General features: G+C 38.4%; 1 long non-coding RNA gene and 1 pseudogene across 2 annotated transcripts; both read left to right on the forward strand.

The window, feature by feature from the left end:
• Positions 1 to 24,495: 24,495 nt before the first annotated feature.
• LOC309845264 lies at positions 24,496 to 58,950 on the forward strand. Its single transcript, XR_014301174.1, has 4 exons — positions 24,496 to 24,899; positions 25,914 to 26,175; positions 54,580 to 54,691; positions 58,729 to 58,950. It is a non-coding gene; the product is annotated as an uncharacterized lncRNA (long non-coding RNA).
• On the forward strand, positions 35,898 to 36,500 carry LOC309845070 (large ribosomal subunit protein uL23 pseudogene; annotated as a pseudogene). Its single transcript has one exon. The product of its transcript is annotated as a large ribosomal subunit protein uL23 pseudogene (transcript).
• Positions 58,951 to 60,948: the final 1,998 nt, after the last annotated feature.

Raw genomic sequence — 60,948 nt, forward strand, 5'->3', positions numbered from 1 at the left:
CCCTGCATATTTTCAGACCTCAGTGCTCTGAAGCTAGAACTCAATCACAAGAGGAAAGTTGGAAAGAACTCAAATACATGGAGGCTAAAGAGCATCCTACTAAAAAATGAATGGGTCAACCAGGAAATAGAAGAGGAATTGAAAAAACTCATGGAAACAAATGATAATGAAAACACAACTGTTCAAAATCTGTGGGACACAGCAAAGGCAGTTCTGAGAGTAAGGTATTTAGCAACAACAAGCTTTTTTTAAGAAACAAGAAAGGTCTCGAGTACACAAACTAACTCTACACCTAAAAGAGATGGAGAAAGAACAGCAAAGAAAGCCTAAGTGAAATAAGTCAATCAGAGAAAGACAATTATATGATCTTCCTGATATGAAGAATTTGAGAGGCAACCTGGGGGGTTTGAGGGTAGGGAAGAAAAAAATGAAATAAGATGGGATCGGGAGGGAGACAAACCATAAGAGACTCTTAATCTCACAAAACAAACTGAGGCTTGCTGGGGGGAGGGGGATATGGAGAGGGTGGTTGGGTTATGGACATTGGGAAGGGTATGTGCTATGGTGACTGCTGTGAAGTGTGGAAACCTGATGATTCACAGACCTATACCCCTGGGGCAAATATTACATTGTATGTTAATAAAAGTATTTGGAAATCCCAACCCTGCACAGTTGAAAATCTTCATTTAACTTTTGATGCCCCTAAAACTTAATTACTAATGGCCTATTGTTCACTAGAAGCCTTACTGATAGCATAGTTGGTTAATACATGTGTTGTATGTTATTTATATCATATGCTATATTCTTAATAATAAATTTGTAATAAATTAAGCTGGAGAAATAAAATATTTTATAAGAAAATTACAAGGAAAAATAAATTTATTGTACTTTACTGTATTCATTGAAAAAACCTGCATATAAGTAGACTTGTGAAGTTCAAACCTATATTATTCAAGGGTCAGCTGTATACTTTCCTCAAAAGTCATTAAAGCATTGGGTGCCCAGGTGGCTGAATCAGTTAAGTAGCCAAAACTTGATTTCAGCTCACCTCATGATCTCAGGGTTATGAGATTGAGCCCTGTGTGGCGCTCCCCACTAGGCATGGAGCTTGCTTAAGAGTCTCTCTCTCCCTCTTCCTCTGCAATTTCCCCCCCCAAAAGAAGTCATTGTACTGTTAAAATGAATTCATTTAATTATATGTAAAGTAAGTCTCAATAAATGTGTAAAAATACATGTAAGTTTCCTAGGTTCACACCATGCCCCCTTCATTAATGTCATCCTTGAATTGGTCACCTATGAGTGAAGGAGTCACACTCACACTAGCCCCTCACATTTTCTACTCCATACAGGTAAAAGCCACTGCTATTCACGGAGAGCTACTGGTCAGAGGTTTTATCCTATTTCTTTGTTAAAAACAAGTTGACTCTGGATACATTTCTTTTCCCGAGCCCCTTGCCCAACTTCAACTTCCATTATCATAAACCTACGATTAACAGAGAAGAGTGATCTAGTAGAAAGGTGCAGGAAGTACAGATATTATATAGGAGAGGATTTAGGCATTGTGGTCTTCCTCCCCATTTGCACTGCATCCAAGTCATACTGATCTAGACCATCTCTCCCCTTGCTCCTCTCTGTGTGTTGGTCCAAGGTTCTCATACAATCTGAGAACCTGAGTTTGGTCTGTGAGATTTTGCAGACTCTGAGCTCTAACATAGTTTCCTGGTAGCATGCTTAGAGCTACCATAACGTTAAGGTAATTTCATGTCACAACAAGAGTACAACCAACTTACACTGTGAAATCCATAAGTGTATGATGGAATCAACCTTAAGAATTGGAACTGTCAGGCCTTAGGAACAAAAAACAATCTGAGGGGTTTGAATTGGCTGGGGGGTGGGAGGTTGGGGTACCAGGTGGTGGGTACCTGAATACTGTTATGCCAAAAATAAATAAAAAATAAATTTTTAAAAAAAAACCATTATCAAAGAAATTAAGAGAAACATACTAAGTGAAAATGGGTAACGAAGACTAAATGGAATTAAAAGAAAGTAATTTTTCATACAGTGAAAAATACAGTGAATTATGACATTAATAGGTTCCTGATGTTGGTAGACAAGGTCCCTAATCATGAAGGTAATCATAAATTCTTGGAGTCATACTGTCCAAGAATATGTTCATACTTTTAAAATGTTGTGACACATCCATACTTCTGGCAGTGAATGTAATTGTTGAAACAGCTTGGCAGAGGCAGATTGAGACATATATAGATATTTCACTCCTTCCTGCTATAAAAAATTAGCAATTCTAAAGCATGCTAATATACAGATTAATATAACCTGGATAACTTAGTTGTAAGCTTGGTTGTGAATCATCAAGATACTAATACAGATATGCAGAACAGCTTCCATAATTATAGCAGTTTCAAAACAACACTAGAATCATTGGTCTGAGTTATGCCATACATCCATTTCTTTTCAGTGAGAACAACCAAAAGAAAACAAAACTATCAATAAAACGTCAAATAAGGCCTGGACAACTAATGAGGGTTCATAATCTAAGCACTGCAAATGATGCAGAAACACCTTGAACGTGACAAGCACCTTCTCTTGAGGCCCATATCATCTAGTCTTTCCTCTCTGACAAATATAAATGCAATAGTTTGCCTATAATGCAAGTAGGTACAGAAGTTAACAGGTGGAGCAAAGAAATCGTTGTTCAAGTCACCTTAACATAGTATTTGTCTACAGTATTGAGAGTCCTAGCTGTATCCCCGATATCATACACTCCCCAGGATCACCAAAATAATGTAGTTATATCAAATACTAATCTGACTTTCTTAATCTTCAGCAATGCATTAACCTCATAATGCCCAAAAGAATCTTGAGAGGTGAGGAATCAAGTCCTCCATCACAGCTTGAGGAAGAAAGAGGTTATAGCAACACATAGACCAAGCTTCCCTCTGTATCTCTCACAGTTTTTCCCCAAATGTGAGCTTTCCTAAAACCACTAAAACCACTCCTGTGCAGTAGGGACCATCACTAAAAGGGAAACAAGACTGAACCTTGGTACTCGTTTTTGGACTCTAAACCAGAGATCTTGCGGGCCCTTGGTAAGTCAAGTTTTATACACATAAAGTTGATATTCAACCAAATCCTGACATTTCAGTTATTAATATGTTCAACTACATCATGAGTTTGATAAATAGGTGCTGTAGGAACTGTTGACCATCCCACACACAGATGGAACAATCTTCTTCCCCTAGATCCCCCGGACACCACTGAAGTCAGCATCCATTTGATTCATCAATACCTATGGTTTATCAATTATTAATACTCTGAATCTGCTCCAACAGTGTTTGCCAATTCATACACATGGGAAAATGAATTTAATACAACTCCTGGGAGTATGGACTTTTCAGTTTACTGTGTTGCCTAACAATAAAGGGAAACATTGGATGGGCTCCATCTCTCCAACTGTTTGTAAACCATTTACTTAAATAAAAAAAGTGAATGTACCTGTTAACTGTCCACATAATATTCAAATGTTGGTGATGCAGAAGGAAAAAGAAAAATACTCCCTTCCAAGTAAGAAATAAATTTTTAACTTAAGGCCATGAATCTCTTGGTTCATAATATCAGCAATCAAAAGAACTTGGTTGTGGGGGGACGCCTGGGTGGCTCAGTGGGTTAAGCCTCTGCCTTCAGCTAGGTCATGATCTCAGCGTCCTGGGATCAAGCCCTGCATCTGTCTCTATGCTCAGCAGGGAGCTTACTTCCCCACCCCCTCTGCCTCTCTGCCTACTTGTGATCCCTCTCTCTCTCTCTGTCAAATAAATAAATAAAATCTTTAAAAAAAAAAAAAGAACTTTGGAAATATCTGATAAGGTACATAATCAAAATACATTTAAAGGAATATTTAAAGTTTAAGCTTTAAGCTCAATTTGAAGAACTAGAGTCATAGCTGGTCTATGAAATTATTTATAACATATTAGAATTATGGTTCCTTGAAAATCCTGGGGAACGCCTATCAATTTGTTTTATCATCTACTAGGGGAAGAAAAAGCAAGACTTGCAGAGTAGTTAGTGTTTCTAATCAGCTTTAGGAAAGTGAGTGCTGTTACATATATTAAGATGTTCTTTTTTGGCAATGGCAATGTGAATATGCAAATCTTGCTGTCATAGGTTCTTCTCCAGGTATTTCATACCACAATTTAAATGTGTATCTTTGTCCCTCCATGTTCAAGTTCCCCTTCACGACTCAGTTGCTTGCTCTGTTTTCCCTTGATTGCAGTGACACCTAATGTCAGAACCAGAGAAGGTCTTCAGCTCAGCCTCCGTGGAGCTTCCCCACTAACTGGGAGGCTCAGGTTGTAACCGGACCTTCTCAGCAGAGTTCACTAAAATAATTTGTTGGGGCATGAAAAACAGGACTAAACACAGTGACATTTGTTCAAAATAAAAATGGAATTAGTACTTGAAATCCTTTAAGTCATAATTTTTCAAAACAGGCTGTTTCTTGAGGAAAGTCTTCCCTTTAAAAATGATACATTTTTGGAAAATATCTAATACATCGCATCCATCTGTCTTGTTGATAAAGAGTTTTCTTAGTTTCTGGATTTAGTGGGCTCATTTGAGTAACAGTTACAGTCATAAATAAGGGAACTGAGATTGGGAATTCATCAACCATTATTTTTCTATGCATTTATCATCTCTTCCAAAAAAGAGAGCAACTTGATCTTTGTATTCTCTGTCTCACCTCCACTAACTGTAAGATAGCCTGGTTCCGAGTAGAACATGTCTGGGAAGGTAGGGCTCACTTCCTGTCGCTTTTCAGGTCTTCACTCATTTAATCCTGATGACAAGTTTGTAAGAACATTATCATCATTTTTATTTGTATTAATGACTTGCCTTGGGTTGCAGGGGCTACTAATGAGGTATCTGAACCCAGACATCCAGGGATCAGAGCGGGACAATGGGAGGGTGAGTGCAGAAGGCCAATGGCCCCATGATCATTGTTTCTCAAGTGACTCCTGTAAGTAATAAGTTATCGTGATAATTGTTAAGGCAATGATGAAAATGTTAGCTGAAGCATGATGAAACACACGACTAAAATCACTGGCCCCATTATGAAGAATAGTGGTAAGAAAAGAAAAAAAAGAAAGAAAGAAAAGAAAATCCTTTTTTCATGCTTTTGCTTTCCCTCCAATCAGCAGTGGAGACTCAGGTCCCCAAAAGGACCCATTACAGACCCGCTCTTCCAGATGTTAGAACCTGTCTATTTGTCTTCCCTAGGACCTCCACTCTTAAGCACTGTATGTGAGCTCTCGCTCAGTGGGAAAAACACAAAATCTAGGTTCAAAAACCTAAGTCTGAGCCCCTTACTGTGAGATTAGCCAAGTCATTGAACCCATTTAGGCTCGGTTTAAGGTGGGAACAATGGGCAACTTTCAAATCAAGATGGCAAGTAGAGTCCACATTCTTCCAAACTCTCCTCTGAGTAGTATAGAGGAAAAAATTATACCTTCTTGGCAACTACGGATAGGTGTATGTAGCCAGACCAAAAAATCTAGTACGGGCAAGACCAGACTGAAAGAAGGACTGATGTGCCCCTAATCGAATTCATATCAAGGTGTGCCTTCAGGGGTGAAAAATGAAAGGAACCCTCGTCCAGCAGGTTTGCAGTGGGTCCTGAAAATAAGGCTTCGTTATGGGGTGGTAAGTGGGAGTAAATTTAAATTCTGCTGGAGTTTCTAGGAACTGCAATAAAACTTGGAGACTTTCCTAGAGTGGGGTGCCACAAAGACACCCACAGTATAAATCTGGCAAAGATGCTAGCATGAGAATCTGAGTTAAATTAAATTAACTCTGAAGGTTTAATATCTGGCTCAATGCAGCTATACAAAGGCATCTTTCCTCATATATATGAAAATAAGATCTGCAATCATAAAGAAAACAATTTCAAAACAGTAAAAAGATTTATAACTGAAAAATAGGACAGCTAACTTTTTTTACTGTAATAGAAATAGTGGATGATAAATTTAATATTATAAAAATCACATCAGAAGATAAGTGAGAAATTCTCTGAGTAAAAAGTTAAAAAGATAATAATTATAAGGGACACATCGATAATAGTATCAGAAATCCAATATACATAAAACAAATTTCCAAGAAAGAAAGATTTTAATGGAATGAAAATCAATAACCAGCTACATAGTACAAAACAAACAAACAAACCTTCTATGGATAAGAACACAGCCTTGGTATTTACATTAGATAAATTTTCAGCCTTTTAGGCAAAATTACACCTGATAATATCTTGATTAAGTATTTTTTTATCATGAGAGTCAGATTTGGGGCACTGGGTGGCTCAGTCAATTAAGCATCTGCCTTCAGCTCAGGGTCCCGGGATGGAGCCCTGTGTTGGAATTCCTGCTGTGCTTCTCCCTCTCCACCCCCTCTTGTGCTCTTGCTCACTCTCTCTCCCTCCCGAATAAATAAAATCTTAAAAAAAGAGAGAGAGCGAGCCAGATTCATCTCAAATCTTCCTTCTACACTCAACAGTTAGATGATACTGTATACTAACAAGTACAACCAGAAATCACTGAACCAGGAGTAAGTCAACATCCAGGTAAGCTCTCATTTTCATGAGAGAAGCATAAAGACATTTTAGACTTAAGCATATCAAGAAATACCACACAAGTACTTTTGGTCTAAAATTTCACAACACAAAACAAAATTCCAATGAAAGTAAATATGACATAGAGAAGTAGCAATTAGAAATGAAACTAAATGCCAAAGAAACATTGAAAAATTTATTACACAACAAGCAAATACTAAATTATTTAGATTTATTTATTTATTTATTTGACAGAGAGAGCTCACAGAAACAGGGAAAGTGGCAGGCAGAGGGAGAAGCAGACTCCCTGCTGAGCAAGGAGCCAGATACGGAGATCACTCCCAGGACCCAGGGATCATGGCCTGAGCTGAAGGCATATGCTTAACCAACTGAGCCACGGAGGCAACCCACAGCTACTAAAATTTATCAATTAGAGCATTATTGACTAAAAGTGACAGAAAACAGACTCTATTGATTTAAACAATAGGATTTTTTTTTTTAATAGAGCAAGCCCTAAATCATGATGGTTCTAAGACTGCTCAAGGCAAGGACTCTGATATTTATACACACACACACACAGAGCTTCTTCTCATCTTCCTATCAAGATCTTTAAAGGACATGAACTTTGTGTTCCTTAACTGCCCTCATGCTCTCAAGGTGACCATCATAGTTACATGTATTACATATAAACATGACCATAAATGATGGCAGAGGGGGCCTTTTTTTTTTTTTCATTTTTACTGAATTGTATTTAATGAAAAAGAAAAAAAAAAAACTTAGATTCCCTCTCCTACTTCATTGGCTAGAATCAATCATGTGCTCATATTTAACCCACTGTTGAATGGTTTGGAGTGGGATCACCATGACTTGGTTAAAAAAGACTGGGGGTTCCCGACCTTGGCGCTACTGGCATTTGGGGCTGCATGATTCTTTGCTGTGGGAGCTGTCCTGTGCATGATAGGACATTTAAAATCAACTCTGCCCTCTACAACTGGGCACCAGTTGCACCCTCTCCAGCTGTGACAATTTAAAACATCTCTAGACATTTGCCAAATGGCTCTGCTTGAAAGACATTGCAATTTTTTTTTTAAGATTTTATTTATTTTATTTGACAGACAGAGATCACAAGTAGGTAGAGAGGCAGGCAGAGAGAGAGAGAAAGAGGAGGAAGCAGGCTCCCTGCTGAGCAGAGAGCTCGAGGCAGGGCTCAATCCCAGGACCCCAAGACAATGACCTGAGCGGAAGGCAGAGGCTTTAACCCACTGAGCCACCCAGGCGCCCGACAATGCAATTTTCTAATGAACATTTTCCTCTGGGACTAGGTATGTGGCTGACCTCCCCTCAATATAGACCAGCATAGAAAAAAAGGAGAATCTGAACTAAATCAGTGTCTTTCAAAAAAGAGGCCTGTATGAAAGAAAAATAATCTTAAGTGAGCAACCCACAGTATTTAGTCAAGGAGTTCTCTGAAGAATATATATAGCAAATGTAAAATACCAAATTAAAATCCTGTATTATCTTGAACTAAACAGAAGGGAAAAGGGTGAAGATCTTTAGCAGAACTGAGGACTGTTGCGTATTGTTAAGTTCGAAGCACACAAAATATCAGTCCCATATATAGAACTATAATACACAATTTAATGGACTTGGAGAAGTAGCTCTTCGAACATTAATATTCATTTTGAATTTGTGTGTATATTATTTCACCCCTAAGAATACTGACCAGGGATTGCATTTAGCTGTGTGGTGTGGAGGACCAGCTGGAGGAGCTATTTTCTCTTTCAGGGAACATTCCTCTTTCAATAGTTTTTAAGTTATCAAAATAAAATGATTGCCTGCACAAAGATGTACAATTCACCTAAAAACATAATGTATTCTGTATCATGGTACTTTCACATTAAGTTATAAATATAATTTAGTTTTGGCAGATACAATCCTAAGTTTTAAAACTCAAATTTATTTCATTATAAACATTATATTTGCCTTCTTAAGATTCTTTATTCTCTAAGCTCATGATAAGGCCACATCCACACTCTCTCCAGCTCTTAAATGGAGCCTACTGTCCCACACATCATCCAAGAGCCCTACCCCGTTTGCTCCCCGGACCCACTGCTGACCTCTCTCCTCCCCCTGGTTCTGGGACTAGTTGGTTCTGCTTTCTTTTTCCCACTTGTTCTGCTCTTTATCCACTCAAAAACTAGTTTGAAAGCCATCTGCAGACCTGTCAGGGCTCTCTCCCAAACCGGATCTGGGGAAACTGAGCGACCAATCTTGGTCCCTGATCTCCAGGGAAGGGAAAATGCTCTGCCTACACAAGGCATAAGAACATTTTTATGGATTAAAGTAAACCCAACAGCTATATTCACAATTCTACTTAATTTTAAGTAGCCCATAGGGCGAGTACCAAAGAATAAATCTCATTTATATCCATATTGTGAAAAAAACAAAATGTTTACCAAGTGTTTAGCTATAGTGTCCTAAAGGTTTAGGACCTTGAGATGCTTCAAGGGAATGAAAGGAGCATTATTTTGCACTGGGAAATGTCATCATTCTTGATATGACAAGAATTTGTAGGTTGCAGATGCTGAACATGAGCAGCTTATAAAAACACTATGCTTTTCAAATGTTCGGTATAAAATAAAACTGGTCCAGGGGCACCTGGGTGGCTCAGTGGGGTAAGCCTCTGCCTTCCGCTCAGGTCATGATCTCAGAGTCCTGGGATTGAGCCCCGCATCAGGCTCTCTGCTCAGCAGGGAGCCTGCTTCCCCCTCTCTCTGCCTGCCTCTCTGCCTACTTGTGATCTTTCTCTCTGTGTATCAAATAAATAAATAAAATCTAAAAATAAAACAAAATAAAGTAACAGTGCTCCAAAACAAATGCTGGAGAGATCTATTCCTTTAAACCAAAGAATCTGATTTTATTCCCCAGAAAACACTATTTTTAAAGTAAATATTTCCCTCTACAGGATTTAGAAAATAAAGACAGATAAACATTGTCTACAATGTATTCCTTCTCTTTCACTTGGTGAACAGCTGCATAAATACCTTATCTGATATAGTACAATATTCAGTATTATTAAATAAAAAAGAGAGGTTCAGAAGTATTGGTAGAATGGCATCATTTGTGCTAATATAAAAATTTAATAGGTAGGTTTCCATAGAAAACCATAAAGACTGCACAAAAAAACTACTAGAACTGATAAATGAATTAAGGTTGTAGAATACAAAGTCAATATACAGAAATTCATTGCATTTGTATACACTAATAATGAGGTAGCAGAAAGAGAAATTAAGAAAAAATCCCATTTATAATTAGACCAAAATAATATTTGGAAATAAGTTAACTAAGGAGGTAAAAGACCTATATACTGAAAGCTATGAAACAATGATGAAAGAAATTGAAGATGATACAAGCAAATGGAAGGATATAGTCCATGGACATGGATTGGAAGAATATTGTTGAAATGTCCATACTTCCCAAAGCAATTCACAAATTTAATGCAATCCCTATCAAAATATGAACAACACTTCTTAAAGACCTAGAACAAACAATCATGCAAGACCATGCAAGACCCCAAGTAGCCAAAGCAATCTTTAAAAAAGAACAAAACTGGAGCCATCACAATCCCAGATTTTAAAGTGGTAGTATTCTAAAAGTATATTACTGGCACAAAAGTAGACCCATCGATCAATGGACGAGAAAAGAGAGTCCAGAAACAGACCTACAATTATGTCATCAATTAACCTTCAACAAAGAAAGAAAGAATATGAAATGGTAAAAAACAGTTTCTTTAAAAAACATATTGGGAAAATTGGACCAGTAACATGCGAAAGAATAAAGCTGGACCACTTTCTTACACCATACAAAAAATAGATTCAAAATTGATTAAGGACCTGAATATGAGACATGAAACCATAAAATCCCATAAGAAAGCACAGCAGTAATTTTTCTGACATCAGCCATGGCAACATATTTCTAGATATGACTCCTGAGACAAGGGAAACAAATGCAACAACTATTGGGACTACATCAAAATAAAAAGCTTCTTCACAGCCAAGGAAACGATCAGCAAACTAAAAGGCAACCTATGGAACAGGAGAAAATATTTGCAATGACATATCTGACAAAGGGTTAGTATCCAAAATATATAAAGAACTTATACAACTAAACATCAGGAAAACAAATAATCCAATTAAAAATAGAAGACATGAACAGACATTTGTCCAAAGAAGACATCCACATGGCCGACAGACACATGAAAAGACCTTCAGTGTCACTCAACACAGGGAAATACAAATCAAAACCACAATGAGATATTGATAGGTGAATGGATACACACATGCACACATGCACAATAGAATGTTACTCAGCCATAAAAAAGAAATCTTGTCATTTGCAACAACATGGATACATCTAAAGGGTATACATGCTAAGTGAGATAATAAGTTCAATAAAAACAAATACCATCTGATTTCATTCATTATGTGGAATCTAAGAAACAAAACAAATGAACAAAGCGGGGAGAAAAGAGGTGAGCGCCTGGGTGGCTTAGTTGTTAAGTGTCTTCCTTTGGCTGAGGTCATGATCCCAGGGTTCTGGATAGAGCACTGCAGAGGGTTCCCTACTCAGCAGGAAGCCTGCTTCTCCCTCTCCCACTCCCCATGCTTGTGTTCCCTCTCTGACTGTCTCTCTCCCTGTCAAATCAATAAATAAAATCTTTAAAAAAAAAAAAAAGGAAATGAAAGAGAAAAACTATAAAATAGACTGTAGAGAAAAGAATGATCATTACCAGAGGAAACGTGGGGCAGAGGGAATGGGTGAAATAGGTGATGGGGATTAAAGAGCACATTTATCATGATGAGCACTGAGTAATGTTAGAATTATGCAATCACTGTATGGTACATCTGAGATTAATTTAGCACTGTAAGTTAACTACATTGGAATTAACATTTAAAAATACATTTTATGTTTATAAAAAATTTAAAAATTATTTAAAAAGATAATCCTCCACTGAAACAAAAAATTTCTTGAATTTATCAGATAGCCAAGCACCTGTAGAATGAGTATTTTCTTAATTAAAAATAGTAGAGCCAGGGCACCTGGGTGGCTCAGTGGGTTGGGCCACTGCCTTCGGCTCAGGTCATGATCTCAGGGTCCTGGGATCGAGTCCCGCATCGGGCTCTCTGCTCAGCAGGGAGCCTGCTTCCCTTCTTCTCTCTCTGCCTGCCTCTCTGCCTATTTGTGATCTCTCTCTGTCAAATAAATAAATAAAATCTTTAAAAAAAAAAAATAGTAGAGCCAGGGCACCGGGGTGGCTCAGTGGGTTAAAGCCTCTGCCTTCAGCTCAGGTAATGATCCCAGGGTCCTGGGATAGAGCCCCACATCGGACTCTCTGCTCAGCAGGGAGCCTGCTTCCACCTCTCTCTCTCTCTGCCTGCCTTTCAGCCTACTTGTGATCTCTGTCTGTCAAATGAATAAATAAAATCTTAAAAAATAGTAGAGCCTATAGAAAAATGTCAGTTAAAGCTGATGAACATTCCAAATATATTAACCACAAGGAAAACTCTGAAAATAATTGCAGGCATTTTTATGAGAAAAAAAATAAGATCACATTGAAAAATAAATTCTGATAATAAACAGAAAAATCTTCAGAAAAGTACCAGGCACCTGGTAGAAAAGATAACTACCGTTAAGAAACTGATGAATGTTGGGGCACCTGGTTGGATCAGTCAGCAGAGCATGTGACTCAGTCTCAGGGTTGCGAGTTCAAGCCCCACACTGGGTGTGGAGTCTACTAAAAATAATAATAATAATAATATTGGCATATACAAAGAATAATTTTGAAATTTTGGTATAATATACTTGACTACTTTTTAAAGAATTTTACTTTTGAGAATAATCATTAGTCGAATGATTTCTCATGTGTTATACAGTAAAACCAAATTGGGCTAGCAAACATATTTTAAATTATACAATTCCAATGGCTTTTATTACTTCCTTTTACTCTCAAAGTTGTCCTTGTTTAGAGAACATATGTAGTCATCCTAGTGGGTGAGAACCAATGATGTTAATCGGCTCAGATAACACCAGACCTGACTTCACTACCCCTTAGGATAATTGACTTCCTCTTACCATTATCTCAGTATCTCTTAAGATAGACCATGTGTGAGGAGTTTAATGGGATGTCAGAATATTTAGAGGTTTTTTCATAAACACCAGCTGTCAAGAACAAGGTGAAAGTTTTCCCCATCTTTGTAGGAAGAAAATTTAGGGATCACTGCTCAGCAGTTTCTTTGCTTTATAAATGCTGGATTTAAAACTAAAATTGTAAGCCAAGTTTACTCATCTTCAGCATGAAGGATTCTATTTGAATACCATGTTCCAAGAAAGATTGCCTTTGAGAATCCTATCACGTAAGGAAGAAAGCACTACTGAAGAAATACATAAGCCAGTGGAATCATAAGAGAATATCACCTGGCTACATGGGGTTTCTTTTAGGACCGCAAGGAAAGTTCAATTAGGAAAACAGTAAATTTGCTGTATAAAATGATCCCAGGGTCCTGGGATAGAGCCAGTGGAATGTGTAAATCCAACATTCTTTTTCTTTTAAGGGATGGAGTACAGGAAAAATGTTTACCTTAACATGGTAAATCAAACCAGCTCTACATCTAAAGTTAAGATACTAGAACCATGCTCTCTTTAATGGGCAAAGCAAGACAAACATCTCCCCCACTTTTTAGCAGTGCATTTGTTAATAAATTGAGCAATCAGACAAAAAGAGAGAAACAAAGAGGGAGGGAGCAAGGAAGAAAAATCTCCTAGAAAATACCCTAGATTGAGGATCACCAATTTTTTTCTATACAAGATCATAGTGTAAATATTTCATGTTTTGCAGGCTGTAGGGTCCCTGTCACAGGACCCAACTCTGGTGTTAGAATGCAGAAGTAACCAGAGACAATAGGTAAGGAAATGAACATGGCTGCACACCATCCAGGAATCTCCATTTGTGGACGTGGAAATTTGAATTTCATGTAAATTTTACATGTCACAGGTATAATTTTTTCCCTAACCATTTAAAAATGTAACAATCTTCTTTCCAGGGTTGTACAAAAAAAAAAAAAAAAAAAAAAACCAGGTGGGTCAGATTTGGTAAACTTGCCCTGCATACCAGCAGTAATTAACTCAAGTAAGCAGAACTTGGTTAGGGCTGCATTCTGGTGGGATGGACAAAGGCCGTGCTGGGGGATGAGGAAGAGAATTTTACTTTTTATTTTGACCCAATACTTCACTTTAAAAATGTTTTACCATACTCATGAATTGTAAAAATGTTAAATGTTTAAAAATTGTAAAAATGTTAAAAATTGTAAAAATGTAAAAATCTTAAAAATGTTAAAAATCTTCATTAGATAAGTACCAACAAACTTATCCAACTGCCTGTTTTCCTGTTTTTTGCACAGTAAGGTAAATAAAGGGTTCTACCAAAAGTCTGTCCACAGTAATCAACTTATAAAATTATGAAAATGTTAATTTTTTTTAAGATTGTATTTATTTGTCAGAGAGAGCATGCAAAAGCCCCCTACTGAGCAAGGACCCAATGTGGACCTAGATCCCAGGACACTGGGATCATGATCTGAACCAAAGGCAGACGCTTCTGAGCCACTCGGGCATGTGTCCTGAAAGTGTTAAATTTTAAGACAGCATTTTTATTTCTCTTTTCCTCTCTTAGGGGGTGGGGAAAAAAAAGACCTGCTCTCTTTAGCTGCTAATTGTGTGCCTGTAAGCAGAGTAAGCCTGAGGAATTTCTCTGAGCTTTCTATCTCATCTGCAAGCCTCACTGCGTTCGCAACAGGAACACGTACAGTGGCGCACACACGGTTCCTACGTTCATAGAGTTCCTTTCTCTTTTTTTTTTTTTTTTTTTTTTTGATGTTGAACTCTAGCCAGACAGTAAGTTATCTTAGGAAGGAAAAAAGGTAGAAGAGAAAAAAGCCCAAGATGGCATTTGGCCTCATTTTATGAGAACATTCAAACTTAAGTTAGAGAAAGAGAAAAAAGTTTTTTAGTATGAGAATCCTGAGAACTGGAAAGAAGTATGGGTTTTTCAGACAAGCCTATTTTTTTTTTAGGTTTGCAGGTGACTGGCTCTTGTTTTGATGCAGGTGGGGCTGTTGATCAGGGTTGTGTGTGTGTGTGTGTGTGTGCGTGTGTGCGTGTCTATAAATCCACACCCATTTTTTTCTATTTTGCGTATTATTTTCTTTTTCTTAATGATATTTTTATTTTTTATTCTTTTATAAACATAAAATGTATTATTTGCCCCAAGGGTACAGGTCTGTGAATCGCCAGGTTTACACACTTCACAGCACTCACCATAGCACATACCCTCTCCAATGTCCATAACCCCACCAACCTCTCCCTATCCCCCTCCCCCGGGGAACCCTCAGCTTGTCTTCCACACCCATTTTTAACCAGAAATATCCAGAATATACTTCCAGCAAGAACATTTGCTAGTTCAGCTAAGCAAGCAAAATTTCCAGATTATTTCATCTCTGGTCAAGCTCAGTTACATTTAATGATCAATTTGTCATTATTCCAAAGTGAGGTCTTCAGCAAGGGGTGGGGAAAACTCAATGAAATCGCTTTATTCTTCTTTTAATGAACTGCATTTCTTCTGCTAGCTTCATACTTTTATTCTCTGCTTATATTACTGATAACATAATAAACTGACATGGACCAAAAATGACCCTTTAAAAATTATGCTACAAGTAACAACTGCTCCTTTTTTGTTTGTTTGTTTCATTTTAAAATTGAGATTTTTTTAAAAAATATAAAACCTGAGTAAATGAGTTTGTTAAAATACTTCTGAAAAGTATAATTCTAGGGACAGAAAATGCTAACTAGCTAACGTCTCTAACACCTAATCGTAGACATTGGTTTATTTGCCTCCTGAGGACACTATAAGCTGAAGCAGGGCCATGACCTTCTCATATTCACCTGTTTTCCCCAAGTATCCTAACTCACACATTTGTATTTAAAAACCTTCAGCAGTTACCATTCTACTTTACCAATAAAAGTATTTTTCATCCAAAAATAATAACATGTAAATGGATGTGCTTGGTCATAGAATATATTTGATACCTTTTAAAAAATTTATTGGTGTAAAATGTTCAACCAGTACTGTGATTTTAAGTTGAACAGTCATTGACAATAATACATCATAACTTCAAATTAGAAAAAAAAAGATTGGTCCCCACTCAACTCTAAATCTGGCAGTTTTAGAATATGAAAATGGTGAAGTTATGTTTCCTTTCTTTTGATATAGACTTCCCCTACTTAGCTCTGACGCTACCATAGAGAACTTTTTCTAATGCTTCCTCCAAACTGACTTTCTATTTTTTAATTTAAATTCAATGGAGACATAGTATATTATTAGTTTCAGAGGTAGAGTTTGGTGGTTCATCAGTTGCATATGACACCCACTGCTCATTTCATCAAGGGCCCTCCTTGATGCCTGTCACCTGGTTATCTAACCCCACCCCCACCCCCCACCTTCCCTCCAACAAACTTCAGTTTGTTCCCTACAGTTAACAGTCTCTTATGGTTTGTCTTCCTCTCTGATTTCATCTTATTTTTCCCTCCATTCCCCCTTGATCCTCTGTTTTGTTTCTTATATCCCACATTTGAGTGAAATCGTAAGATAATTGTCTTTCTCAGACTGACGTATTTCACTTACCATAGTATCATCTAGTCCCATCCACGTTGTTGCAAATGTTAAGATTTCACTTTTTCGATAGCTGAGTAATACTCCATTTTATGTATGTATTATATATCCTATGTCTTCTTTATCCATTCATCTGTCAATGGATAGCTGGGCTCTTTCCTACTTTGACTACTGTGGGCATTACTGCTATAAACATTGGGGTACAGGCACCCCTTTGGATCACTATTTGTATCCTTTGGATAAATGCCTAACAGTGCAATTCCTGGATTGTAGGGTAGATAGCTCTGTTTTTAACCTTTTGAGGAACTACCATACTGTTTTCCAGAGTGGGTGCACCAACTTGCATTCCCACCAGCAATGCAAGAGGAAAACTAACTTTTTTTAAAACTCTTCTTTGCATACAAAACCAATGGGAAAAAAATTAAGGCAATTAGGAGGAGCTCTCTTCCCCAAAGAAAATGAACAGAGGCACATAAAATTTTGCATTTAATTTCAGGGTTTTTTGAGCTCTTTAATGAAGAAGGAAAGATTCCAAATGAATTTTGAGCAGAACAATGAATGTCTCAACACTGGACAGTATGAGAACAGAGAAAAAGTCTACATAGTCATCTAATTTCCAAACAGGAATGTAACAAGCAAACAATTAACTACCAAAAGAGCATCCAGCAAAACATTTCAAGAATATACCTTGATGAAGTCAGATTCCTGGGAATGCCACTAAGAGTCAAGAGTAAGAAATCTATTAATTAGAATAATATTACAAGGAGACAAATCTTACAAGTATCTCGTCTCTCCTGAAAAGCTAAAAAAGCATTTACTAGAATACAAACTCATTTAATTTAAAAAGAATCACTTGTATATTAATTTATTTTTATTTATCCTAAGAAGGAAATTCCCACCCCAGCAAAAAAACCCAAACCATGCTTACTGAAGACAAAATAAAGTATCCCACTGAGGGGTGCCTGAGTGGTTCAGCTGGTTCAGCATCTGCCTTCAGCTCAGGTCATGATCCCAGCATCCTAAGATTGAGCCCCATGTTAGGCTCCCTGTTTAGTGGGGAGCCTGCCTCTCCCTCTGCCTCTCTCCCCCCTTATGCAATCTCTCTCTCTCTCTCAAATTAATAAATAAAATTTTTAAATTTTTTTTTAAATAGGAGTAGGGATAGAGTGGCTGGGTTATGGACACTGGGGAAGGTATGTGCTATGGTGAGTGCTGTGAAATGTGTAAGCCTGATGATTCACAGACCCATACCCCTGAAACAAATAATGTATTATATGTTAATTAAAAAAAGAACATAACGTAATTTTTTAAAAATAAAGTATCCTACTGGAATCTGGATAAGACAAGGATGTCTACAATCACCACAAGTAACACTGCTCCAGACATATTGACCAATGCAATTTGATGAGAAAATTTATAAGCACAAAACTTGGAAAGAAGAAGGTAAAAGTATCTTCACTTTTAGGTGATGATTATACATGTAAAACATCAACATCAGCTGCAAGTATTCAGAATAAAGATTCAGTTAAGAAGCACCTGGGTGGCTCAGTTGGTTAAGCCTCTGCCTTCAGCTCAGGTCATGGTCTCAGGGTCCTGGGATGGAGCCCCTCATTGGTTCTCTGCTCAGCAGGGAGCCTGCTTCCCCCCTGCCCACCACACCTGCCTCTCTGCCTACTTGTGATCTCTGTCTGTCAAATAAATAAATAAAATATTTTTTTAAAAAGATTCAGTTAAATCAGTTAAGAACAAATTAGTAGAAATCAAAAGGATTTTTTTATAAAGAAATCAATGGCATTTATGTATAGGAAAAAAGTTGAAGAAATTTATACAATACTCCATTTAAAATAACAATAAAAAAGATAAAATATTTCATATTAACTTTACAGGAAATTACAAAATCTATATGAACCTAAATGTACTACTGAGGAAAAAAATCTAACTTATGAGAAGGTATACCATGTTCTTGAATGGGAAGACTCAACATCAGAAAAATGTCAATCTGTACACATAAAAAATTTAAGATAATCAAAATAAAATGGTACAAGAATTAAGAAAAATAATTTCAAAATTGAAATAGAAAAATAGTCATAGTTAGGAACACTCTGAAAAGAAATCAGTGGGGACTATTCCTTTATCAATATGGAACATTTTATAGAACTCTATCAGAACAATAGGTTACTGACGAATGAATTGAATGAAATGGTACATATGGAAACAAAATTGATACTACAGAATTTTTTTACACAATAATGTGGCACTCAAAATTAGGAGTAGTGGAGATATAGTATATAAAATAATTATTAGTAGAAGCTGGTAGCCTTCTGAGAAAAATAAATATATTTATATCTATTTGTATTTTGTATCAAAATAAATTATAAAGATTGATTATAAAAATTAAACCAATAAGATTTTAGAGGATACTATTCCAAAAAACAATTACTTGGAGTAGAGAAGGGCTGGTATTAGGGTGAGACTTAGGGGTACCTCTGATGCAGAAATAAAGCACTTGCCTCACCTTACTACTTTGGGTTTGAATGTGGTCAAAGGAAGAAAACAAAGCCTAAAGAAATGACTAATACTTCTGATTACATGAGTTTCTACATAATCAGAACTATAAGCTAAAGTAGATATAAACTTAAACAAAGCTACAGAACAGATAAATATATATGTGAATTTCTCTGATTGTGAATTTCTCTAATATACAAAGTACTCACATAAATTAATAAGAAAAAGATCAACAAAGTCAATGGGGGAAAAAAAAAGTGACCAAAAGATATAAAAGTAGGGGCGCCCAGGGGCTCAGTTGGTTGAGCATCGACTCCTGATTTTGGTTCAAGTCATGACCTCAGGGTCCTGAGATCCTGAGATAGAGCCCCGGGGGACTCTGTACTCAGCACCAGAGTCTGCTGGAGAGATTTCTTTCTTTCTCTCTGTCTCTCCCCAAAAAAAAAAAAAAAAAAAAAAAAAAATACAAATGTAGAAGAAAAGAAAAACAAGTAACCTAAACACGAGTAAGACTATTTTTACAGCTTTACTCTGAGATACAGCTGACACATAACATTCTGCAAGTTTAAGGTGTACAACATGATTTGATAGATGTATATCTTATGACTTGATTACCACAATGAAGTTAATTAATATACCCACCACCTAATATAGTTACTTCTGTGCATGTGTGAGATGAAAACTTTGAAGACTACTCTCCTGGCAACTTTCAAGTACATAATACAGTGTTGTTAACTATTGTAACCATGCTGTACATTAGATCACCAGAAGATACTCATTTTATCACAGTAATGTGTACCCTTTGCCCATCTTCACCCTTCAGGAATTTCCCCTACCCTCTGGAAACAACCAGTCTACTATTTCTATGAGTTCCCTTTTTTTGTGGGCTTTTTTTCGATTTCACAAGTAAGTGACATCATATAGTTTTGTTTTTCTCTGACTTACTTCACTTAGTGTAACATACATGAGGTTCATCCGTATTGTCACAAGTGCATCAACAGAAACAGGCTGTTTCCACATCTAGGCTACTGTAAATAATGCTGCACTGAACATGGGAGTGCAGAAAATTCTCTGAGAGGTAGAACTGCTAAATCATAGAATCACTGTTTTCCTATGAATGTAACACTACATTAACTTCCTTCTTTTCATGTATTGAAAGAGTTAAAACTTTGATGAGCAGTTCAGGGAGGGTAGAGAAAATAGTTAGCTCCCACAGTACCACAGAGAATATAAATTGGTACAGCTCCTCTGGAAAGCATATATATCAAAATTATAAATGCATATGTACCTTGACCCAGAAATTCCACTTCTGGAAATTTTTTTATAAATATACTCACCCATGTTCAAATCATATATAAATAACATTGTGTTCACTGAAGCCATGTTTGTAAAGGTTTGGAAACAATCTAAGCACAAAAATTGGAACCAATTTAAGTGTCTCTATCTTCAAAGGACTAATTAAATAAATTCAAGTATGTGCACATAATGCAATATTGTATAGAAGCACAAAATAATTATATCCAAGATATACCATTATGTTAAAAAAACAAAATGCAAATATCTGTCTATAGCATGCTAGTGTTTGTATTTTTAAGGAATATATATGCACACATACATATGCATTAAACATGTGCAATTCCTATTTATAATATACACATTTACAGAAATCCATATATAAACATACATATCCATTATTGTATATATAGATCCACATACATATCCAGTTATGTGACCTGACAACATGTAGAAGGAAACATAAGAAATATTAATAAATACTTCTTACCTCTGGAAGGAAGGAATGGGAAAAAGAATTTTTACCTTTTTAAGTTTTGGATTTTCCGCTATCTCGCTTTATCACCCATTTCTTAATGTCGAATTTCAAAAGGTAATTCACCAAATGATGCTGATAAGCAGCTAGACATGAGGCTCTTGTTTTAGAGACTTTCAGAAGTTCAACCTCCCCAAATTTTTGACTGTTTCTCATAATCTGCTGGGCTGGTTCATGTGATTTTACATGAGTGACCACCTGTTTTGATTTAGTCTGTGAGCGGAGAATGATTTTTATATTTAAAAAATGTTTTTTGAATCAAAAGAGTACAAGGAATACAGTCAATGGTATTGCAATAGCAATGTAATAGGACGGATGGTAGCTAGGCTTGTGAGGGAAGTTGCATCACGTAGAAGCTCATCAAATCACTAAGTTGTAAACCTGAACCTAATGTAACATCAATGCCAGCTATACTCAAATTTTTTTAAATGGAAGATTTTTAATAAAGAATATTATGTGACACATGAAAGTTACGTGAAATTCAAATTTCGGTGTCCATAATTTGTTTTACGGTAACAAGGCCCTACTCATGTTGTTCCATACTGTCCATGGCCGCTGGCTGTGCTACAACGACAGAGGTGAGCGGTTGCAAATGGGACGAGATGGCCTGCAAAGCCTCAAACACTTACCATCAGCTTCTTCACTTAAAACATTTTCAAGGTTTGGGGTGCCTGGATGACTCAGTTGGTTAAGCATCCCTTGATTTCGGATCAGGTTGTGATCTCAGGGTCATGAGATTGAGCTCTGCTTTAGGGCTTCACACTCAGCGGGGCGTTCGCTGGAGAGTCTCTCCTCTGCCCATTCCCTGCCCCCCACTCTCACATGTGCATGCGCTCTCTCTCTCTCTCTCTCTCTCTCTCTCTCTCTAAAATAAAAAAATCTTTTTAAAAAAGTGATTAGTATCGGGGCGCCTGGGTGGCTCAGTGGGTTAAGCCGCTGCCTTCGGCTGGGGTCATGATCTCAGGGTCCTGGGATCGAGTCCCGCATCGGGCTCTCTGCTCAGCAGGGAGCCTGTTTCCTTCTCTCTCTCTCTCTGCCTGCCTCTCAGTGTACTTGTAATTTCTCTCTGTCAAATAAATAAATAAAATCTTAAAAAAAAAAGTGATTAGTATCTTTTGTAGACCTCCTCTCTTCAATGTCTACCAGAAATAGAAATACTTCCTACTTTTCCTGAAATGGAATAGTATCTTAGTTTACATGTTTGAACAACCCATTCATCGCTGAGCTGTTAAGACTGAGTTTTCTGTGGTCTTAATAAGTGCTTTCTTGGACTCCAATTGCCCAGAAATCTGATACTGAAATTAGTTTTCCAAGAGTTACATCAACGCCTTTCTTTCTACACAGCTGTCCTTGTTCCCAGCTGTTGGGCAGGTGCTGGGAAGAAATGGTAGCCGAAGTTCAGGACTCATGCTGATAAACTTCTGTGTGTCTCAAGACACCTTTTCCTACCACAGCTTACCTTGAAGAATTACCTAGTAAGAAGATTACCTAATGTTTGAGAGGTCTGAGTTCTCTATTTGCCTCTAGAAAATGCCAATATATATTCTTGGGCTTAATTTAAAAAAAAAAAAAAAAAGAAGAAGAAGAAGAAGAAGAAGAAGGAATTATATTCATCAGACTTCCAGGCTTTTCACCAGTAAGTTTGAAATTGTTGGCAAAAGCTAGCTTTCTATCTACATCATAAATCTGAAAAGCCAAGCTATAGGATTCATTCCCACTTAAAATTTATTTATATCCCAAGTTTGAAAATGATTAACAATTCAAGTTTGTGATTTAGCACTTTTGAGACTAAAGTTAAAAAAAAATAGGGTTATTAAATGACAAGTAGTTTGATTACTTCTGTGATTTTTTAAAAGACTTGTGCTTAAAATACATGTACTCTAGAGTTCCTTTCTACACCCAGAATCCCCTCAAAATTAAACATTTCTAAAAGCATCTTATATATCCCAATCATTTTTTAATCATTTACTGTAGTTAATCTTCTAAACTTTATCTTACTCCAAAGAGCAGGATAGTCAATCAGCTACCATAAAAACTTCTCACAATGTTAAAAATCAAAATGACACTGAAAAATGCAGAGAAGGAACACTTACAGAGATTGTTTGTATTGTCGTGTGTTGTTACAAGAATGCAACAATAGGAAAATATATATTAAATAGCTTTTTCCTAAAAACTTTAAAAAAATAAAAATAAAAACCTTGACTCTTGAAATCTTATACCAGATGTTCATTGGAAATTATTATCTTGCTCATATCCTTTCATCTCTAGAGAGAGATTTGATTTTCACTTTTCTAACTGTGCTACAGTGTACTTGAGAGTGAACTGGTAAGCTTAAGCCAGAGACCCCTGGACCCCATCCCCAGAAATCCTCATGGAATGAGCCTGGAACAGAGACTGAGAATTTACATTTCTTTCTTTCTTTCTTTTTCTTTCTTTCTTTCTTTCTTTCTTTCTTTCTTTCTTCTTTCTTTCTTTCTTTCTTTCTAAAGATTTATTTATTTATTTGACAGACAGAGATCACAAGCAGTCAGAGAGGCAGGCAGAGAGAAAGGAAGGGAAGCAGGTTCCCTGCTGAGCAGAGAGCCCTTAGGGGCTCTATCCCAGGACCCTGGGATCATGACCTGAGCTGAAGGTAGAGGCTTTAACCCACTGAGGCCCCCCAGGTGCCCCTGGAGGGGCCATTTTTACAAGTAAGTTTATTAGGTTCAAATTCCACCCTGCAAACACATTTTTGCCCAGTTAAATGTTATTTCAGTACTCAAGATGGTTTATAAAACCTATTAAGCTAGTGAGGGGAAATACCCAAAACCAATGCTGTGGTTTCCATTCAAAAGCAAAAATCACACTCCAGGAAAGAGGTAGTAATGAAAGCAGACATAAAGGGAACCCTTCCTGTGCCCCAGGGATTTGCTGAAGTCTGTTCAGGGATCATTTCCTCAGTTCCTTACCAGAAAAGTGAAATACTGTTACCCTCATTTTCCTTATGGTTTAGCCAGGGCCTAAAAACATTCAATAACTTGGTTTTTAAAAGATTTAAAAAAAAAAAAAAAAGTCACACAGCTCATTAGTGGAGCCAGTAGTCAAACCCAGCAAATCTGGCTCCAGGGGCAACACTCCAAACGAACAGCCATACTATTGTGCTTCCGATTTGTAAGTTGTGAAAAACATCATATTTAATCAAAACGAACACTGGGCCACAACTTAAAGTGTTCCGAGTATGTCCTTTATAAAAGAGGGACAATTCACATCACTTTCAATTAACCTTTCAGAGAAAAATTGTAGGCAGTCTCGCCATGCCCTGAATGGAGGCCCCACCCCCAACAAAAAAAGGACAAGTTTCTTTCGGCTTTTGGTGACTCAGTGAGGCTCAACCTGAGAATCTTGGGGGCAACAGAGGAAGAACAAGATAACTGTTATAATGGGCCCGTGATTAAAGGAGCGAGACTGATACAAAGTGAAGGTCAAGCAAAGCTTTATTTCGCGCCAAGCATCAAGAATCTAACTGAACGTTCAGGACCGCACCTCTTACAAGAGAGGGTGACCCTTCTCTGTTTCACAGTTTAGCTTTTAAAAGCAAAAGCCATGTGGTCAGGCTTGGCCACGCACAGTTGCCAATGAGATTGTAACACACACAGGAAACTCCACAGTGATGCTAGGTGACCAATTGAGTTACAATTTACCCTAGTAGACATTTGAACCAGCCTATTACACCTTGATTGGGATAGGTGCCCAAAGGGCGGGGCCCATACTCCTTGGTAACCAGGGAGACAGTATGCATCCCCCCCACTGATTGGATGTATCCACCTGACCTGACTCACCTTTGTATCTGGGTTTTATTACCTGAAGCTGGTTTCTGGGACTTGTCTCCAAGTAAATCCACTGGGGGCAGGGGAGCAGGGACAGTTTCTAAATAGGTCCTTAAATAACCTGACTCCAAAACCCCCAGCACACCCCCTCAGTAAAAACTCCCTGATCTAAATGACCCAGTATTCTTACTTCAGGCACTGTACCCACAGGAAAATTTTGCAGAGGACGGTTTACCTTAGGCAGCATTCTTGACTTTCTTGGAGACCTCTTCCGGAGTTACAGATCGCCCTCAACACTCCCTACTGGACAGGCTCTGGGTAAAGCCTTACTTCAACTTTTTGCTCTCCTCAAGATATTTGAGATTAGTATTTCCACCACACATCTGCGTTTAACAATGGAAAGCTGGAGATTTCAGAAGGTTCCAGGTAATATTAATAAGTGGGCTTTCAACGGCTTCTTAAAATCACCTGTTCTGTCTACCTATTTGTCACGTTGAAGTCTCTCTCCACTGCATTAATCCTAAGGGACATTTGAGAATTTTATTTACATTAATCATGTGTCCTTAGCATCCTAAGAAAAGTGTCAGAGTAAAGCAATGTGTCCCAAAAGGGCAGGTTTAGCTTGATTAGCTTTCATGCCTATATTTGGCAAATAACCTGTGTAAATCACCCAGTAGTCATAGAAAGTTACGGCTCTTGGTTCAGGCATGTTAATACTAATCCAAATCTTCATAGAAATTCCTTGGTAATTTGTTTCAAAACTTTCAAACTCTAAAATATAATAATTAGTCATCTGTCTTTGTTTTGTGTTAAAGTCTTCCCAAAGAAGAACAATCTCCAAGACAAGCCCTTCAGGGGAACGCTTTATGGGATGTGAAATTCTGAAATCTTTCTGTTCTGGAAGGCTTCTTCAAAAAGCAATGGCATCTCCCAGGACACCTGGGTGGCTCAGTGGGTTAAAGCCTCTGCCTTCAGCTCAGGTCATGATCCCAGGGTCCTAGGATCGAGCCCCCACATTGGGCTCTCTGCTCAGTGGGGAGCCTGCTTCCTCCTCTCTCTCTGCCTGCCTCTCTGCCTACTCATGATCTCTGTCAAATAAATAAATAAAATCTTTAAAAAAAAAAAATAGCAATGGCATCTCCTGCCAGAACAATGCTCCACTACAAATTGTTTTCCAGATTCTCTAAGATTATCGCTAAGTAGCTAGAGCGAGCATTTCAGGGAGAACCCTAAGGTCAAATATCCCCTTGATGTCGTAAGGGTCCGTTAAAATGAAGACCTACGGTAATTTAAAAAGACAAACCACTGTGAGTAGACGGTCCTTTGTCACCCGTCCTTCTTTCCACGAAAGAGGATCCCTTCAGCTAATGTGGACAGCCAGATCTGTTGTCGTCATTGCAAAACTTGAGGTGACTTACTCTTTTATTTCATTCCTTGTAGGAGATTGACGAATGCACCCGCGTACCCCCAGGCTGACCGTATTTATTAGCCGCCTTTGGAGCCAATTACCGTAAAAAGATTTCTCTAAGGGAGCCGGAAAGTAATCTCTAGAGGTTGCGAAAAGGTACACACCCTTCTGTAATTTTATCAGGGACTCTTAGCATGGGGCCGCTCAAACAAAGCCGGGCTCCTTAGCGCCACCGTCTTCAGGGCCTTGGGAGCGGGAGGAACAGGATCCCAGCCGGCATCCGTCTCCTTCCAGGTGGGTGTTGACTCCCTTTCAGCAGATGGTGGGTTTATGATTCTAATGTATTATGTATTTCTCAATAGACAAATATTTGCACTGGACCGGAATAAATAGGAAAACCTTCGTCAGCTTAGCTTCTAAAGAGTTCCTATAGTTTTAGGACACCTCAGCATTTAAACTGTTGTAGGAGATGAATGTGCCCTGAGTCCTTCCTTTGCTTTTTCTTCTGGTGAAATCCTGCCCCAACCCATAAAGGAAAATGGTCAGCAGACAGAAGCGTCCTGAGGTGTCTGGGATGTCTCCCATTTGGAGAGCTCTTTGAAGCATAGGGTGTAAGCCTACTTCAGCTCTAATAAAAGGATACTGGTCAGTTTCCCAACCTGAGCCAAAGCCTGTGGCCAGTCTAGTTTGCTTTCTCTAATAACTTACATTGTTTCTTTCCTTCCAATGGCATGGTCATATTTTATCCTAAATGTGAATGCCCTGATGAAGGAAACTGAGTAAGTGTTCAACAGGTTTGACAGAATATTAGTTTCACATTACACCTTCACAACATAAGAATGCATACCCGTCACTTCCACACGGACCTGGCTTTTTTGCTTTTGTTTTTCATTACTTATTGAAAAGGTGGAGATTCGTATTCAGTGTGGCTTCCCTGCTGAACTTGAAAGAACTGTCCCACGACAGGGGGAATGAGACGGATGGATTTCAACAGGATAATGACATTATAGAAAACAGATAATCTCCAAAGCAGCAACCCAAGAAAAGCAAGAATCAGCCACTGGCATGAAAATTATTTTCACAAATGCAGTGAATTTGAAGTCCTTTAAAATGTGGTATTTTGGCTTTTGAAAATTAGTAACAGTGGGAAAATTTATTTAAATGAATACTCGAAAAGCAAAATAATTTGACCCATAAACCCCATCCAGCATGACTGGAAAATTAGATTTCAGAAGGAAGATAATTTGATTCATCTGAATTTCTCTACAAGGAAAAAGCAATCAGCGTGAGATACAATTTCCAAGAGGCCTCTTGCATTTCCCTTCAGAAAGAAGATCCAGAGAAATGCAGTAATTGGATCTTCCAGTCATTCAAGAGTGGCTGGAAAGGCTCCTACTAGGAAGAGTCTCAGCACCTAGTGGGAGAAGCACTCTCACAATGTGGTGAGAGGTGGAGGAAGGTAGAAGTCAAGAGAAAGTCAAGGACGACTATCTGGGAAAGACTGAAAATACCAGAAGAGAGATAGACACACACTTACCTCAGCTGCCCCCTCCCCCATCCCTCATTCTCTCTCTCCCTCCGGTACCTTTTTGAGAGAAGTAAGGAGCAATGGAAAGAGAATTTTAAAGTTGAGGCTATGAGTTACTACATGAATCTCCATTAATGTTTTTTAAGAAGTGTAGGTAAAAATGGGAATCATATTTAATTACTTTTGTTGGATGAAGCTTTTTAGGACCTGGGAGTTTTTTGAGTTAGAATCATTTCTTTGATCAAATATTCTGCTTAATTATGATGCATAATCCATGAAGTATTATGTGTAAAGCATAGATATTAGGGGCACCTGGGTGGCACACTCATTTAAGCATCTGACTCCTTGTTTCAGCTCAGGTCAAGATCTCTTGAGGTCCTGGGAATCCAGCCCTGAGTTGCACCGTGCACTCAGTGTGGCGTCTGCTTTAGAGTCTCTCTGTCCCTCTCCCTATCCCTCCTCCTCCCCCCACCCCTCCTCCTCTCCCCTCGCTTAAGTGCTCTCTCTCTCTCCCTCTTCGTTAAATAAATAAATCTTCAAAGAAATAAAGCATAGATATTAGAACTTCTCTGTTATAAATAAATTAAAAAATATATTATTTGATTACCAAGAGAGCTTTCTAGTATCTCAAACTTCCAACACTCCCAAATAAATGGGCGGTTCTCTTCCTACTACTCAGACTCTGAGGAGAATTGCACAAAATGAATGCCTCTCTTGAAATATTTTCTTTTTCTTTTTTTTTTTTTTTTGTTACTTAAACTATTCATACTGCAGATTTCCCACTTGCCTTTCTGACCAATCTTCCCTGATATCCCCCCAAGCACTTTAATCAATTCCCAAACTTTGAAAGCACCAGGCTCTATACCAGGCTCTCCTTTACTTTTCATCTACAATCTCTCTATAATTTACCTCATTTTATTCTATTTTTTTAAAAATCCACCAAAAAGCTGATGACTTGCAAATTTCATTTCCAGCCCTGATCTCTCCTCTGAATGTCAGACTCATACACACAACTATATGCTCGGCTTATCCTCATTAAAAAACAAGACAAAACAAACTAAACAAACAAACAAAAAACCCAGTCATCGTAAACTTTAACATATGTCAAACCAAAATCCTTGTTTTCCACCCCACTCCCTAACTCAGCTTCTTCATTTCAGTAAATGGCACCATCTCGATTGTCAGGGTTTTGGGGAAATCATCCATAATTATTTTGTTCCTCACCTGCCACGGCCAAACTTTCAACAAGTGCTATTGATTGTACTGCCAAGATATATTTCTTTCCATGTGACCTTTCCTCTATCCCAATGTCACCCCGTAGGTTTATACTATTACCTTTCACATAACCTGCTACAATTGCTTCTTACTATTCTTCTTGATCTAGTTTTTCCTTTTGTAAGTTAATAAATCTCCTTTATTGTTTCACCTATAATAACCTTTTTAAAAAAGGAAACACAAGGGGCGCCTGGGTGGCTCAGTGAGTTAAGCCTCTGCCTTCTGCTCAGGTCATGATCTCAGGGTCCTGGGATCGAGCCCCACATCAGGCTCTCTGCTGCTCCTCTCTCTCGGCCTGCCTCTCTACCTACTTGTGATCTCTCACTCTCTCTGTCAAATAAATAAATAAAATCTTAAAAAAAAGAAAAAATGAAACACGAGTAACCCACTCCCTGACATAAAACCATGCAATGGCTTCCCAGAGGATGGTGGCTGTGTATGCTGTAATAAGAAAACCTAAATCAAATGGGCTTAAACAATAAAGGGAATTTGATTCAAAGTTTAAAAATCTAGAAGTAAAGCAGCTCTAAAATCCCATCAAATTCCATTTTCTGCATTCTCCAGCCATCCCCAGTGGTATCTCCCAATCATAGTTCCTAAGAAGTCTATAAGACACAATCGGGACAGCAGATTTTCTTGTTCATGTCCAAAAGGGGGAAGTAAGGGTGCAGTGGTTTGCCCCAGTTGGGTCTCTTGGGTCACAGGCTCACCCTTGAAACAATGACTATGAGCAGAGGACTGGAGGAAGCTGATTGGCCTAAGCCAACCAGGGCCCATTCCTGGAGCTAGAGATGGAGTTAGCTTCCCACTGAGGGGCGTGGGTAATGCATGAAGATGGAGAAGAGCCAGAAAATCCGAGTGCCTTGGTTCAGGTTGCTGTAACAGAATACCACAGAATGGGTGACTTAAACCACAGTCATTCCTTCCTCCCAGCTCTGGAGGCTGGAAGTCTGAGATCAGAGTGACAGCATAGCTGGATTCTTCATGAAGGACTCTCCCAGGTTTACAGACAGCTGTCTTCTCCTTATATCCTCACAAGACGCTGATGGGGGGGGGGGAGAGAGAAGGGGAGAGTAAGAGAGAGAGACAGCGGGGGAGGGAGAGGGCGCTCTCCAGGCTCATCCAAGGGCACCAATTCCGCTCCTGAGAGCACCATCCTCATGATCCCCTCGCCACCCCCGAGCCCCACCTCCTCACAGCATCACACTTGGAAGTCAAGATTTCAACATACGGATTTTAAGGCGACACAAACATTTAGTCCAGAACAGAGGACTAAATGGGGAAAACAGAGGTTAGGTAGGCAGCCAACAATGTCCACGATCCATGACCTGTAAGGTATTAACAATCCCTTTTCCTCTCCTAGCCTTCTTTCCAGCAGTCCCGTACCAGTGTCCCTCTCACCATATCCAGGGACAACGGTCCTTTTGTTACCCTTTAATGCCAGGAAGCTCACTGGCACCTCAGATTATCTGCATTCACTGCTCCTGCCTACATCACTCTTCTTCTGCAGCTCTTCACACAGCAGATTCCTTCTGTTCCTCTGATCTTAATTCATAAGACTGTCTCTTTCTCTGTGGTTTGTTTAATTAAATGAACTGTGACAGATGGACACACCAGCTCTCTAATCATGGGGTCCTAGAAATCACTACATTTCTGAGAGATTTTGGCACACACAGTGTAGTGACTTAAAAGTTCAGTCTACCTTTAATTACTATAATTTATATATAATCAACTGGAAGAGAAGTTTTATTTAATTTTAAAATAATTACTTATTGGTCATTTTCCCCTTTGATAGAAAAAGAAACTCTCAGAGGAACATAAAAAAAAAAAATCTTGAAACCTTGCTTCTTCAGCAGAGAAGAAGTCCTGTTATTTCAGCAACAACCCCACTAAAAGAAGAAATATAAATAAATACCTTTGGAGCTGTTGAGCCAGAGACATGTTTTCAATGTCCGGAGCAGCTGCAGTAACTCTGCTTACAGGAGGCCATGTTGCCACCTGATCAGAAGCACTGTCTGAAAGCGTCCCAACTCTCACTATATTGTGATCATTCCTTTTATGAATATTGAGAATTTAGACTCACCCATTGTAGTGCATAAAATCACTAAATTAAACTTTTAGGAAGATGATTGATCTCTGAAAATTAAATACTGTAGATGAAAACAATCTGCAATACTTAGCACTTTTACTATTGCAATGACTTCACAACTATTAATTGTTATACAAGCTTGCAAACATGTTGTGATATTTTGGAAAAAAGCTGGGGTTATGATAATTGATGTAGAGGAAAGTAAATTTTATAGGTCTAATGTCAAGATAAAACAAGGTACCAGAAATCTTTGATGCAGGAGATGCTTTTCATTGAAGAAAAGGGAAGAAATGGGCAACCCCAGCAGTTGTCCCTTTTCACTAGGTCCCTGTGAGACCTCATTCTAGCAGAGACCCAATTAATATTGATTACCAAGTGTCTATACAACGACAGTTCTTTGAGCAAAAACACATATATTGGTAAGGCAATGATGGGATGCTAACGCTGGCCTCATTTTAGAGCCTGCTAGATCTTGGACAGTCTTTGACTGTTCAGTTCAGCAATGCTTCAACCATTTAAAATGGTTTGTCATTTCCTTGTTTATGTATCCCATTGTTGCAACTATAGCATATGCCAGATTCCAGCATCTGATAGGTTGAAATATAATTTTTTTTTTAATGACAGAGAGAGACAGCGAGAGAGGGAAAACAAGGAGAGGAAGTGGGAGACGGAGAAACAGGCTTCCCGCTGAGCAGGGAGCCCAATGCAGGGGGTGGGGGGTTGATCCCCAGGACCCTGTGATAATGATGGGAGCCAAAGGCAAACGCTGAATGACTGAGCCATTCAGGCACCCCCGATAGGTTGAAATATAAATGAAAATGTAGCATGTGCATTTTACCAAAGTAAGATACAATCTATTGTAAGAAAGATTTATACATATATTATATATATGTTTATATATTTATATATTTTATATCCATCTATATATATATATATCACTAAAAACAATGAAAATGTTGATAATCTAACAATAACACATGATCAATTGTAAAAAGCATTCCCCTTTAAAAGCTGGTAAAACATTGAAAAATGTGCATCCTAGAATAGATGAGGTATGTTTGTCAAAGACAGAATGTAGTGCTAATCTTGATTTTTTTTCCTCAAAAGATTTATTTATCCATTTTAGAGAGAGAGAGAGAGAGAGAGAATGAATAGGGGAAGGGGCAGAGGGAGAGAATCCTTCAAGCAGATCTCCCTACAGCACCCCTGTGCTGAGCACAGAGCCTGACGTGGGGCTGGATCCCATGACCCATGAGATCACAACTCATGAGATTACAACCTGAGCCAAAACCAAGAGTTGGATGCTCAACTCACTGAGCCACCCAGACACCCCCACTATCCTTGATTTCTCAGCTTAGAATTACTAAGTCACAGGGATGACTGGGTGGCTCAATTGGTTAAGAACCTGCCTTTGACTCAGATTATGATTCCAGAGTCCTAGAATCAAGCCCACATTCTTCTCCCTCTCTCTCTGCCTCTACTCCCCTTGCTTGTGCTCTCTCTCTCTAATAATTTTTTTTTAAATCTTTAAGAAAAAATAAAAATACTAACTAACAGTTCCGTGGATCTCAGCAACTAGTTGAGTTACGAAAAGGTGACTTCTTGTATTTTGCTTCAAGTTCGAAAGAGGTAGTTTTAAATGCATTAAATATTTTTAGGTATATCTGGAATTGGACATTTTCAGTCTATACACCTAAAAGGCACATTGAGCTTTCTGACTTCACTTTCATTTGCCTCCACACTTTTCAACATAGAATGAAAGTTTTGGAGATAATGCTTAATAGATGTTTGACCTTGAACAAGCTATATCACCTCTAGGTTTTTTTCATTTGTAAATGAAGATATCGGTGATAAGGGCTCTTTTATAGCCTTGTTGTAAGACTTCAGTAAGGTGTGTGAAGCGGTAGGAATAAATGGTGCCTAGCCCATAGCAAGCACTGAGTAAATGGAAGCTCTAATTATTTCACATCCATTCAAAATACACGTGTTAAGTAGCATACAATTAAGTTCTATTGACATGCCCATTGGAAGGGGGAGTAGGAAAGGAAAGCATTCCAGATATTATTGCTAATTTAGGAACCACCTCAAAACTTCGAATCTTAAAAGAACTATTTTGTTGTGTACCCTGATTCTGGGTGTCAGGATTTCACACAGGACATAGTTCTATGATGTTGGGGGCCTCGGCTGGGAAAACTCAAAGGTAGGGGAGGATAACTCATCAGTCAAAGGCCATGACCATCTTTCTTTTCTTTCTTTCTTTTTGTTTTTTTTTTTTTTTTAGAGAAAGAGAAGGGGGGAAGGGGATAAAGGAAAAGGAGGAGAGAATCTTAAGGAGGCTGCATGCCCAGTGCAGAGCCTGATGCAGGACTTGATCTCACAACCTGAGATCATGACCTGAGTGGAAATCATGTCGGATGATTTCCTGACTGAGCCATCGGATGCTGAGTCGGATGCTTAACTGACTGAGCCATCCAGGTGCCCCAAGGTCATAACCATCTTAAGGTATCTTTGCTCCTCTGTTTGGCAGCTGATGCTGGTTGTCCTTTGGGACCTCAGCTAGTCTGTCAGCCAGAAAATGTGCATGGATATTTTCCTTGTGGTCTGCCAGCAGACACTGGGGTGCCCTCACTGTGTGGTGGCTGGGTTCCCAGAGCAAGCATCCCAAGAGAGTCAGACAGCAACTGTGTTGATTTTACAGCCTAGCTTGGAAATCACATTAAGTCACAGAGCACCACCAGATTTATGAAGAGCCCACATTTTAAGAGGAATGTCAGAGTCACATGGGAAGAAGAGCAAGTGAAATGGAAGATGTCATCACAAGCTGTTTGGAAAACACCATCTGCCAGAGAGAATGAGAAAAATGTGAGGGACAGAGACAAAATTCAAGAACAACCTGAAAGGCGAGCACTTCTTATGGCATAGCCGTGCACCAAAACATTTGAGAGAGACACTTGTTGACATTTGGAAATGTCTAGTAACTACCAGCCTAGTGCAGAAAATCATTCAGAACTATCAAAAAGATGATTATGTTCATATACTCAGAAAGAGAACAGGTGCTAACAAAATTCTCATAGTCGCTTTTCAAACTAAGCTAATCAAAGCTAAGAAGAAATAAAGTTGTTTTTGGATATATAGATACTCAGGACCTATCATAAACTAAGTGAGGAGAGACATTCAGTAGAACTAACATGTGCCTAGAAAAGCAAGCTAAAACAACTCTGGTCATAAGGGTTCTGGCTTTTTTTAAGATTAAATTAAAGAATTCATATGAATTAAAAAGTGACTTTCCTTGTGCATTCATATCCAACGTGCTTTAGTATAATATTTACTTTTCATATCTTATTTTTGAAACATTATGAGATTAGTGTCACTGCTCCCACTTTATAGATAAGAAAGCTGAGCCTCAAGAGGCTAAAAATTTGCCTTTCTACCTGAACCCTAATTCCCTGCACTTTCCCTTCCTTACACAATGCTTTTGATTTGATTTATCTTGTAGAGGACGTTTTAAAGTACCAAAATAGACATTTCTGGCCAGAGTTTGAAACAGGGAAATAGAATTCAAAGTACTATAGAAAGCTTTATATTTTTAACTACCAAAAACATTTTAAAGAGGGCACTGAATGTCCCAGTCAACAACAAGCTCAACAGGCCCTTGAAGCAACACAATTTGAGAGGGGCCCATCACACAGGGCCTGTCTTGACAGAGAGGATGTTTGTGAGGACAAAGAAATGGGATGAACTTCAAACAGAAGTCAGGGAGACTTCTTAAGGAAAGAAACGTGAATTTTTGAACAAAAAAGTATAAACATTCATTGGTAGTTTCAGAAATCATTAGGGACAAATGAGTAAGAGAAATAGAAATCTGAAGCTGACTGGGCTAATTAGCTAGAGAAATAAATATAGATGTTAAATCAGTGCTTCTGAAGCTTCATGGTACCATTAAAAAAATCACATTGACAGCAAAACATTTCAAAAGTTTTAACCTGGAAGATTCTTCTTCAATAGGCCCACTTTTTTTTCTTTGTTCTTTAACTTCTTAGGCTGTAACCTGAACTCCTTAGAGACATAGTTACATTTGCATTTTTCTCACTGCCTAATTAACATGCCCATCCAGATTTCTGTCAGATAATAAATTATTTTATTGAGCTAGTAAACTCTTTTTATGCAGAAAGCTTTCTTTACAGACTGCACAATAAAGGCACTTTATTGTGGTTTGTGACTTAAACCAAAACGAATGTTGGGTGTTTTTTTTAAAATATGTGTCACAACGCAAAACACATGATAGAACTGAACTTTAAAATGTAATCTATTCCTGATACTTTCATCTAAGCAGTACATGAAGCTCTCCTATAGCATTGGCTACTATCTAACACCTTACTCAAGAAGTTAGCGGAACTTTATCATTCTTACATTGTAAAGTGAAAACAACTCACAGGTATGGCCCATAGCAGAAAATGGAAAAAGCAAATTTAGAGTATTAAATTACATTCTTCCTACAAATAAGACAGTTCTGACTATTTAAGTGGGGGGGAAGCCCTTTGCTGAAGCCTCTCACAGTAACGGTTCACATAATAGCATTTTATAACAAAATGGCAGATTCACCCAAGCTATTAATTGCACAAATTTGGAAATCTCCACATGAGAGTTATTTTAAATGCTTCATGTGCAAGTATGCGTGTGCCTCCCACACACACACACACACACACATAGCAGAGTAAGTAAAGAAATAAGAGGGAACACTCTCTCTTTCTCTTTTTTTTAAAGATTTTACGTATTTAGGGACCCCTGGGTGGCTCAGTTGGTTGGACGACTGCCTTCGGCTCAGGTCATGATCCCGGAGTCCCGGGATCAAGTCCCGCATTGGGCTCTCAGCTCCATGGGGAGTCTGCTTCTCCCTCTGACTTTCTCCTTGCTCATGCTCTCTCTCACTGTCTCTCTCTCAAATAAATAAATAAAATCTTTAAGAAAAAAAAAAAGATTTTACGTATTTATTTGGGGGGGGGGAATGAGCACATGAGGGGCAGAGGGAGAAGGAGAAGCAGACTCCCCACTGAGCAGGGAGCCCCCAGGATCGCAGGATCATGACCTGAGTCGAAGGCAGAAGCCTAACCGACTGAGCCACCCAGGTGCCCCTCTCTCTTTTAAGTGTCCTTATATATTACCTAAAGCTAGTTACTGGTGGTTTAAATCCTATTCAAAAGCTTCTATATCGCCTTTTACGAACATGGCACCGAGAGCTAAGAAGGAAGCCCCTGCCCATAGCAAAGCGAAGCCAAAGCAAAGGCTTTGAAAGCCAAGAAAGCGGTGCTGAAAGGCATCTACAGTCACAAAAAAAAGAAGATCCGCACATCACCTACGTTCCGACGACCCAAGACTCTGCGTCTCTGAAGGCAACCCAAATACCCTCGAAAGAGCGCCCCCAGGAGAAACAAGCTTGACCAGTGTGCCATCATCAAGTTCCCCCTGACTACTGAGTCAGCCATGAAGAAAACAGAAGACAACAACACACTTGTGTTCATTGTGGATGTCAAGGCCAACAAGCACCAGATCAAAAAGGCTGTGAAGAAGCTCTATGACATTGATGTAGCCAAGGTCAACACCTTAATCAGGCCTGGTGGAGAGAAGAAGGCATACGTTCGGCTGGCCCCTGACTATGATGCTTTGGATGTTGCCAACAAAATTGGGATCATCTAAACTGAGTCCAGCTGGCTAAATGTAAATACAGTTTTTTCATGATTAAAAAAAAAAATAGCTTCTATATCTGAGACATGATTTTTTAAGCTTTAGGTTCGAAATCTAGAATAACCAATTAAGAATGTGTTCATTTGTTTGTTTGTTTGTTTGTTTTACCGTTTTACCATAACACTATCATTTGGGGTGGGGGGTGGGGGAGATAGCAATTAAAATATTCCTGCAGCTAGCAAGAGAGTACCAGGGGATCTGTGTTTGCTATTTTTTTCTGGTTCATCTGACCCAAGATGGATGGATGGACTTGAACAAAATCGTCAGAGGCTGATCCACGCTTCCTGGTTTCTGTAAATACTCTGGCTACTGTAAACCAGTCCCTACAAAGAGAGATAATTTCATATCCAGACATCTGATGAAGGTTCACCCTCCTATAAATGATGGCTACTCAAAGGGCCATGCTTTACCATCTTCAACACATCTTCAAACACAGAGAAAATATTCTCTTTGGGAAATGACCATAAATTATTCATTTGTACCCAAGGATTTAAAGTCACATCTATTATTGAGAAGGACATACTTTGAGCCATTTTTCAGGCTTTGATTTGGAACTTCAAGTGGGACCCAAGGGGAAGGTAACTGGTTAGTTAGCAAAAGCCCATACTCACATGCTGAGCACAGAGAAGCCTAAGATTTGTTAGAAGAGGTTTTTTTAAGAAGGAACTATATATACTAAAGTATATGAAAAATCCCCCTGGATTAGAAACTGCAATTTCCTTCAACTAGGTTTTGTTTTGTTTTGTTTTGTTTTGTTTTTCGTCTGTGTGTGTGTGTGTTTTGTGGTTTTTGCTTACTACCTTCAGAGCACTCAGAGCCTCCCAGACACCCTTAAACACTATCAGGCAGTAAACTGACAAAGACTGCTGACTTAGTTAACAGATCTGAAACTCCCCCCCAAATCCTCAGTGAATGCCTCATTCATAGGACATAACACGAAATAGACTAGTTAAAAAATAAAGTAGTTTATTTTGAAGTTTAGATCATTGGATCCAGCTATTAAATGGAGAACAGATAAAAAACAGTCTGTTTTTAATATATAAGAGAAGTTGTATAAGAAGCATTTATCTCAAGTTTTTAATTAATTTATTGTCTTAAATAGGTTAATGTTCCCACTTGAAATCTTATTTACACCATTTTCTGGCATAGACCCACTTTTCCAAAGGCATATCAAAGTTTAACGTCAACCTAGCCGGATGTTCATTATCATACTACCATAAAGTCCAAGTTAATGAAAATTGACAGTGTGACTTTATGGCAACACAAAGGCACTGTTCCAAAGTGGTACTTACCCTTTATACATTTGTATTATGAAAAGTGTTTAAGCCAAAGTTAACTTTCTTTTCCTTCTACTGTACCTAAAAGATTCATTAATGGCCAAGATTTGGATTGAAAGAATAAAAAAGGGACCAGAAATAAATGATGGTCTGTAAAAATTATTCCCTCTCCTTCAAGAGTCATGAAGCTACTCTAGGGCTTTCCAGAAATAACTCATAGACCAAAATAAACCTGGAACAAACATCTTTGGGTCTTAGGGTCAAGGTAAACCACAATCCTTCCTAAAAGGAAGTACCTTCCTAAGTGTTCCACTGACCAGTGTTAAATAACAACATAATCTGATTTTTAGCTTGGGGTACCTGGGTGGCTTAGTTGGTTAAGCTTCCAAGTCTTGATTTCAGCTCAGGTCATGATCTTGGGATCCCAGGATCCTGCCTCACATGGGGCTCCACACTCAAGGCAGAATCTGCTTGAGAATTCTCTTTCCCCCTGCTCGTGCTCTCTCTCTCTCTCAAATAAATAAAAATTTCTTTAAAATCTGCCTGTTGGCTTAAATAAAGGACAATTTACAGGAATGCTTTGCTGGCTGTTTGATTCACAGTCACATCGCTGGTTCCCTTCAGCACTCCTTAGCCATGTGTATCGTGGTCAAGCACCCATATTTTGAGTGGTGCTAGACTCAAATCCCAGTTTAGCCATTTCTTTTTTTTTACTTTTTTATTTATTAATTTTTTAATTTTTTATTTTTTATAAACATATATTTTTATCCCCAGGGGTACAGGTCTGTGAATCACCAGGTTTACACACTTCACAGCACTCACCAAAGCACTTAACCTATGTTATTTTATTATTTTTAACCTGTGTTAGTTTAGATAAGTCATCTAATTTGTGTCAAAGCCTCTGCTTCTTTATGTAAGAAATAGTAATATTAATACCCACTTGACATATTCTTTCAAGAGAGAGAAATAATGTAGCAAAATGCCTAGCTCAGAGCCTAACAATTGTCTGATTATGATGATTATTTATTCAATAAATGTTTTTATCCAGTATCACCACTGTTACCTTTTATGAATTCCAAAGAATCATGAGTCAGATAAACAGGACTGAATCCCATCCTGATAGTCATGTATTTAGAGCTCTTTACTGCAACAATCCAAGTGTAAAAAAAGGAGAACATTGTGCTCACCTGCCACTAGGAGGCATATTTTCTGCCAACCTGTTCATGTACTCTAGCATACACCATCTGTATGTGAGGGCTTTATAGAATATTTACATCTCACGTTTATATTGTTTAATAATTGTTTGAAACTTGGGCCTTCATTTTTTTTCTATCTGCAGGTCTAGCCTCCATGCCTGCCTCATCTGTATGTTTTAGTATATAAACAAAACTTCAGGGCGCCTGGGTGGCTCAGTGGGTTAAAGCCTCTGCCTTCAGCTCAGGTCATGATCCCAGCATCCTGGGATCGAGTCCCACATCGGGCTCTCTGCTCAGTGGGGAGCCTGCTTCCTCCTCTCTCTCTGCCTGCCTCTCTGTCTAGTTGTGATCTCTGTCTGTCAGAATAAATAAAAAATCTTAAAAAAAAAAAAATTCAGCCTTTAGAATCAGACAGACAAAAGTTTGATTCCTGGCTCCAACAATTACTAGTTGTGAAACCTTGGGCAAATTACTGACTTCTACAAACCTATTTACTTCATCTATAAAACTGGAATACTAATTGCCTTATGATAGTATTGTGAGTATTAGAAACAAATAATTGTATGTTCTTGGCACAGAGTTGACTCTCAATGGGTGAGAACAAAACTGTTTCAGTTTTTGTGTTATTTCTGCCTAATTTTAAGCTTTAGTCTTAAGCTGAGCTATTTTGGTCTATCCAAGAATAAAGATCTCATTCTGAACCTCCATTTGGGGACAGGATAAAGTATCTGTGCTTCTCTTATTTCTCTTGCTAAGTACAGCTATAAACTATGGATGTTATATTTTAAAAAGAGAAAGAGACATAGAGAGACAGGGAGAAACCAAGAGAGAGAGAACCTCTCAAGGCAGAAAGAAAACAAACCAGATAGAGAACTTGAGACCCAAAGAATGGCACTATATTGGATTCCCTGGGTTTTCTTCTTGCCTCAAATATCCTAAATGTGGTCAAGAAGAAGTTGGCAACCTGAAACAACTAGTGAATGCACACAAAATAAGCTCCAAGAAAAACCTGCTCTTCTAGTCAGAAGACCAGGAAAGAAACAATCCAGCAAGACATAAAAACTTTTAGACAGTAACAACAGTCCTCTAGCCAAAATCTATGGGAAAATCTGTATCTTCTCTATAACCATTGTCAGCAAAGACTAACCAGAAAGCCAAGACTTCCATCACCATTTGGTGATAATGTGGCATCTCTCCCAGGTGAGGTGGTGTCAAGAAGACCAAGAGGAAAGTGAGGACTTTCACCTGTCTTCCCATCTCTCTACCCTTGGGTTGTCAGTAAAGGCTATGTAGGAAAGAGTAATGAGGTACCCCTTCATTTCCCAGGCAGGATGTTACCCCTGGAGGTCCAGTGGGAAGTCTGAAGTCCCACCCTTACACAGCAGTAACAAGGCCCTCAACCCTAAAGACCATGTTAACAGAGGTTGAGTGGAAAACTTGGATTTCTATCACCACTGAGCAGTAAGGAGATGGCTCCCTACTTCCCTCATCCATATGGTATCAGATGTGTCACTAAGAAAACATATTTAAATAAGACCAGAATCTCATAGCATAATGCCAAAAATATCTGAGATCTATTAGAAAAATAAAACACTCATCATACCAAGAACTAAGAAAATCTCAACTTGAGTGAGAAAAAAAGATAATCAATAGTGTCAGTAGTGTGATGATACTAATGTTGGAATTATCAAAGAGTTTAAAACAGTCATCATAAAAATACTTCAATGAACAATTGCAAATATACTTGAAATAAATGAAAAAAATGGAAAGTCTAGCAAAGAAAGAGAAGACATGAAGAAATTTTTAAATGGAAAAACACAACTGAATTTTTTTTAAAGATTTTATTTATTTATTTGACAGACAGAGATCACAAGAAGTCAGAGGGGTGGGCAGAGAGAAAGGAAAGGAAGCAGGCTCCCTGCTGAGCAGAGAGCCTGATGCAGGGCTCGATCCCAGGACCCTGGGATCATGATCTGAGCCAAAGGCAAAGGCTTTAACCCACTGAACCACCCAGGTCCCCACAACTGAATTTTCTAAAAAATGGGTCGACTCACTAGCAGAGTAGAGAGAAACAAAAAATCAATAATCTTGAAGAGAGAAGGGGAGAAAATCAATCTGAACAACAGAATAAATACGTTGAAAAAAATAAATAAATGAACACAGTCTCAGGGACCTACGGAATTATAACAAAAGATTTAACATTCATGTCACCAATATTTTGGAAGAAAAAGAGAAAGACTTTTGGGATTGAAAGTCTTTGGAAAAGTAATACTTGACAAATTCCAAGTTTGGCAATAGACTATAAACCCACAGAATCCAAACAGGATAAACCCAGAGATATCCACAGCAAGACATATGATAACGAAACTTCTGAAAACTAAAGACAAAGTCTTGACAACAGAGAAATGGCACATTATTGTATCTACTTACAGGGATAAAACAATTGAAATGACAGCAGATTTCTCATCAGAAACCCTGGAAGCTAGAGAAAGGGACACTTTTCAAATATTGAAAGAAAGAAAAACAAAACAAAACTGTGAACCCAGGATCCTGTATTCCATGAGATATTCTTCAGGAATTAAATGGAAATCAAGACATTGTCCAGTAAAGGAAACTTGAGAATTTGAGAACCTTTTGCCAGCACCTACTCTAAAAGAATGACTAAAGAAGGGGCATCTGGGTAGCTCAGTTATTAGTATTTGCCTTCAGCTCAAATCATGATCGCAGGGCCCTGGGATTGAGCCCTGCATTTGAGCCCTACTTCAGGCTTCCTGAAGCCTGCTTCTCCCTCTCCCACTCCCCCTGCTTGTGTTCCCTCTTTTGCCATCTCTCTCTCTCTCTCTTCAAATAAACAAATAAATATTTTTTTAAAAAGCATGGCTAAAGAAAACCCTTAAAACAATGCAAATGTTAAAAGAGTGAACCTAGGAATTTCAAGAAGGAAGGAAAAATATAAAAAGTAAGCATTGGATAAATGCAATGGATGTGCTTTCTTCTCTTGAGTTTTCCCAATTATGTTTGATGCCTGAAGCAAAAATTATAATATAGCATGTAGTGCTCAAGATATGTAAAGTAAATATGTTAAGACTCTTATATTAAAAGAAGGTAAAGGGACTCAGAGGGAAGTAAAGTTTATCCCCTTTACTCAAGTTGGTAAAATGCTAATGGCAGTAAACTGTTATGTATATATAACTTAATACCTAGAGCTACAACTAGAAAATATAAACAGATACACTCAGAAATACTATGGATAACTCAAATGGAATTCTGAAATGTTGAAGTAGTTAAAAACAGGACTATCCTACAATCCAGCAGTTGCACTACTAGGATACCCAAATACCCAAAGGATACCAAAATACTGATTCAAAAGGGGCACATGCACCCCAATGTTTATAGCAGCATTATCAACAATAGCTAAATTTCAGAAAGAGTCCAAATATCCATTGACCAACGAATGGATGAAGAAGATGTGCTATATATGCAATATTACTCAGTCATCAAAAAGAATGAACTCTTGCCATTTTGCAACTGTGACTGAAACTAGAGTGTACTGTACTAACTGACATAATTCAGTCAGAGAAAGATATACCATATGATTTCACTCATATGTGAAACTCAAGAAACAAAACAGATGAACATAGGAAAGTGAAGAGGAGAGAGAGAGAGAGAGAGAAACCACCACAAGAAACACTTAATTACAGAGAACAATCTGAAGGTTGATGGAGGGAGATGGGTGGGGGATGGGCCACATAGGTAGGTGATGCGCCTTAAGGAGGGCACTTTTGTGATAAGCACTGGGTATCACATGTAAGAAATGAATCAATAAATTCTACACCTAAAACCAATTTTACCATATATGTTAACTAGCAAGAATTGAAATAAAAAATTGGAATTAAAAAGAAGTTTAAGTAACCTACAGGAAGACAGAGTGGGAAATCCTTATTCTTCTAGAATTTAGAGTTGGGTAAAAATTGTTAATGGTTTAGTTGTGTTCTTCATCAATACAAAGCTATCCCCCAGCGTCAGCTTCCCAATAATGTGGCTACTGATTGTAACACATTGGTTTACACGCAGTGGGGTCCTCTAACAGCCATTACAGTATTGAACTCAATAGTCATCAAAATTTGTTTTTGAGAAAAACAATACATAAGGCTGATGATTTGAAGACCAAGAGGCCTATTTTTCCCAAAGAGTTAATATAGCCTTGGACCAAGCAAGATCGCAGGATCGGGGTACTTGGACTACCCTGAATTGTACCCTATCCCCCTCCCTCATACACATACATAATGGCTTTTCTTATATTGCATGTTGGCAAAAGCTGTCAGCTATACTTCTGTGCCGGCTTTTCAAAGAGACAGTCCTGTACCTAATATTAGTAACACTACTGGTATCTTCCATTCATTGGGCTCCTCTTCCATACCTACATTACCAGGTATCTTGTAATATTACTGTTAATCTTTAAAACAAGTCCTGGGGGGAACCTGGTTGGCTCGGTGGGCTAAAGCCTCTGCCTTCGGCTCAGGTCATGATCCCAGGGATCGAGCCCCCATATCAGGCTCCCTGCTGGGGGAGCCTCTCCCTCTCTCTCTGCCTGCCTTTCTGCCTACTTGTGATTTCTGTCTGTCAAATAAATAAAATCTCGTAAAAAAAAATTGTTAAAACAAGTCCTGGAAGCATATTATCTCATTCACAAGTGTCCAATCCAGATGCCTAACTTGTATCTGTCTCCACTCAGTCAAACTGTGGCTGTGGAGAGAATTTTTTATTCAAAAATTGTTTTTTCACTACTTCACAGTGTTTGCATTAGGAGAAGATACCAGGAGAAATCCTGAGATTAGGCATGAGAAAAATTACCGACAAGAATTATAATCACAGGCTCAAAGGCAACCTAAAGGTTGTGTAGCCAGAGTGGAATGACTACATGGACATCCAAAAGAACAAAAGAAAAATCTTTATGGCCACCATGAAGTAAGAGAGGGAGTCATCAAACTACCCTGATAGGTTCTCACATAGATGAGCTTCTTAAGCTCTTTTTATGCAGGAATCAAATATGTATGTGAATTCTCTAAATTGTAGGATAGCAGGCATTCAAATGCCTCTGGACATAAGGGGACAATCAAAGGGCTAAGTCTTTTTTAATTTTTAATTTTATTAAATAGGCTCCATGCCCAATGTGGGGCTTGAACTCATGACTCTGAGGTCAAGAGTCACATGTTCTACCAATAAAAACAGTCAGGCATCCCAAGATGAGTCTTATAGACAGATTCTGACGCAGTGACTAGGTTTCTATTCACTTTCTTGAGGGTTTTTGATACACTTTCATGTCAAATGCGACCTAAATCTGGTCCTGAAAATTCCCCTCACCATCTTTCATGTAACAGGCTGCCTTTTCTTAAAGAGTGAGACAATTGAGATCTTGCCTAGTCTTGTGCTAAAGCAGTAAGTATTTGACGGAATCCCTCAGTCCTCTGAGCCTATTTCCCCATCTGCAAAGTAAAGAAGCTAGAGCAATTGATCTGTAAAATCATTTCTAAATGTAAAAAATTCCATGATCCCACTGAAAATATTTTAGAGATAAATCCCTAGCCCTGATTGTTTGAGGAATCTAATATTTATAATTCCTGTTGGCTCTGGGTTAGTACTCAATGTAGACTATTTTTTTCTGAAAGATAACACAATTTCACAACGACCAATCTTTGTAAAATTTTTAGTGTGTTAAAAAAAAAAAGTGTGCTAGTGGTATCGAGCTATTTCAACTGTAGAGAACACACATTAATATCGCTGCTCTCTCATAGAACATTTATTTTTCTATTTTCAGCTTCATGGCCATAAACTTCTCTTTCCACATCAGTCAGATGTTATTATTTATTATTATTATTATTATTAATTTCACTATGTTTCCACATAGTCAGATAATTGACTATTAGTGGGAACCACCACACAAAGGATGTTGACAGATCAAGGCAAACCAGTCACCAGGATGAAAAATACAACTCAAATCACAAGTACCCCGAGCAGGAATTCAACACATTTGTGAAATAAAGCGACAGCCTGTTCAGCGTAGCTCTGGAGGTGCGAGGCGTTAGAGCGAGCCCACCCTTTTAAGCCATAATTTTCCTGACGTCCAGGGAGGTAAAGAGAGCTGCCCTCCTTTCTCCAACAACAGTTTTAAGAGTCAAACGGTAGGGGCGCCTGGGTGGCTCAGTGGGTTAAGCCGCTGCCTTCAGCTCAGGTCATGATCTCAGGGTCCTGGGATCGAGTCCCGCATTGGGCTCTCTGCTCAGTGGGGAGCCTGTTTTCTCCTCTCTCTCTGCCTACTTGTGATCTCTCTCTGTCGAATAAATAAATAAAATCTTAAAAAAAAAAAAAAAAAAAAAGAGTCAAACGGTAGGATGTCCCTAAAAGAACTTCGTGCACACAGAAGCATATGGACACGGAAATGTATATGTACCTCTAGCTTTCCAGGAACAGGTTGCGTGTTATCCTATCAACTGAGCGGTAGTCTGATGCTCTAAAATATCTATTTTGATAAAACATGGTTTTATACTACTGCAAGATTTCATGAAGTTTGTTCCATGGAATGTTAATAGATATTATGCAAATAACAGCAACCGTAAAACCCCTTACAAACTTTACTTGATCAAGGAGTTTGGAAAAAGCTTGGTTAGGTGAAGTTCAATAGACCTCCTTCCCGTGGAACTTCCTAATGTCTTTAATACGCTTGTGGGCAACACACCAAAGGCACCATATAATGCAGTCATTTCTAAGCTTATTTGACTATAAAACCACTTTCCCTAGGGACGTCTCTTGGCGGTAATGTCCACCGAGTATCATTAGGAAACAGAGCACTAATAAAAATGTGGGAGTTTGGTACAATAGGCTGAATGAAGCAGAACCCATTCGGCATATGCCTCCAAGCTGGAATTCCAGACAGACACACAGAAAGACATCAGAGGAGTGGTGCTGATTCCAGCTGGTTTAATCACTCTTTTAATGACATTAGGATAAGTAAGGCTTCTGGGCAGCAGCTATTTTAGACACAAGGCTTTTTTTGTTTGGTTTGGTTTGGTTTTTTGTTTTTTTCCCACTTCCCAGGTTTTGGTTTTTGTTTTTAAGATTTTATTTATTTATTTATTTGACAGACAGACCGACACAGTGAGATAGAGAGCAGAAGCATGGGGAGTGGGAGAGGGAAACGTTGGCTTCCCGTCGAGCAGGGAGCCCCGATCTGGGGCTCGATCCCAGGATCCTGGGATCATGACCTGAGCTGAAGGCAGACAGACACTCAACAACTGAGCCACCCAGGCAACCCCTACTTCCCAGATTTTAAAGTAAAGGCTCAGATAAGCGGACGTTGTTTGGCCAAAACTTACCCACCCACATCACGGAGCTGTTCTCCCTTCTCACCCCACACCCTGAACTCATATTCTATTCTCTCATGTTCTGCTCCTTTGTTTTTCTATTCAACACTTATGATCCTAAATTTCCTGGGTCCCACCTGGACATCCTAGTGGAAGAGAGCATATGATGGTAAATAAGAACTCACACAACTCTGGATTTGAGTTCTAGGTTCAACACTCACAACCGACTAGCTAAGTAGCCTCAGGCAAGTTATTTCACTTTCCCTGGCCTCTCCTTCCCCCAGAGTAAAGAGAATAAGATGGGCATCCTTATTATTTAAATTTAGGAACTGAATAAATTTAAATAAATCCTTTCCTATCCAAACTTTCACTACTTCCTGTCTGAAAATCAGGAACCAATTATCTTGCTAGTTAGTATCATATCCCTTGTTATCCAACTTTGCTATCCAAACACAAAATAAATTTGACAGCAAGGAATATTTGTGGGACCTACTTCATAGAGTCATTGTGAATATTAAAGTGGTGACTATTTGTAAAGCACTTTGAGACTGGTACATAGTATTTCCTATTTCTATTGTTCCAACCAATATGCCATAAAAATTCTATTCTATTAATACAGACCTCTTCTATGCAATTTGTTTTTACTTAACAGAAGCTCTTGGTACTATGATCCATATATTAAGGGACCAACCCTCAAATTTTACTTGTGGGTTCATTAGCTTGTTTTTACCTGAGGATCTTTTTTAGGAAGGAAAAAAACATGAGGGTATGAATCAGCAGACTTCATTTCTAGTCAAACTAATTTCTGGCAAAGTACTAGTCATAACCCATCAGGCAGGGATGTAACATATCTCAGTTTCCTCCTCAGGAAAATGGAACACATACCTGTTCTTTTTACCTCATGGGGTCAAGAAAGAAAATGAATGTAAACGTGATCTTCACATGCAATGCTGAGGAAAGAGGCTGCTTTTCACTCCACCCAGAGCACTGCTTATTCTACTTGTGGACTATGACCTCAGGATTAGGGTGCTAAGACACACATGAAACTCACAGTCATGAACCAATCCATTCATGAGTGTATTTCACACTGTTTAACACACTGTTTGTTAGTCGTACCATAGGATGTGTTGGAAACAATATCCACTCAAGCCATAAACACTTCATTGAACACCAACTAGGTACTAGGAGCTGTTCTTGGTGCAACGGTGGTTGAATCCTGGAATAAGTGACTCATTACCTACAGAAACAGATGTTCCTGTGAATTTTCCCTCTAGCCTACCATATTGCTGGTCCTTATCAAGTTTTTTATATTCTTTGCTCCAGCCTCCTTCTCTGTAAAAATGGCCACCTGTTTCACGAGACTAGGACTATTCATAAAATCACGTTACTCAAGTGTGTGCATTTCCTCAAAAGGAAAAGTATAACTGAAAACCAGTTTACTTATCAGGAAAGTACCAGGGGACTGATTTCCAACTGCAAATGCTTGCTTTGTTGTTCATTCATTTTTTCCCCTCAGAAATTTAATAAACTTTATCTAAAGGTCATGAGTTCTTCCTGAATAGCAGCAGCAAAGGTATTTGTATAGTATTTAATATTTAGCCAACCCTTTACAACTTTACTGTTTCTCTTCCTCCTAGCAACCCAAATTAGTTCATTACTATCATATTCTTCTTAGAAATGAAGAAGCTGAGGTCCCAAGCCCTACATGAGTGACCAAGCATAACATCAACTTTAGCCTTACTCTATCAGTCAAGTGAGAAGGAAATCATCAAGTTGGACACTTTCAGCTTTTTAAAAATTTTATCCCCAAAGAAAAATTGACTGTGCAAAGAAGAATTAATCCTAGCAGGGAGGGAAAAAAAGGCTCAGATAAAATACGAATCTAGTGCTTTACAATAAATATTATTGTGTTATTTAATATAAAAGAAATTATTCTTTCCCTATTTTCAATATCCTTTTTCCCTTACCCCAAGTATCTGCTAAATTATCCATGAAATATGCTCTCAGCTTATCTCATACTAATGTAAAATTCTGAAAAAAGAGAGAGATAGAGAAGATAAAATTCCAGGAAACGAAAAACCTTGTGAAAAACACACAGGTGAAGTCACTAAGAGTGAATTCCAACAGCCCAGCCCCTGCGGTATGAGTTGTCGAATTCCAAAGCAACGTGTTCTTCTGAAGAAAGGTTAAAAGTGGCAGCTGTCTGAGATCACTTCTAAGTCATGCTCTGCCCTCAACTGGGCCCTTGCTGACCCTTAGTTTCTATGTTCTTATTTGTATCTCATCCCACTCACGTCTTGTACTTCACGCCCAACACATAGATTCTGCAAGTTACCTCGATTCTGGTAAGTGGATTTTGACCATTTAGGATGAATGAAAGAATCTTTCCCTTCTCCAGTTCCTGATTCGCCTAAGCAGACAAAACCATCTCTCACTGGCAAAGGAGAGGAAAACAAATCACACCGAGCTTCATCGGCTACCCTCTCCCTCCCCGCATGTCTCCCTGCTGCTCAAGAAAAGATTCTCCACCTTCTTGCCAAGGAAAACACTTTCAGCAAAGTCCCTCTGCTGCTTCCCTATGGCTGTTTTCAGTCTTTATTTTCCATCACCCCTCAGAGAGACTATGTGTAACATCCATGAAAGTTAAACTCTGGGGGCACCTGGGTGGCTCAGTCAGTTAAGCATCTGACTCCTGATCTCAGCTAGAGCCCATGGGTTGGGCTCCACACTGGGCATAGAACCTACTTAAAAAAAAAAAAAAAAAAAAAAAAGTTAAATTCTAGAAGCTAAATTTTCCAGAAATCTCTGTCTGCATAACAGTTGGGGGGATTAAGAACTTTTCCCCCAAGGCCTATAAGTTCTCTCCATATTTTTATCTCTTGAGAACCTCTGGATTATTTTTAAGAGAGCAAGACTTGTACTATTTGTCTATGCAATGAATGTTGTCCATGAAGATAGTATAACTAGAGAGGAGTAACAGTTTGAAAAGGGGAAGGTAGAAGGACTCTGCTGCTTGGTATAACATGAAACCTTGGCAAAGGCCTTGCTGGGTTCCAGATGCTGTTCTTAGTACCTTAGGGATATGACCTCGTTTTTTTTCTTCTAAAACACTCTGTAGAGTATCTACTTTTTTATCCCTAGCTTACCATGAGGAAACCAAACTGTAGAAAGATTAGTAAGTTACCTATGGTCCCTCAGGTAATTACAAGGATTCCAACCCAAGAGCTGTCTTCATGTCCCATGCTCAGAACATGGCTTCCTGCTGCCCTGCAGGGCTGCCCACCATCCAGGCTGATGCAGGGCCCTGGTGACCACAGCTCCATGTAGACCAGTTTTTATAGTTGCTTATGTTTTTATGTTTTAAAAATTACCAGTATGTCTTCCCTCCCAAAAGACATCTTGCATACTGTGAGTAACCATCCCTGAAATTCTGTCATTAGAATCTGTGACTGTTTGGGCAAGTGTCTTTCGTCCCCCATCCCTGCTTTAAACAGTAAACTCCCTGAGAGCAGGTTGCGTGTCTCCTTCCTCTTTGCACCTCCCCGAAGGACCTAGTACAAGGCCATACATGCAACAAAACTCAGAAGTAAATTTCTAGGTGCAAAGACTCAAATTAGGTTCTCATTGAGTCTGAAAGGAAGTTTATCCTCCAGCATTCTAAGGACGTGAAGTGGGTAACAACCTGAAACTAATATCAGCCAAGACCCAGGACCAAGGCAGGGACAGGCTTATCAGATGACTCTGGTCACTGCAGAGCAAGGATCCCGAGGCAGTGCTGCAGGGATGCAAGACAGGCCCAGCCTGCTGAAACAGGAAGTGATGCTGCTTTCAGGAAGAACCTTCCCCGGCTCTGCCATCCCTAGGGCGAACCCTGAGAACAAAGTGTACCCTCTACAACACCCACCCAGAACTCTGCTCCGTCCTTTAATCTAAAGAATTCATTCACCCAAACATCCCAGGGCTGTTGCCCAGTGTTCTCAGTTCCATGGAGACTGGACATGGTGCCTTCTGTGGCATCAGGAAATTTCCACAGCCCCTTGGGGTCTCTCGGGCTTTGTCTCCCACTCTCTCCTCCTCGTGCACCCAGCTCCAGCCAGCTGGCCTCCTCCACTCCATGGAAGCTCCTTCCTCAGCACTTTTGCCCTTGGTCTTGCCTCTGCCTGACTGGTACCCTCACCTGGTACTCTGTGGGGGCTTCCCTAAACAGCTGATTTAAAATTACAGAGGCCCTGATGATCACAGACCTGTACCCCTGGGGCAAGTAATACATTATATGTTAATTAAAAATAAAATAATAAAATTGCAGAGTCCCACCATCCATTCTCCATGTCCCATCACTTGCTCTGCTTTCCTCTAACCGACTTACCTCTATCTAACACGCTATATGTTTGACTAACTTATTTTAATTATTGTCAGCCTTTCTGCACTAGAACATCAATTTCATGAGGCCAAGAATTTTGCTACTTTAATCACTAATGTATCCCTGTGCTTATAAAAGTACCTGGAAATGGTGGCATATCACAACTACTTTTTGATTGAATGAAGTTTCCTTCACTTTTGTTAATGATTCATTACCACCTAAAATACTTATGCACTTGATATGTACATAGATATAGAAATAAAGTCATATACACACACATAAATATGCATAGATATGTATACATATATACATATGAACACATACATATGCTCCTGGAGAGTATATTAGATATATTAAGAACATGTTTAATACTAAAGACTGAGTGTTCTTGGAGTAAACACAGACATCCTAGGAAATATGTGAACTCAACCTCTATCCCATTAGCTTACTTTCTTAGATGTTTACACTGGGGCACACATATCCTGAACATTATCACTTCTCCTTCTGAGAATAAATAAACAAAAGCAGGAAATAGAGGCCTTCTTCTAACCCTCCAGAAAGAATTACATAGTATCGTCATTTTACCCACCATTTTACCCACCTCTATCTGGTCCCCATCTGCTGCACAGAACATTTGTAATTACCACCTGGCTCATCCCAGGCTTCCTGCCAGCTCCCCTCCTCACCTACTTCCCTTCCTTAGTCTCCCTCTCATCAATCAATGAGTAAAGTCTAGGGCTGGCTCCACCAGGACCTTAAATAAAGACACTCCCTCATCACCATGGCAATAATCACCCCTCATACAACATTCTCTATACTGTGCCACTGGATCCTCTAATACTTCAAGTAAATACTGAGAGAAAATTAATCACAAGAGCGTCCATATGCACAAATCAATTCAGACCTGAATGTAGCAGGTTGCTTTTATACCCCACCCGTCTCCAACTGACAGTTTCAGACAGTGCCAAATCGTTCAGGAAAAGTGACTTTGGTTCAAGACAGAGAGCTAAAACTGAGAGAGAGCCCTTCTGAAACTAGAGCCCTGGGGAAAAGGGGCTAAAAAATTCCACCCTGTGGCCAAGAAATACAGAAAAACAACTTGTCTTTGCAGAGACCTGGTAAAGGAAGTCAAAATAAAACAAATGTGGTCTTGTGAAAAAGCAAAGCTCTTCGTCTATCCTACGTGTGGGTATAGAAATGAAGTTTACGCTATCCCCATTGTGCTGGAATCTTCTAGAGGAGAATAACATAAAAATTGCTCTCACCAAAGATACTACTCAGGCACCTGCCACACACAAACTCAGAACTTCTCTATAGAAATTTATCTACAACCGAGCAATTGGATTCCTGCAGAAAAATCATCCCAGTGGAAGATGAGTTCACAAGTAAAGATATAGATTTCTATAAAAAAAAAAAAGACTCCCCAACAGAGAGTCAACAAGTAAAACAAATGAAAGTTTTGTATAGCACTGCCAATTCAAATACATAGGTTTCAATAAATATTTAAGAGAAAAGAAACAATAATGGTATAATGCTATAAACAGGAGGACCAATAAAGAACTCAACCAAGCTTCTAGAAGGGAAAAATAACACCATTCACAAACAATTAGCGCATACCATATCCATGAACTGTGGTGGTGAAAGTGGACCATCACCCTGGTGCCCTCCAGGAAAACCTGGAATGAGTCCATTTACATTTTATAAAAAGGAACTTTTCTAAGAGGTCAAAGGGTAGCACTCTGCTCCAATTCTAGCAATGAGAAAGCACAATAATTCTCTTCAGAGCCCCAGGGGAATGATACTGACAGAGGAACAACATAGGAGGATCCCGACTCAGTTGGGGTTTACACAACTTCTTGTCGTAACATAGTGCTGTGTCTAGTGAATACACAGGCATCCTTGGAAGAGGAGGCTTGAGGACAGCAAGTTGAGTTGCTGAGACAGACACTGAGGGTCCAAAGAGGGCCCAGGGGTCTTTTGAGTCTTACCAATAGGTAGAGGCAGCACTGTCCCTTTTCTTTTCCTTTTGTAATAAACACTGAGTGCAGATATATGACCATAGATTTACTTTTTTCTTGGCCTTTAGATAATCAGACAGACTAAACAATGCATTTTTGTAGCCATATCTTTGATGCAGACCCATGTTGGAAAGAAAATATTAAACTCTTTCTACTTACCCAGCCCCTGGCAATAAGCTAGCATCCAGTGACCCCCTGGGCACCACTTTTGAGCATAATACACCTTCTTCTGAGCATAATACATCTTTGTTGCATTATCTCCTAACCTGAATTGTTCCTCCAGAGTGCCTTCCAAAAGGGAAAATGGACACAGAACCAGAAACTCATAATGGTTTACAAAGCTCCCTCTGAGAGCTGTCTTTTTGGGGGGGAGGGGACTGTGAGCTGGCTTGATCTGTTGGTCCACTGACACCTGCAGGGCTTCCTAGTGGAAGGATGTTAGAGGATGTACCATTGTTTCCAGTACAATATGCTTTGGGGATTAGTTCTTTTTAGGTTTAGTCTTTCTTGCATCCCATGCCAGAATAAATATTATATTACTTCATAAGAGATCTCTAGTTTAATCTAGCTCAGAACATGTAGTTAGTCAACAAAGGGAGGCACTTTTGCCAAAATTCAGTAAGGTATTCAATTGGAAATGGTTACAAAAGTAACACCCAAAGCCAATAGAAATAAAAATTTTATTTTTATTTACGATAGTAATTTTGCAGAAAAAAATCCTGCACTAAAATTCATGGGTTAGTTTAGTAATCCCCAAGAAATCGTTTTAAGTCCTTTTATTCCACTTTTCCATAGTCCAGTAGTACTAAACTACCCAATTGACTCTAATAAACAAAATTGAGCAGGAAAAGCTTGTGACAAATGGGGCTGCAAGGGGAAAATGGTCTAACCATGACACCCAATTTACTACCAAGAATCAAAAGAATATTCAACACGGGATGGGAGGCCAGTTACATTTTGAGAAAATTGTGCTTACATTAGCACCTTAAAAAAACTTCAGAAATCACACCTATATACATTAATAACAACTTAAGACATACGTTAAAATGTATGATTTCAGAAATTTTAATTATCTTCACAGATTTTTTTTGCCTTATTTCCTTTCCCCATCTTCAGAAAGCCATTAACCCCAGTTTCCTAAACCAATCTGAGCTGTAGATGATACAAACTTTGGACATGTCACATAAAAATCTTTTGCAATCACTTTGAGGAGATGAAGATTTTCATTTAAAAGCAGTATAAAATGAGCCTGAGTAGGACTAGTGAAATGACTTTAAGTCATATATGTAAGAGGTCCTTGTGTCCATTTGAATTTTTTAAAAATTTCCTATCCATAGTTTGGTGCTTAAAAAACAAAAACTATCCCAATATTAATTTTATCATTTTAAACAGAATGACCCAAATGATTCCATATGAAAACCTCCTTATAGCATGTCTGCATTTCATGCCCTGAAGACACTCAAAATCCCTTAAACTATCTTTACAGGCTCAGGAAATTGACCGAATTCATCAAATTGTTTAACATTTACAGTGATTAGTTGGTAGGATTTCTTTTACTTAAAGTTTTTAATTTGGCAATCCAATATAAAAATAAGAATAATAGAAAACTGGTTTAAGTGTAATTAAGACTCACTTCTAAAATTACATCCTAAATATTCACAGAATTAGAGCCCATTTTTTTTTTCATTGTGCAGTGTCTAAAAGCCTACAAATAACGAACAAATGTGATATTTTCCTATAAGGACAGATAAGTAAAATGCGATGTGGTGAACACCACAGAATTTGGTCTTGAAATGATGACGAGGTCTTAAAGAAATCTGGAAGAAAGTAAATGTTCTGTGTTTGCTTTCAGGGCTGACTTATTGCTGAGGACTGAGAATAAAGTTATTACAGAATGAGTCACCTGGAAAACACAGGCAAATAGAAGAATGCTGAGAACATGAGGACGTGTTACTCTTTCATTGGTACTTTAAGGATAAAACATAAAAACTGGATATTGCAAAGTGTCCCAAAAAGATTAATTTGTGAAAGCAATACATGATTGCATTTCTTTCTTTCTTTCTTTTTTGAGATTTTATTTATTTATTTGGCAGAAAGACAGAGAGCACAAGCAGGGGAAGCAGCAAGCTGAAGGAGAGGGAGAAGCAGGTTTCCCACTGAGCAGGGAGTCCAAGGCAGGTCTCCATGCCAGGACCCTGGAATTATGACCTGTGCCAAAGGCAGACATTTAACCCTCTGAGCCACCCAAGCACCCCTGCATTTCTTTAAATAACCATTAGAGAAGGTTGGGCGTTTTTTAACCCCAAATTATCCAAACTCAGATTTTGAAACCAATTCTTCCATTTGGAGAAAAAATATAACAGAATTCACTGGCATGCAAAAGACACACACAAGCACACTCAAGGCAAATTTGGAATCACAGATCACAAAAGGATTATTCTGATCTTCCAAGAAAGATCAAATATATTCACAATTATATACTCAATTATATGCACAAAAAATGTTGGGGGTTTGGAACGTTATTTATTATTATTTGACAGATGAGAAAGTTATAAGCATAATAGTACTTTCTTTGTGAGCCTCTTGTATAACAGTAATCAGTGTTTTCTGCTGTAGGTTAAAATATTAAAACTTACAAGTTTTTTGCTTGTTAAAGAAAACTTTGCCAACTTTAAAGTATTATATCCTGTGATAGAGTATACCATGTGTTTTACTTACCAAGCTACTATTGATATGTATCATTTTTGTTGTTTCCATTTTATATTGCGGTTCATTTATCACCATCCCTTACAAAATGCCTGCCACATCGGGGCAAAGACAGCCAGATAATAAGAGAGAAAACTCTAGTCATGGCCACCTGACAATGTGCTGGTTCACTTTGGATAGTAAAATAATGATATAATGGTTTTTGAAGGAGGGAAGCTTTAAAAACTCCCAGAAGACATTTCCTAGAACTGAAGTCAAAGGAAAGCTATCTCAGAAGGCAGGATTAGGCTTTTAAAAAGTCACTTGCCTCAAGAGGAATGACAGCTTCAGAGGACATCTCTGCTTGTTCAGGGCTCCACCCTCAGAAGTGTATTTGTCATGTAACAATATTGACTCTAGGGTCAAACTCCAACTGCCAAGGACACGTCTCCTTAATGTATTTGAACTCCTTCTTTCATATATGGCTAAAGAATTCATGATGAGAACCAAATATGTATATAAATATTTTAAATCATCCCTATTTCCAGCCTATCCAAACTTTTATATTATTTTTTATATCTTCTTTCCTATAAGACACATCTCCTCTATGATCTAAAAGGATTTCCAAATGTGGGCCTTTATTCAGGTAAAGCAAGACTTGAAGACCTATGAGACTAGGATTCCTTCCAGTTGAGTACAAGGTATAACATTTCTGATAACTAGGAAGAAGTGTTCAATTGTCTATAAAACAAGTACAGAGAGCTAAATTAAAAAAAATTTCTAAATCTGTGGGCTCCTTGAGATGCCTAATTGATACATGAACACTCAAGTAAGAATGTTTAAGCTGGGGTGGATGGATTTCTCCAAGGAGGATTTGTCACATGTGTGAGCATTTTTCCTACAGAGAGCCTTGATGGATTTTATCACCTAGACCATATGAAGAATTGTCCAAATCATCCTACTTTAATGAGTAGAAGAGGATATTTTTAATTACTATACTCAACCACAGGCCTAAAATGAGACTCTTCTGGACAAACTGTATTCATGACCCAAGAAGATAAGCACTACCACAGCAGAGAATTAGGCTTTTTTTCTCACCTTCCTAAGTGGACGAGTATTATTACCAAGGCTCGGTGCTGAGCCGTGTGCTCAATACTTTCCCTTGAGAAACCCATCCTATCATACAACTTTCAATATAACATGTCAATGATGACTTTGCAGCCTTTGATACATGTCACAGCCCCAAACTTTAGACCCAGGAACCTCTCCCCATGTGAGAGGTAAGTCTGCTCTTTCTTTGTTCACTCCTGGAAGGAATGGAAGTAAGACTAAAACTGATTAAGTTCCTCAGATCTAATTATTCCTCAGAATAGGATTAAGACCTTCTTTGTCTGAAGTTGAAGAATAAGTTTTGAAAGTATTGGAATAACCTTCATGTGTTTATTTAAGTGTTTGTAAGATATAAGAAAAGATATTTTAACAAATCTGAATATTAGTCTGTGACTCATTAAAAATAACCTAGAATTATGGGGTGCCTGGGTGGCTCAGTGGGTTAAGCCGCTGCCTTCGGCTCAGGTCATGATCTCTGGGTCCTGGGATCGAGTCCTGCATCGGGCTCTCTGCTCAGCAGGGAGCCTGCTTCCTCCTCTCTCTCTGCCTGCCTCTCTTCCTACCTGTGATCTCTCTCTATCAAATAAATAAATAAAATCTTAAAAAAAAATAACCTAGAATTAGAATCTTAATTTAAAGGGTATAGTTGACTGTTTGTGAGCAATATTTAAAAGGTTCATTGAACTGAAAGTAATATCCAGTAATTTCTATTTATGATATTTACAAGAATTACTAAAGTGCTTAGAAAGGTTTTTCTCATTATGTCTACAAATCTGCCCTACTGCGCAATTTAAATTTTAAGTGAATTAGATGTTCTGGTATTAAATTTATAAATTGTAGTTAAAAGTATTTGGGGGAGTCCCATTAGCAAAGTTTGTAAAAGAGGTTATTGATCCACTGAATTTAAATCTATTAACACAAAAAATCAATTTGTGATTGTTTAATTGAATCTATTTTTTTTAAAGATTTCACTTATTTATTTGACAGAGAGAGAAGCAGTGAGAGAGGGAACACAAGCAGGGGGAGTGGCAGGCAGAGGGGGGAGCAGGCCTCCTGTCGGGGTCGGGGGGAGCTCCATACCAGGACCCTGGGACCATGACCTGAGCCAAAGGCAGATGCCCAAGGACTGAGCCAGCCTGATGTCCACAGATTAAATTTAATCTGATAAATTTAATTTACTGAAATTGATTCTTAAGCCTGTAGATTTAGGAAAAGCTAGGCTTTAAGTTATCACCTTTACTACACTGAATAGCAATTAGACTCCACAAAGTGGGAAACAAATATTTTTGTATGCAAAAGCCCCCATCAAACATCAAGATAACTAAAACGGCAATCAAGTATATGTCAAAATACTAATGTTATGCGTCTATTTCTCCAAGCAAGAGTTTAGGAAAAGCATATTTATTCAGCAGCCTGAACTGCAGTTAGATAAATATTTCTGAAAAGCCCTCCATGAGGGGCAAGTCCTTTAGGACAAGAAGCTATTCTTTTCCTCTACATAAAGCTCATCACTATTCCATTTGGTTGGGGGAAGGTTAACATTTGCTTATAGGTTCATCTCTTTACTTCCTGACATCAGAAGGAAGCTTGGTAGACAGAAAGGAATATTGAATTAATTGTCAGCAATTATGAGGGCTCTCAGTCATCCCTCCACTCATCACTCTTGTGTTCACTGGGTCAATTATATCCACACATCTGAATTTATTTTCCTTATTTTTTAGAAAAATTGTGTCTGGTAAGGTTGTTATGATGACAATTTCATTTTTCCAACAGTGTGTGTTGAAATTCTAAGCCTCGTGGTGGATTATAATCAAAGATTATATAGGAATTAAAGATTCTGCTGTTATGGAGTTCACTGACTTAATATTATGTAATGGAGTTAATGGACTGAGACCTAAATGATTATAACTCAGAGAAGCAAGTGATACATTGTGTAACAGTAACTAATATTTCTAAGATCCTGCTCTGTGCTATGTACCACTGAAGCACTTCACCTCAGTTATTTTATAAAATCTTCCATGGATATTAGAAAGTTCTTAGATATCAGCTTTTTGTCTGATATCCAAAGATATTTGCAAATATCTTCTCCCATTCCCTGAGTTGCCTCTTTGTTTTGTTGACTGTTTCCTTTGCTGTGCAGAAGCTTTTTATCTTGATGAAGTCCCAAAAGTTCATTTGCGTTTGTTTCCCTTCTTTACCTTTGCAGACACATCTTGAAAGAAGTTGCTGGGGCCAGTGTCAAAGAAGTTACTGCCTATGTTCTCCTCTAGGATTTTGATAGATTCTTGCCTCATGTTGAGGTCTTTCATCCATTTCAAGTTTATCTTTGTGTATGGTGTAAGGGAATGGTCGAGCTTCATTCTTTTATATATAGCTGCCCAATTTTCCCAGTACCATTTATTAAAGAGATTGTCTTTTTTCCAATGGATATTTTTTCCTGCTTTGTCAAAGATTATTTGACCATAGAGTTGAGGGTCAATTTCTGGGCTCTCTCCTCTATTCTATTGGTCTACGTGTCTGGTTTTGTGCCAGTACCATGCTGTCTTGGTGATCACAGCTTTGTAGTAAAGCTTGATGTTCTCAGCTTTGTTTATCTTTTTCAACATTTCCTTAGTGATTTGGGGTCTTTTCTGGTTCCGCGCAAATTTTAGGATTGTTTATTCTATCATTTTGAAAAATGCTGGTGGAATTTTGATTGGAACGGCATTGAAAGTATAGATTGCTCTGGGCAGTATAGACATTTTAACAATGTTTATAAGATCTATAAAAAACTCCTCAAACTCAACACTCAAAAAACAGATAATCATGTCAAAAAATGGGCAGAAGACATTAATAGACACCTCTCCAAAGAAGACATACAAATGGCTAACAGACACATGAAAAAATGTTCATCATTGTTAGCCATCAGGGAGATTCAAATCAAAACCACTTTGAGATATCACCTTAAACCAGTTAGAATGGCCAAAATTAACAGGACAGGAAACAACATGTGTTGGAGGGCATGTAGAGAAAGGGTAACCCTCTTACACTGTTGGTGGGAATGCAAGTTGGTGCAGCCACTTTGGAAAACAGTGTGGAGATTAAAATTAAATATAGAGCTACCTTATGATCCTGCAATTGCACTACTGGATATTTACCCCAAAGATACAGATGTAGTGAAAAGAAGGGCCATCTGTACCCCAATGTTCATAGCAGCAATGGCCACAGTCACCAAACTGTGGAAAGAACCAAGATGCCCTTCAACAGACAAATGGATAAGGAAGAAGTGGTCCATATATACAATGGAATATTACGTAGTCATCAGAAAGGATGAACACCCAGCTTTTGTATCAACATGGATGGGACTGGAGGAGATAATGCTGAATGAAATAAGTCTGACAGAGAAAGTCAATTATCATATGGTTTCACTTACTTGTGGAGCATAAGGAATGACACAGAGGACATTAGGAGAAGGAGGAAAAGTAAATTGGGGTATATCAGAGGGGAAGACCAAGCATGAAAGACTGTGGACTCTGAGAAACAAACTGAGGGTTTGGAGGGGAAGGGGTGGAGGATAGGTGAGCCTGGTGGTGGGTATTAAGGAGGGCACATATTGCATGGAGCACTGGGTGTGGTGCATAAACAATGAATCTTGGAACACTGAAAAAATAAAATAAAATTTGTTTTAAAGAACAGAAAAAAAAAAAAAAGCAGGTCATGCTATCTCCACTTTCAACTGAGATGACTAAAGTACAGAAAGTTTAAGTGATCTGCAGGATTTAGTAGAGAATGTCATAATCATAAAGCTGGATTTGAACCCAAACCACTCTAAATCTACAAATGGCCCTGTTTACCACTGCAGGATACTCCCTCTTAAGGGTGAAATCTAAACTCCTTATAACGACATCAGAGGAGACAGGCTCCCTCAAAACACCTTTCTGAACCTATTTGCCTATCCAGAGAGATCTCACTCTAATACCCTCATCCCATTAAATATCCAACAAATAAATAGACAAATAAAAAATATCCAACAAACATATTTTGAAAATTCTTCATTTTCTCCATCTGGAAATCTTGCTTTCCACTACCACTGTAAACATTGTAGTGGATAGAAATCTCTATCTTCTCTTTAAAATAACAAGAGCTAATGTCTGTATCATTACTTGTCCCTTATTGGATAAAATTCTCATATGGATGGTTAATTTTCAGTGAGTTTCTATCTTCATTTTTCAATCAGATTGTATGTAACCTTAGGACAGTAACAATGTCTTCAACTTCTTTGGGTGTCCCCATGACAGCTTACTGCCCTGAATGACAATTTTCTAGGTATATGTCTGGCTACCTCAATAACTGACCGTTTCTTATTCACCTTTCTATCTTTAGAGTCTGGCATGGTATTTGCTACAGGAATAGGTTCAATGACTATTTGGTGAAGAAACAAAATAAT

The sequence above is a fragment of the Mustela nivalis genome (genome assembly GCF_964662115.1).
Source record: "Mustela nivalis genome assembly, chromosome: 12".
In the NCBI taxonomy this organism is placed as follows: Eukaryota; Metazoa; Chordata; class Mammalia; order Carnivora; family Mustelidae; genus Mustela; species Mustela nivalis.